This window comes from Schistocerca serialis, chromosome 2, assembly GCF_023864345.2.
Source record: "Schistocerca serialis cubense isolate TAMUIC-IGC-003099 chromosome 2, iqSchSeri2.2, whole genome shotgun sequence".
In the NCBI taxonomy this organism is placed as follows: domain Eukaryota; kingdom Metazoa; phylum Arthropoda; class Insecta; order Orthoptera; family Acrididae; genus Schistocerca; species Schistocerca serialis.
Window position 1 is genome coordinate 579,741,010 of NC_064639.1, and position 61,612 is coordinate 579,802,621.

At 38.1% G+C, this 61,612-nt stretch overlaps 1 protein-coding gene across 4 annotated transcripts; it reads left to right on the top strand.

Annotated features, from left to right (window-relative positions):
- The first annotated feature begins 510 nt into the window (after positions 1-510).
- LOC126457592 (thialysine N-epsilon-acetyltransferase-like) lies at positions 511-57,029 on the top strand. 4 transcript variants are annotated; one of them, XM_050094026.1, is made up of 6 exons: positions 511-789; positions 11,749-11,884; positions 16,438-16,489; positions 42,969-43,091; positions 43,711-43,877; positions 56,296-57,029. In XM_050094026.1, the coding sequence occupies exons 2-6, from the start codon at positions 11,819-11,821 to the stop codon at positions 56,482-56,484; spliced, it is 597 nt and encodes a 198-aa protein (XP_049949983.1). In that variant the 5' UTR covers positions 511-789; positions 11,749-11,818; the 3' UTR covers positions 56,485-57,029. The 4 variants fall into 4 exon arrangements, with proteins under 4 accessions (XP_049949983.1, XP_049949982.1, XP_049949986.1 ...); XM_050094025.1 differs by having other exon boundaries at positions 511-675; XM_050094029.1 differs by lacking the exon at positions 511-789 and adding an exon at positions 858-879.
- The last annotated feature ends 4,583 nt before the right edge of the window (positions 57,030-61,612 follow it).

Below are 61,612 nucleotides of genomic sequence, written 5' to 3' on the forward strand. Positions count from 1 at the left end.
ATTAAAACAGGAGCTATTTTACTACGTGAGTGTCTTATTATTGTAAAGTATATTGTTCTCTAGTTCTAAAATATATGCTCTATAGATCTGGCTATAGCATTATACGTTAAACTGACATTTTTTTAAATTAATTTTAATGTGGTAATGTTACTGTAAAATTGACACTGTCTGTCCAGTCATGGCTAATGGAAGACAAAGAACTGTTAATCAAGGTAATATCAGTCAAAATCTAACTTGTAAGGTGACATAGCGTAGTGAGTGTGAATGCATACTGACGTGATGGTGCCGTGACGTGACGGCCAGTGTGATTGGTCTTCACAAAAGAAAATGTTGAAGTTTGGAGTCCTGTGCAATACACGTTGATAGTGCGTATTAATCATTAATGATTATTATTAGTGCTGCACATTATTTCTGATAAGTAAATTTAGTTATGAATTTATTGAAGTAAAGAGCTTTCTCTAGAGAAAGTTGGAACATCTTACATTTGTTTCTAATATCTTTATGTCACCAATGTGCTATAATATCGTTGATGAACGGAAGATAGTTTGTGAGATAGGTCGCTACCGAAATTTGTATGTAGTATGTAAACAAAACCAACCAAACGTGGCAGCCCGGCGAAAAGAAATCAACTGTTTTACGCAGAATGAAAGTATCATATATCATCGCGAAAATTCGGTACTTTAAATACTTCTTGAGTCTTATTTGTAATTCCTTCTTAAACTTTTTCAGCACTGAGATTGCTGTTTCACAAACTTGAGGGGGAAAAAAGAAGCTGATTAACTATAGGAGGTGTGATGCCTGCACTGTTAAGTCTTGTTTTGATAGCCAACCTAATCTTAAGCGACTACCTATTTAAGAAGCAGCAGTTTCTAACGCCAAGTATATACCGCTTATATCCTGAAAGTTGAATTTCTCGTTCGTTTGTGATACGTATGAAACATTGTGTCATATTTAGATTATCATTCCGTTATACAGCCTTAAGAGATGTGCCTGGGACGAAAATGTATTTGTAAGAAAAAGTCGTCGCAATGATAATTCCTACCATAGACTATTATTAAATGAGGGTACGCGTTTCACCATTAACAGTGAGGATGACAGTGAAAACCACGGGAAAATTTCGTAATATGGGTGTTGTGACATTGAAACCCTTTGGAGTATACAAGCATGGAATCTGTTCAATACGTGGATGGTGTCACAGAAACAGTACCTCCATCGCTAATGACTGCTGTTTTCTTACAGGAGTTTAAAGATTGATGTTCCAATTTGCAGATTACATCTGGTAAAAGGACTGTTTGAAAAATATGCACTTCAGTTGGCAGTAAATTATCACGTTCGTGACAAGTCCTTAATGACAGCATAATGTGACGTACATGGTCGTAGATTGGAACTTTTTCAAGTTTATTGCAGACATGAGGTATGCAGAGTTGTACTGGGATCAGCTTCCACGATAAGCTTCACGTTCCTTAAATGGTTGGTTACGTCAGTTCAGAGGAAGGCAATGACATAAAACCTACTTCAGGATTGTGCGTAATTAATTAATGTAGTATTCAAACCGACTTCAGGTTTTGTACTTCATGAGAATTTAGAACCAATTTTTAATTGTTATTATTTGTCTAGAGAACAATGCAGGATTATTTGTAAACCTCATATTAGAAGCAAGAATCATAAATGAGTAGTGGTAATTTAAGTACCATTCATACAGGAAGACAGTATATATTTGTTGAATTACTGTGGTTGCAAAATAAATATCATAAACTGAAAGGCCTTTGGGAGTGCTGCTGTCTAGAGATTTGTACATTAAAACATAGAGGCAGCCATTTGCAAGTATTTTGGGGACAGATGCCCAATTTCGTAGATTTTTATGTTTTGGGTATTGTCAGCTGGAGCATTGTAGATATTATAACTCAACTAATATTCTGTGAATACGTTTGTTACCGTATTTCAGAATCTGTAGTTTGTGAGTGTGATGTTTATTGTTCCATCTTGTCTGTTTCTTTTCCTTATATTTGTGCTTGTTTAGTTATCAGCTGAGTTTTATGCCATTTTGAGTCTGTTCATTCTACATTTCTTGCATTTTTATAACTTTGGTTTTAGATTTTGTTGGACCTCTCTCTCTTTTCAGTATGGTAGTTTCCAAAGTGTTTAAAGTGAAGTGTTAGATACCACTTCGTTAACTTTCAATGAAAGTGTCACGTTTCAGCATAACCTAGTTGTCAAACAACCTTCAGATTAATAAATCACCATATTTAAGATTTCATATTCACTTTTGTTAGCTGCATCTATTCATAACCAAAGTGTCACCATCCAACATAACTTTGACCTTGGGGTATGCTACAGATCAGCCTGTCACCACCTACAGCATTCCAAACACCAAAATAGACACAAGAAGAAATATAGTTAATATTCAGGTGACCTGTTAAGTGGATAGATATTCTGTGGCTCACTGGTGAGACAGAATGGATATACAACAGTGGGACTAGCATACTTATTGTATACTCATTTATAGTACTTCTGCAAAATCTCTGTACTGAAATTCATTAAAAACCTGATATCAGGGCAAGAACTGCATTTGATTGGTGTTTACTTTAGGATTATAACCAATTTAACACAACAGTTTACACTTTTAACATGCAAACATATCTGCAGTTGCTACATGCAGCTCACTTACAGTTGTAACAGTGATAGTATGATGTATCCCTGCTTGTGGCATGTTTAGAATAAAAGTGTCAAAAATAAAGAATGGGTACAATATTCAGAAAAAAGTACAAATAGGCCTACTTGGGTATCAGCCTCAGGAAGTGGAAAATTGAAAATTAGCTAGGACCTGAAGGTAGGAAGGAAGAAAGAAAACAAACTGTTATGAATCATTAATTTGGGAGACCTGCAAAAGTGGTAGGAAACACAGAAGAGGTGGACTGTGTAAAGATTTATTTGTTGTGGGGAGAACCAGGATTGTACAAAATCTCATGTAATGCACTAGAGAGTAACAGGTGAGATTCAAATTCATAATTATTAATAATGAGCTGCAAACTGTTCGTGATACAAATATGACAGCGGAAAGAGAGAAGAAACCACAGATTAAACAAGTTTTGTGGGTGGTATCTTCATGGTTCACAGATCCACAATAAACACATAATTAGCATTAAATACATCCATCACAAACGTCGTTGCCGTACTGTGTCAAACATTCTCCCTCCTCCAGCTTGACTGTTGCAGATACTTTGTTTTAATTCAGTCCAACCAACAAACCAGCTTCCCAATTGTTTTCTGTTAGTATACGAGCCAAGCTGATTTCTTCAGGTATATCAATTTAGCTGAACCTTAATGGCAGTACTCCCAAATGACGTATTTGTTTTATTACCAGTTTTGCTCATCAGACGTGAACATCTTCAGGTATTCATTTTATTTATTTATTGGTCCTTGGACCATTTGGTACAATATTGAATACATCAGAAACATACAGAAATAATGTATACATATAAAACATTTACAAAATAGGATAGGATAAGGTGGCGATAGGGCAGGAAATTGACCATGGGCTAAACAGAGGAACCATCCCAGCATCTACTTTAGCGACAAGGGTAAACCATGGAAAATCCAAGCCAGGGTGGCTGACAAGGAATACACCCCAGTTCTGAATGCATGTCCAGTAAATTAAGACTGAAGGAGCCACCTTGTCAGTACATGATTGGAAAAGGAGTAACAAAACACATCATACACATTGTGAGAGCAACATGCACAGTAAGTAAATAATTAAAAGAGAAATTTTGAAAATAGAAACACTACTGCAAAAATGAAAAACATGGACAAAATACATGACACTGCATAAAAGTACAAAATGCACTATAAGTAACTGTACTGCCTTGATGATGGCAAAATGTTAAATGTTTAAAACTCTGTAGGCACCGTTATCAACACAAAGTGTCTTACTACCTAAAATAGTAATACATCAATTAATATGTAACCTGGGGTGGTTTATCTGTATGTTATTCCTAATGGACACTGTATCCTTTGCAGGCGGTTCTTGCATTTACCATTTTATTATGTTCTAGAAACATAATGTGGTTAGCATACTCTGTGCAAATGGAAAAATATTAAATTCTAACACGTGGATAAATTTGTTCAGTTTGGATGCAACATTTCATTTGGCAACTGTATGCTTGCATAGCGTATGAATTCACGTACTCATAGGCAAAATCTAATGCAAATTAATTCCTATCAAATGTCAGTGTTTCCAGATAAAGTTATCTCTATCTCATTCAGTGCAAAATAAATAGTTTACAGTGAACTCGTGATAAGTGACATTAGTTTAATTGTATGGGTGGCTTAATACTTGCTGAATTCACTACAAATGAAAACTGTTTCAGTTTAGATTTAACTCTTGAAGGCTAACCTATATACAGGTGAGGTCATGAGGGTTTGTCATATACTGAATGTATGTATGACTTCTGCAGCCGGCCGGAGTGGCCGAGTGGTTCTAGGCGCTACAGTCTGGAACCGCGAGACCGCTACGGTCGCAGGTTTGAATCCTGCCTCGGGCATGGATGTGTGTGATGTCCTTGGGTTAGTTAGTTTTAATTAGTTCTAAGTTCTAGGGGACTGATGACCTCAGAAGTTGAGTCCCATAGTGCTCAGAGCCATTTTGTGACTTCTGCAGGGAGGAACTGAAAACTTGTACACTGAGCACTATCATTGACCTGGTCCAGAGTCAGTTACAGTAAGTTATGATCATTGTGAAAATAGCTTATATAATTTGTTTTTCCTCTGTATAATGTGTTTAAATTGCAAAGGAGAATATCTGTAGGTGAGGACTGACTGTTTCAAAACAGAACAGTTTGATAAAGACTTCTAGCCGAGCAGATTCCATAATTCACAGTTTTGTGTAATGTGATACTTTGTTTTTGAGAGATTTTTTTTCTGTCCTCTTTTTTCCCCCTTAATATTTTCTTCGTTCAGACATGATAATGCCTGCCCCTCCGTACAAGAAATTTGGTTACGATAGATTGATCTGTTATGTAGCCTGAGTTCTATGTTTATCTGGAAAGTGACAATTTGTTTATCTCCACAGGTAACATACTTTCATTATAAATATCTAAAACTTGAAGCTAAATTATGAAATTCTGTAATACATGATAGACAAATCCCTGATGAGTATTTATTGTGCATATAACGTACATATATTATACATCAACTACAAAAAATTGAAGAGGGGAAGCACCATATAACTTGTACCATTTAGTTCAACTCATTTTACTATTGTTTTATAGCAAGTAATAGTATGTATGTATCCGGATCCCGCTCCAGCTACTGCTGGGTCTGGGTGCTGACGAGTCCTCTCCATTTGTCTCAGTCCTCCCACCACTTTTCTTCCTCCACTTGCTGCCAGGTCGCACCTCTCCTTTTCACAGATATTCTCTCTCCCGTTTTGCACCATGTTCTTGGGGGCTCTTTAGGTCTTTTTCCATCCATCTTTAGTTCTTCCATAATTTTGGGAAGTCTCTGCCCACGCATCCTCTTAACATGCCCGTATCATCTTAAAAAAAATTATATATATATATATATATAGAGAGAGAGAGAGAGAGAGAGAGAGAGAGAGAGGGGGGGGGGGGGAAACATTGTTTAATGTCCTTTCTCATATCTCCATTCCATACCCAGTCCATTCTTGTTTTTCTGTTAACTGCTCTGAGAAATTTCATTTCCCCTGCTTGCAGTCTGCTCCCATCCCATTCTGTCATTGTCCATGTTTCTTCTCCATAGGTGACAACAGGGAAGTAAGAACTCTTATACATAAAGAGTTTTGCTTTTTATGAAACTTCCTTATTCAAAATCAGGTGTTTTATTGTTTGGCAGAAATTGCCTCCCTTCTGTAACCTCCTATTAATTTCGTTGGTTATTCTTCCATAACAAGATATTTCACTCCCTAAATAAGTGAAACTGTCTATCACTTTGAGGTGTTCTCCATTCAAAGTAATATTCCCATTGATCCCTTTGTCTCTTCTAAATACAATTACTTCACTCTTATGTTTATTTATTTTTAATCCATATGTTTTCATTATTTCCTTCCATGCAAGCTGTAACTGTACAGCTACCTCTTTATCACCCCATATTACCATATCATCTGCAAAAATCATCATTTTTTTCTTTTACTGTATCTGTAACTGTCCTACTCATCCCTCCATCACAACATTAAAAAGTGCATGAGATGGAATACTTCCTTGTTTAAGTTCTTGTTTTTTTATATATATATATATATATATACACACTATTCTAAGTATACTATATATACTATTATAAGTTATAGTATATATAAATGTATATATAGTATATATAAATGAAATTTAAATTGTCATATTTTCATTGTATTTTATATAATCTATCCTCTGTTACATAGGAAATCTCATCCTGTCTCACATTATGTTAATGCTCCTGTCTAACTCATTTATGGGGGATTGAAAGTAGTTTTTTACAAGCTGTCATGTGTATTACAATTTTTCATTCAATCAAAGTTGACGTCAGTTGTTCAGTTGCTATTTTGCAGTTAAATTGGATGTACGGCTTGGTGAGTGTCGGACTACAAATCTAAAGATTTGAGATTTAATTCTCAGTCAGTTACAGAATTTTTTTCAGTCACTTACAGCTTCTTTCACCTCTGGCCCTGATCTGTGTGGCAAAAATTCAAGTTTCAGTATGTTTCAGGGTTCATCTAAAAATGTAGATCCCCATAAATGGCAGAGACAGTCAGCTAAAGGGTCAGTTGAAGGCAAGGATGTACCACCCCCACTAAAAACACATCTAGTGGAACACTTGATAGTTCATAATTACTTTTCTGTTGAGGACAGCATACATTTAGTTCAACTGAAACCTAAAGATTGTGTAATTGTGTGTGTATGTCATATTTCTAGACAAGTAGTACGTGGCAGATCACAGTTAAATTTCTTCACCAGTTTTCTGAGATATATTTCCAAAATATTCCACATTTGTGTTCTACAATTATTTGCGTAGTGTTACACATTATTTCCTTAGTGATGTCACACCATACAAAATGGGAAACACGGAAGCGTCCGATCCCACCCGTCTGCTTTGACCCATGACGTCACAAATATGGCGGAAACGACCATAAACCACGATTCCAATATGGCGCATATAAAGTCGTTACGTACACATTATGAGGACGAAAATACAGCGAAAAACACACACACGTTCCACAAAAAGCCTAATGACACTAACGGGACAAGCGCGGGAAATAGGGGGTTTTTGGGTGGAGACAAACTAAATATAAACTAATTTAGACACCCACCCCCATTCAAAATCACGCAAAACGACGAAAAAAACCATCACAATACTCCCCAAATACCACCAAACACAATATCATCTGGAATCTGACACTTCCCTTGACCTATATAGCTCAACAGAAGATCCCGATCCCATAAATTGGGCTCGAACACTTCCCTTGACCTGTTATCCTTAAATCTCCACATACAGCCGTCCCTGGTCCGAGAAGCCGGAACTTTAAGTAAACCTCATTTCTTCACGACATACTGAACACTTCACGACTTCATCCCAAAATCCGAATAGTTGAAGAAACTTTATTAGAGACAACGCACTGTCCCCCATCATAGCAGACAACCGAAAACTGTTGACCCTTTCAGTCATATCCATACCTACCAAAGACACAAATAAAGCAATTTACCAAAATTCACACACGACGCCACACTCGCAAACTAAACCAAGAACATCACCTAACACACCACCAGAGAGCACCATCGATCGCATCAAATCGACACCTACAAACACGCCACTCTCACAAACTAAATTCCGCGCCGTCGTGACGTCACACACCACAGGCTTACGTCACAGGTCAATGCCGACGGGTGGGATCGGACGCTTCGGTCGACCCACAAAATGAATATCACGTATTGTCTTTCAGAGCTATTCTTTGGCAGTGGTGCCATGTAATCAGAAGTTGTATCATTACTCACACAGGGATTGTGAGAATAAGATTAGAATAATTACTGCATGTACAGACACATTCAAACAATCATTGTTCCCAAGCACTGTACATGAATGGAACAGTAAGGAAACCTAATAACTGGTACAGTGAGGCATGCCCTCTGCCATGCACCTCACAGTGCTTTGCAGAGCATAGATGCAGATATAAATTACAGGTGTTGTGAGCATTTGTAATCCCCCACTACCAGTTGCTATGTTGTAATGAATTTTGGGTGCAGCATCATTACCTTATTCTGATGCTAAGTACTTTCTAGGTGTGAAGCCAAGTAGTTCCAAAATCAGTTTGCTTATTTGAACATTTTTTGTGCTTTCCATTTTATTGAAAGTTCATGGAAGTGGATCAGCTCTGTCAGATGTACTTGGCATTGATAATATCAAGTATGAAGTGATGTGCAATCTTTCCCAGTGCACAAAGATTTATTCTCATTGGTGGTTCCTATATTCAACCTAAAAAGGAATGCATTCTGAGAATATAATCCAATAAATATTGTGATGTGAGTGTGAAATTTTGAGTAAATATGAATGATTTTTGTGTTATTACTGACACTTGTGAGCTTTGCTGTGCTCAAACATTAGGGGCAGGTAACAGTAAAAAGAACAAGTAGTTTTTTTGTGTTACAGAACGTTTCTGCTTGCTTTATTACTTAGTGTCATAAAGACTGTGGTAAAGTTAAGTAATGGTCATCAATAATAGTGTTGCTGTTTGCTCAGAAAACTAATGATGTCCCTTGTTACACCACCTAGATCTTCAAGATGCTTTTGAGTCCTCTGTATTTAGGTTCATTGATCATTAATCAGCTGTTGCTGTCAGACCATTGCAGGCTGTTGATGCCCACTGAGTGCCTGTCTGGTCCTCAAATATGGCATTGTGAAATTTCATATGATGTGTGTGACAAATTGTGCTCACATTTATTATTCTGAGAAGAACTGGACTATCATTGTATTACTAAACATTACCTGGAGTATCATTTCAAGAGGTTTTCTGATTACCATGCTGGCTAAACTAGTATAAATCTTCACATAAGATCATCACATGGATATGTAGTGTATTGATTTTTTCATCCTGTTGCTGATAATGCTTCTACTTAGCTTGCATTGTGAAACTGTAAAGATTTTTTCAACTTCTGTTTTTGCTAGGTGATTTAATTATTGTATGCTTCACATTTGTGGAATATGAGCTGTGTTGTAATTTTCCCCTGACGTTTGTAGATTAAGAAGATGATCTGAAAACACTGTGGTGGTTTTTTGATGGCATTGTAGACCAGTATCAAAAACTCCTGTTAAAGGATATTCTATGTATGCAGGGAAGAGAAGAGGAAAACATGACACACAATGATAATGTGAGCACTGAAAGGTTGGCTTTAGACCAGTAACAGTCTGTTGCAGTTATTCAGCCAAGAACTTTCCATACATGTTTAATAACTCTGTCAAGCAAGCTGGTGATTGTAGATGTATGATATCATCTTGTTCAAGGTGCTCGTAGAATCTAGGTCCATGTGCATCATGAGGAAAGGCCACATATTGTTGCAGGATTTTACCCCTACAGACTACAGTGGTCATAATGCAACTAAAAACACAAACAATGGCATATGTACTTCTAACATGATGCTGCCCACCGACAAGAACACTCGTGTAGGACCACCCCAATATTGCCTGAACCAAGACTAATCCGTGAACATGATTGGGCATTCACTTTAGGCAAGGCACCATGTGTACCAAGACTGCTGGTATGTTTGTGAGTGGGAAATGCTTCTGGTGGGTCACCAAGTATAACAGAGCAAACTCTTGAAGCAAAAAATACGTACTCTGACAGTGATTCAGAGGCAAGGCAAGATAACTATCTTGCCTCTGGATTGTAGCAAGTAGTTGATCCTACTTGTAATGTTGCTGAACGATTGTTTTTTCTCTAATGGAATCTGTTCTGCAACTGGGAGGTGACACTATGGGCAACATTCAATTCCAAGTCCATAATCACATTGACTGTGTTCAGCTTCTAATGTGTCTCTGATGTCGCCATGCATAATGCAGTCAAAGTATGTTTCCTGTGCCATCTTGCATACAGCAACTTGATTACTGTTTTCTAAATGCTCATATCATATGGTCAAAACCAGTACATTCACCACATTGGGGCACCAAGTATGTAGGTTTCCCTGTTGTCCCAGTGTAGTTTAGTATGGATGATGTCAACAAAAAGCAATTTTTGTTAGGAGGGGGGGATCTTAGAGATCTGTTAACTTGGGTATATACATGTAAATGGCACAAATACATTCCAGCTTCGTTTATCACATGTAATATAAAGTGCACTAGCATTTTTTAAAATTTCTACAGCAGCTCTCTGTTCATTCAGGAAAGAGTATGGATGTACCCAATGTATTATTTCCCAAGTATGCCTCACTTCAATCTTGATAGTTTCTTATATTATCTTAAGCTGTGACCCTAAAGTTGGTGTTTGGAAGGTGCCTAAACACCTTCTTGGATAATCAAGCAAATATAAGGTGCCCTACTCATCACGACAGCTTTCAAAATTTACCAAAATTTCTTGCAGTCTGCTCTCTTCCGATGGATCATTATTTGATGATGTCAGCTGCCATGGGTAACTGTGGTGTTAAAGTGCTTGATACATATATTTTGTGACTGTTTCTGTTGGATGGTTCGTTACTTTTTCCCTTGATCATGTTATGGCTGCATAGTTAAAAATTTCAAAATGGTCTAAATGTAGGTATGTATTGTATGCACACACATTTTTTTGTTATTGTTTTAGCGGTGTTTCACGCACCGACTGTAGCTGGAGAGCAGTGGTATATATGAAGTCAATCTTTCTTGCTCATGCAGTGCAGTTGTTATATATGTGTGTTTTGTGTTTCCCAAGTGGCCTGCTCACTGTAGATAAATATCTTTCTTTTCTAAGGCAGTGTAGATATCATCTACTATGAACTTCTGAGCTTACGTAAAGTGCCAGTGATTTGAAGTGTAATAACTTATACTGATTCATAATTATGAACTCAAGATGCCAAGAAAAACGGTGTGCACCCTGGGCTCAAAATGTCACTAACGGTATTAGTTGATGAGCCTATTGTTGGAAATCACCAAACACTTTCTGTGCCTTAGCCTGGAATTTTTCCCACTGCTCAGCATGTCCAGTGTTTGCTAATATCATAGTTTCACTCAGTGCAGTTCAAGTATCAAAAACTATATATACATGACACAGTGCACAGTTCCACCACAGTTGGACTTGATAACTCTTGTATATAGCCCCTTAGCCGTTTGTTGGAATCTGAAGTTACTAGAGAAAAACTGTATCTGATATATTGTTGCCAAACCTAGTTCTGTCAGAGTATTAAAATACCGTTGTTACCATGGAAGTATTCTCACTTTTGTTTGAAGTTTATGCTCTTGTTTATTAAGTTTCCAATGTTGGCATATCACTGATGACAATGACATAGACGATAGTACTGTGCTTGAGAGTTAGGATTGGTAGTATCCTGTTGAAATATCAAGATCCAGTAGCTGATTGGGTTGCAAAGACCATAGTGCATGTGTTGTCCATTGTGTATTGATTGTCTGAGATGCATTGTCCATAGCATTATGGAGTGACTTGGGTTGCTGTTCCCTTTATATAATTTTTTTATTTCCTGTAGTTTATATTTCGTTGTTACAATTCTAGCAGATAAATATTGGTGGTGAAATTTTTGTTGTCAGTCAAATGTAGAAACTGAACAACCTACTTACTCATGGCAGGTAATACGGGGAAACTCCATTTAATGTAACCAGCAGCATTTGCACAACAAGGCCGTCCAGACAAAACACCATGGAAGGTATAATCATCAGAGAAGCAAGGAAGGAGGACTGCAGTGAAATAAAACGACTAATTAAGGTAGTTATGCAATGAACTAAATAGTTACCTGGTTTCAGTTAATGAGAATGTGTGTTATTTTCTCGTACAAAATCTGTAAAACATGATGGAGTAAAATATTAAGTGATGCTTTCTAGTAGTTTAAAGCTATGTCCCATACTTGAAGTTAAACCAGGAATCTTGCCTGCATGTAGTTTTAATCTGCCAGGGAGTTTCAAAACTGCATTTTCCACTGCAGAATGAAAGAAAATATCAAGTGATTAATAAGATGTTTCAAATCCTTTACGACCCTAGGACAATAACAGTTATTTCTTTTTAGAGTGAAAAGCATTAATAAAGTACTGTGAATTATTATTATTATTATTATTATTATTATTATTATTATTATTACTATCATCATCATCATCACTCTTCAGAAACATGTAATTACTTTACAAAAGCACAAAAAATTGTTATAAATTAGAATAGTTTTTACTGAAGAAAATTTTTATTATTTTCATCTATATTATTTTGATTGTATATGTGGTGCATGTTGATTAACATGAATCTTCACCTGTCTCATTGGTACTAAACCAAAACATTACGTTTTCTCACCATTTCTAGTTCATGTTATGAAAAAATGGGTGGAAATTATTTCACATCACCTCAGAGCATGATTTTTGGGAAGGGTGAGGGTGTTGTACTGCATGTCATTTGACATGTACCATATGGGAAGATAAGTAAAGTCTCTTCTGTTTAGACTCTCCTCTTACTTCCTGATCCTAGGTAACTGAGAAGAGCCACTGTGCACAAACAGGAACAATTTTTCACTTGTTGTCAGGGCTATTAGTAACTTATGCAGCTTGACACACAGTGATGTCACAGTTGCGAAATCTACCTGCAACATGGCTGATATCTGTAATTACAAATGGATAAATTTTTTATTTGTCCATCTTGATAACCACAGAAGATGTTACACTACTGGCCTTTAAAATTGCTACACCACGAAGATGACGTGCTACAGACGCGAAATTTAACTGCCAGGAAGAAGATGCTGTGATATGTAAATGATTAGCTTTTCAGAGCATTCACACAAGGTTGGTGCTGCTGGCGACACCTACAACGTGCTGACAGGAGGAAAGTTTCCAACCAATTTCTCTTACACAAACAGCAGTTCACCGGTGTTGCCTGGTGAAACGTTGTTGTGATGCCTCGTGTAAGGAGGAGAAATGCGTACCATCATTTTCCGGCTTTGATAAAGGTCAAATTGTAGCCTATCACGATTGCGGTTTATCGAATCGCGACATTGCTGCTCGCGTTTGTCGAGATCCAATGACTGTTAGCAGAATATGGAATCGGTGGGTTCAGCAGGGTAATACGGAATGCCGTGCTGGATCCCAACGGCCTCGTATCACTAGCAGTCGAGGTGACAGTCATCTTATCCGCATGGCTATAATGGATCGTGCAGCCACGTCTGGATCCCTGAGTCAACAGACAACAACCATCTGCACGAACAGTTCGACGACGTTTGCAGCAGCATGGACTATCAGCTCGGAGACCATGGCTGCGGTTAGCGTTGACGCTGCATCACAGACAGGAGCGCCTGCGATGGTGTACTCAACGACGTACCTGGGTGCACGAACGGCAAAACATCATTTTTTTGGATGAATCCAGGTTCTGTTTACAGCATCATGATGGTCGCATCCGTGTTTGGCGACATCGTGGTGAACGCACATTGGAAGTGTGTATTCATCATCGCCATACTGGCGTATCACCCGGCATGATGGTATGGGGTGCCATTGGTTACACGTCTCGGTCACCTCTTGTTCGCATTGACGGCACTTTGAACAGTGGACGATGTGTTATGACCCGTGGCTCTACCCTTCATTCGATCCCTGCGAAACCCTACATTTCAGCAGGATAATGCATGACCGCATGTTGCAGGTCCTGTACAGGCCTTTCTGTATACAGAAAATGTTTGACTGCTGCCCTGGCCAGCACATTCTCCAGATCTCTCACCAATTGAAAATGTCTGGTCAATGGTGGCCAAACAACTGGCTCGTCACAATATGCCAGTCACTACTCTTGATGAACTGTGGTATCGTGTTGAAGCTGCATGGGCAGCTGTACCTGTACACGCCATCCAAGCTCTGTTTGACTCAATGCCCAGGCGTATCAAGGCTGTTATTACGGCCAGAGGTGGTTGTTCTGGGTACTGATTTCTCAGGATCTATGCACCCAAATTGCGTGAAAATGTAATCACATGTCAGTTCTCGTATAAGTTATTTGTCCAATGAATACCCTTTTATCATCTGCATTTCTTCTTGGTGTAGCAATTTTAATGGCCAGTAGTGTATATTGCAGTGTACCCATCATAGTAACACAAGCACATCTGAATCACAAAATAGGCCAGCAACAATGGCTAGCCAATATATCGATGATAAAAGTGTGGCCAGAACAAGTGGAGATACATGGAATGAATGGCCAGTAGAGCAAGAAGTCAGTGTCACAAGCATACAGGGACAATTCAGTAATACTGATGTACAGATGTAGTTGGTGTTGGTAGTGATGGTAGAGGCACCTGGTGTTTCCCTTTCTGCTGAGCAGACTAGAGTTCATTTACTTCTGAACATTAAAAATAATTTACATTGTTAGATTATTAATATGCATTTTGGGCTTATATAACTACAGGATATTCAGAGACACCTTACCTAAGGAATATTGTAACTGAAATGCAATATTTACATGGATTACCAGATTATTAAAATGCTTTGCAACAACAAGGTTATCAGTAGGCCCAGTATGCAATGTCTAAACAAAAATCAATACATAATTTACATACAATAGTGATACAGTATGCTCCATTGTTTGGATATTATCTTATTATACAGCATAGAATAATTTTACAACTTAATGTTCTATACAGTTCAGCATCATACCATGCCATTTATGATAAAAACCAGAATTGTTATATTTGTAATATATGTAACTTTAAAATAAGATTGGTACTGTGCCCTTTAATTCATCATGGGGAAATGACTAAGCACTTGAAAAAAAGTTGATTGTAGCAGACAAATCAGGAGATGAACTCATTTGAATAATAAAATTTGATATAGTCATTAGCAGAAGATAAGTGGAAACTGAATGAGCTATGTGAAAAATGTGGCACACAGAGCTTCACCACCTGTTAATCTGAACAACTCTTGGGCTTTTATTGGATGTTTATTACCATGATAATTCTTATTGCTTAAGTTATTACATATTTCTTTGTCCATTTGTTTATCTGTAAAAGACAGAAGTACTAACATGAGCAGTTGTTAGTTATAACAATCATAATACATTGTAGTTCATTTGATGTATTAGTAATACTTCTTAGTTGAAGTAGAAATTGTTTGTGAGTGGGCCGCATTAACTGAGGTAATGCTATTAGTATCATGAAGTAATTTTAAGTAAATTAGCTTATTTGCAAATAAATAATTTCCATTGTACTCTCCCAAGGCAGCAGCATGCCTATAAAATTTTTAAAATTAGTACAAAAAATTACTGTACTGAGTAAGTGAAACACTTTTCTGCCTTGTTTCACAAACATTATTATTATTGTACGACCTAGATTTTGGGTTAGGAGCCCATTTTCTAGTACACAATTGGTCCCAAAGATGACAACCAAGCAAAGATAAGGACAACAACTTCATATTCTATCAATTCTTGATGTAAACTATCAATGCATCTCAGTTGACAATTTTGACACATTTACATTTGTATTCTACAGCATTGATTAGGACAAACATACACTGGAGTAGAGCTGTGTGCACAGGAATGGGAATTTGTGTTATTATCCATTTATGAATGGAGGCACCAAGGCAGTTCTTCTATGTAGAGGTTGTGACATTGTCCAAAAGAGGTGAACTGAGTCTGCTCATTCATGTAAATGTTCATGTTCAAATGGAATAAACTCATTACTTGCTGGTTGCTGCTTTAATGAAAATTCATCATTTCAATAGCGATGAGTTCTCTAAAATTTTTCAATCAACTGATCACACTCCTCTTTGTGCTGAGTTTACTGACATGTGGCACACAGCAGTTAGTTAGCTTTTTGAGACGTAACTTACATCCACTCTGTGGTCATTCACTTTTCACAGTGTCCTCTGTTTTACCGTAGTGACTTATCGGTATTTTTCAAATTCTTCTGCTGTTATTGTGATTTTTGCAAATGTTCAGAAGGTATTATTTCCGAGGCTCAAATTAACATTGCTGGCAATAGTTCCTTTACCAAACTGCTATACACAGGAAAACTAAACAAATTTTTTAACTCCCTGGTGGGAATACACTTTCTTCTAAGCAGAATTGATTGCCATAAAAAGTAGTGACTCCCAGTCATTGAAAATGACAGTGCTAATTTTCAAACTGCTAACTTACATTCAGATGTAAAGTAGACTTATTTTCTTTTATTTAGTTTCTGTGTAACTCCTGGATGTTCATTTAGTGTTACTAAATGTATTATTTTCCTTAATTCTGGATGTACATGTGTATTCATAATGAGGTAAAAGTTATGTCTGTCAAGATTGTGTATAAAGTAGTTGCAATTCTTTTTTCAGGAACTTGCAGATTTTGAAAAGATGCCGGACAATGTACACATAACTGTTGATGGTTAGTATACTGGCAATAAAGCACAGAAGATAATCTTTTTATACCAAAACTGTTTTTATTTACATTTGCATTTTTAGGGAGTTATGTCAGTACATGTACGTTTACAAAGAAAGTGAAACAGAATATTTGAGATGAGACAGCAGAAACCTATACTGTTATTATTATTATTATTATTATTATTGTTGTTGTCGTCATCCTTGCATAGATTTTTGAACATGCTCCAGTTAAGCAAACAGCTTAAGAACAATTTCAGCATTTGAGAGCGTCTGCTGATGTTTTGCAGGAAATCCATTTCTCAGGGTAAAAGTGTGTGGTTGTATCTGAACATGCAGTTACCATCAGTGGTAACTGACTTGTAATACAGTCGGTGTTTCTGTATCTTTATTGTTGGTCTCCAATTTGGTGGTGTATTACAATGAAAGAATGTTTGTGCTGGCTGAGATAATAAGTGTGTGCAAATTAATTACAGTTATAACTCCAGAATGATTTTTCACTCTGCAGCAGAGTGTGCACCGGTATAAAACTTCCTGGCAGATTAATACTGTGTTCCGCGTGGAAGTTAAGAGATGAGGTACTGGCAGAAGTAAGCTGTAAGGACAGGTCGTGAGTCATGTTTGGGTAGCTCTCTCAGTAGAGCACATGCCCGCAGAAGGCAAAGGTCCTGAGTTCAAGTCTCGGTCCAAACACAGTTTTAATCTGTAAGAAAGTTTCATGGTTAGAACTGTTTTGGTGAAAAGTTTGTTGCTTTGAATATTGACCGGTTTTGGAACTTATTTTTGACCTGTAGTTTTATCACCAGTATGAGTGTCGTATGTCCGTTTATAGAAATATGATCGAATAAAGTGGCACAATGGTTAGCACACTAGATTTGCATTTGGGGCAAGTGTGGGTCAAACAACCATTTGGCAATCCAGGTTTAAGTTTTTGGTGGTTTTCGAAGTTAGTAAGGGTGAATGCTAAAGTAGTTCCTTTGAAAAGAACGCTGCTGATATCCTTCTCCACCCCTGCTGTTCACTCTGGGCTTTTGTTTCATCTATCATAACCTTGTTGATGGTACATAAAATTCTAAAGCTTCTTCCTACTACCCTGACAGACATAATAATGATTAAAAAAGAAAGAGCTCATTGGATATGTAACATAATGTTATGCATATTTATGTGAGCTAATCAGCCACCTAGAATTGGTACAAGGTAAGATGAATTTGTTGTTTGGCTGAACACTAGCAGGCTCTTGGGCTCAGAGTGTGCTGCGGCAGTTCCAACTTCCAGTTAGGTGACCGCCCCGGGCGGGCTCAGGTGCAGAGACAGTGAGTGTGTTGCCGGAAACGGGTAAATCCCAGAGATAGGAATTTGGACAGATGATGCTCGCATTGCCTTTGTGCAGAATGTGCTCTTGGAAATGGTGGTGTGTAAGACAATTTGAAAGATGACCAAGTTACAACTCTTTGAAATTCAATATGAAATATTAATGCAAATTTGAGTACATTTGCGATCTCAGAAAAAAAAAAGAGGCGCATCCAGTGACACAATAATGTCTCAGTATCTTGAAAATGACAGAAGTTAATATATCACAGTGAATACGCATTTTCACAATGACCCTCTGACTTAACAACTTTTAATCACTTCATGCGATTTCAAGAAACGTTATCTCAGATGATAGGATTGCACTGTAGCTATCGTTCCTAAATTCTGTATATTTGTATCTGTTTTATTTATTGATTTACAATGTCTTTTATATCTCTTTCATTATGCAAATGTTTATCGGAACACCATATTCTCCACCTTTACACAACAAATGAACACCGCATCAGTACCTCAAATATTATTACACTTGGGTTTTTATTTAGTGAACAGGTTACTATTTTGCCAGTAACTTTATTTAAATGTTGATTGCAAATGATATTTAAGAAAGCGTGCTAATTTAAAAGTGGTCAAGCATGCTAATTTAAAAGTGGTTGGTTGCATGTGTTAATGGTCACCACAGTTGAAAACTGTGCCAGAAGACGATTCTGTCAAGCAAGCATAAATAATTGTTTAAGCAATTTTTAGCGACAATCTGTCGTTATTTAATGTAAGAGCACTTGTGCAAGAATGCTGGTTTATTTATTTATGAACCAACTGTTACTTATACTTATTGCAAATGATCTGAATATAATCAAATGTTTATAATATTTCTTTTGTTTAAATGTTGTTATGATATATTATTTTAGTGTGAGAAAGTGGTCAAAATAAGTCAGATCATGTTTGTAGTGTGTAAGAATGATATATTGTGGTGGGGATGGCCTTCAGCCAATGGGAATTGGACAGTGGTGGAACACTATGGGAGTCAAGTGCAGACTGGGACTTCATGAGTGAAGAGCTCAAGGGAGAGGTTCTAGACAATTTGTGTCAAGTGCTGAAAGAAGGCAGACCCAAACAGACTAACGTGCACGGTTGAGTCGTGTAGGTGATTGTTTCTGGGTGGTGAGAGCCACTACAATACTCTAAGTTTTGAAAGGACTTTATATTTCAAGGGATCAGAATGTGCTCCAGAGTAGACTAATTTTTGCCACTTGGTTTACGGAACTGATAATAGACAGAGTATAAGTAACTCTTCGTATTGTGTGTGCTAATCTGTGAATCTTCATGTTGAACTTTGAACTGTTTTGAGCTGGTGAATGTTTAATGTATTGTGATCATGATATGACATTAGTTTTCATGGGTGTTTGATTACTATTTAATTTGGGTATTTCGCTACCGTTCTTAATGCTCACAAAGTAACTTTACTGCATTTGATAAGGGTATTTTCAGTCTGTATTTTAACTGATTATCGTAGGACCCCTTCCCATTTATTTAAGATGTCGTTTCTTGAATAAATATTATTCAACTTAATTCTTTGTCACCTACATCAATTAGAGATATTGGAATAGAACCTTTGTTATTGAATTATTCATTTGAAAATTATTTTGTATTTGTGTATATTTTATTAATTCAAAATTCTAGCCAGTGCATAGACTATTTGACTGCAGGATCACAGCTACTGTTTATTATTTGCAGCAAATTAGCTGCATAGCATAAAAACAGACATGCTGCTTGATTCTGTGACTACACAAGCTATTCTTTTTTAAACAGAGCGGTGCATAGCCCCAGTACCTAAAGTACAAAAAACCACAGGTAAAGATATGACTGATTTTCTCGTATGGACTGCTATTTTTAAGAGCAACTGCACTTGACAGTAACCATCAGGTACCGTTGCTGATAAAACAAAATACAGGTATAGAAGCAGTCTGTAGACTAACTTATACATGGTGCAAATTTGTTGAAAAATGTATTTGGGTTGTATTTTATTGCTGTAATTTGAAATATTTAGAAATGATAAAAAACAGAGAAAATAGATGATTTGTAGATTAATCAATAATGGAAATTACCTACTTTTCTGGGTAAGAAGAGTTACTGGCAGTTAATGACCGTCAATTCTGCTCTTGAATTACGTCTTAATTTCATTAACAGTCTCTCAACTGAGAGACTTCAAAGCAAAATAGCAGAATTCCTTTTTCTACTCTACAAACCACGGTACAATGTGTGGCAGAGAGTATTTCAAATTCTGCTCTTGAACTACGTCTTAATTTCATTAACAGTCTCTCAACTGAGAGACTTCAAAGCAAAATAGCAGAATTCCTTTTTCTACTCTACAAACCACGGTACAATGTGTGGCAGAGAGTATTTCATACTAATATTACCATTTTCTTTCGTATTCCATTTACATATTGAATGAAGAAAAAGTCACTGACTGCAATCCACAGCAGTGCACCATAATCTCTTTTATCTTACTTTCTGCACCATAATCTCTCTCATCTTACTTTCAAGATCCCTATGCAAGGTATCTGATGAAGGCTGCAGAGCTGTCAGTCTTCTCAAATGCCGGTCCTCTAAATTTAACCATCAGTCTTTTGTGGAACAACATTGCCTTTTTTCCAGACATTTACATTTAAATTCAAAATGTTATAGTTGTATATGAGCTGTCTGATCCACCATGATCTTAGCATCCCATTTTTGAACTTGTTTGATGTCTAATTGATAAGGACTTCAAATGCTGAAGCAGTACTCTAGAATGGATCCTATTTTTGTCCTGTAGGTGGTTTTCTTTGTATATGCAGTACACTACCCCAGAACTCTTTCAATAAATCTAAGTCTTCCATTCATCTTTCCTACTATGGATTTTACACATCTGTCCTATCTTGTACTGATCTGTAGTATTAACCATAAATATTTAAAAATTGTGACACATTTCAGAAGTTTACATCTGTGTAATTGGCAGTTACTTTTTTCTTCATCTTTTTTGTAGCCATTATCTTCTGTTTGTCAAAATTTTGAGAAAGCTGCCATTCATTACACCAAGTGAAAATTCTGTCCAAACCATTTTGGATTTTCTTTGGGCATGAACCAGCAGTATAATTAATTTACTAGTCAATTTTGAGCTGTCATCTTACATGCATGAATTGCATTGTGATAATGACAGATTGTTTTCATATAGTCTGTAATTAACATTGTGAAGATTTTTTATTCTGAAACATTCTGTTTCAGGATTTTGGAAGCCAAATATGTAAAATATTGCTATTGATCATTTTAAATTTTGATGTGTGTATGAAACTGCTTTTGCTTTTCACTGTGCAATGTGAATTTAGGATTCTTTAGTACTTTGTACAACAACACGAAGTAGAGTCTGTGTACTGTTGATTATTTATGTTTGTTCATTATTTATGTTGTATGCACAATTCAGACAAATTTGATTTCTCCATCAAAATGGAATAGCTGCAGTTTGACACATAACACTGCCAATTTACTTATGAAAGGCAGATGTAATAAAATATTTGTTGATTTTCATGTTTTATTTATTTTATCATGTTATGTAAGTGTCAGCTGCAAGGAGAGATACACAGGGAAGCTAAACCTGTCTCTAATGGAATGCTGCTACATATACTATTACAGAAAAAAATTTGTGATTTTATACCCTATTTCTGCCCCAAATGTTAACAAATTAATTAATTTTATTACTGCCTTTTTATCATATTGAAAAGTAGAGAATGACGTTAAAGGCAGGCTTGTTTTGACGAAGTAATACTCAGAAATTTGTAGAATCCTCTGCCAAACATTGTCACCTCAGTTTGTGTTTCTTACTGATATGTGGAAGAGTTGTAAATCTAAGGAGGATTTTGTTTGCTAGAATAGGTGAGGTTACCCTTAAATATGGGCTGCAAAATAGTTTCATGGGAATTTCTGTGTAAAAGACAAGGACCCTTGAAATAAGAACATCAGGCCAACATCACCTTCGTTAACCTCCTTAAATATTTTCTAGATGGACGCGAGTGACTCCAAGACCTGCATAATGCGTACACGCTCATAAGAGCCAATTATAGAATATCTATACTTTGCTTCTGTGAACATGTACGCGTTACACGGGTATTGGAGTCACTCACGTCCATCTAGAAAGTATTTACTGAGGTTAACGAAGGCGATGTTGGTCTGATGTACATGACGATGCCCTTTAGCTACACTGTCTAAAGGATCATCCTAAGAAATACCAAATTAAGATCAGCCTGAAGATGCCTAAATAAGGTGAAACGTGTATCTGATATATAAAAAAGCTAATACTGCAACCAAGACTGTTTGTGAACTAATACTACTAAACACTGGTTTGTTGACTCATGCCACAGTGGATTGGAAGAATTCCTATGATAAAAAGCCTTAAAACCTCTGATTTTAATTATGAAACTCCCAATAGAAGTGGAGCTTTAGACAAATTAGTTTGTAACATTCAGCCATCCTTGTGTGATGCCACTTATATTGAAACAGGTTTCTGAATCATTAACTCTTCTTGTCTCATATAATTGAGGACATACATCTCATGTGCTACATTAATTGTGTTTCTTTAGTCTACACACACAGTTTGGAAGTGCAAGAGAATGTGAAATCAAAACATTTTGTTTTTGTCTGTGAGACGAAAGAGCTACAGCAAGCTCTACATCCTAATGTCCATGCCTTTTTTTCCCCTCATCTATACTTTGTAGAAATCATGCACATTGAAGTTTGCAATCTTTACCAGAGTGACTTGTGTAAAACATGATTTTGTGACATGTAAAATTTATTGATACTACTGTCCATTCCGAACCAAATTAAAAACTTTTACCATGCTCTTTATGTATTTCCCACTTTTCAGTTTATTCTTCTCCATAAGGTCAAGAAACTCTTGACTCTGTTGTAACTTGGTCTTTTCTGGATAAATGTAAGAATATTGCCCAAGCAAATACTGTGCATGCTAGTTTATGAGAATTCTCTTTTCACTTTAAACAGTGGTTGCTATAACTTGGTTCCTTGGTATCAATGTGAATAATAAATTTCCATAAACATCCAGAAAAGCACTTTTATTTGAATTTGCAGTACTTTGATGGGCTAATTTACTTGCATTTAAGACATGTTCTCTATAGATTGGCAGTAACTCTTTTTACTGAATGTAAACAGATCAAAATTTGATAGGCTGTGCTTAGAAAAGTCACCTGAAACAATGGTCATGGATCATAAAATTAGTTATCAATAAAATAAAACATTTTAGTTGAAGCTGAAATATCTTTTCATTCATCAATGTATAGAAGATTGATTTATCAAGCGAGTCCCCATTTGAAATGTAATAGTTGTATTCAAACTGGAGCGTATAGAACTTCAAGGAAAGTTATTTCAATCAGCATACATGTTACTTAAAGTAATGGACATGGAATATGGTGTATGTTTAACAAACATGTATTGAAGTAATTTATCAAAAAGAAAATTTAGTTGACAAAATTATAAAATTATGAGTCATAATGACTGGTCAGGAGGCAAAATTCCACTGGTACTGATACACACGTAAAAGTGAAAAACTATGGCCGGTCTCCCTCTTCACTGTGTGTCCACTAGTGTTACTGAGTGAGTTGACCCTCCTTTTTAACCTTCCCAACCTAGCTTCCCCCCCCCCCCCCCCCCCCACCCCCCCCACCCGCCCGCCCCTCTTCAAAGCCTGAAGAAATAAACTAGTTGGTACAAAAGTAGGAGTAGATTTTTACTATATATGTCTGAATTCGCAGTACTGGAATTTCTGCTCTTGAAGATGTCTAGCCAGCCATTATGTCTCTTTGTATACTTCTGGTCATTAAAATTGCAACACTGTAAAGACTGCGTGTATAGAATGGTGAATGACATGTAGTGTGCTATGTACTTGGATGTGCAAATGATCAGTATTTCAGCAATAGCTGCACAAAGTAGAAGTAACTCTATCTACATTCTACACTCCTGGAAATTGAAATAAGAACACCGTGAATTCATTGTCCCAGGAAAGGGAAACTTTATTGACACATTCCTGGGGTCAGATACATCACATGATCACACTGACAGAACCACAGGCACATAGACACAGGCAACAGAGCATGCACAATGTCGGCACTAGTACAGTGTATATCCACCTTTCGCAGCAATGCAGGCTGCTATTCTCCCATGGAGACGATCGTAGAGATGCTGGATGTAGTCCTGTGGAACGGCTTGCCATGCCATTTCCACCTGGCGCCTCAGTTGGACCAGCGTTCGTGCTGGACGTGCAGACCGCGTGAGACGACGCTTCATCCAGTCCCAAACATGCTCAATGGGGGACAGATCCGGAGATCTTGCTGGCAGGGAAGTTGACTTACACCTTCTAGAGCACGTTGGGTGGCACGGGATACATGCGGACGTGCATTGTCCTGTTGGAACAGCAAGTTCCCTTGCCGGTCTAGGAATGGTAGAACGATGGGTTCGATGACGGTTTGGATGTACCGTGCACTATTCAGTGTCCCCTCGACGATCACCAGTGGTGTACGGCCAGTGTAGGAGGTCGCTCCCCACACCATGATGCCGGGTGTTGGCCCTGTGTGCCTCGGTCGTATCCAGTCCTGATTGTGGCGCTCACCTGCACGGCGCCAAACATGCATACGACCATCATTGGCACCAAGGCAGAAGCGACTCTCATCGCTGAAGATGACACGTCTCCATTCGTCCCTCCATTCACGTCTGTCGCGACACCACTGGAGGCGGGCTGCACGATGTTGGGGCGTGAGCAGAAGACGGCCTAACGGTGTGCGGGACCGTAGCCCAGCTTCATGGAGACGGTTGCGAATGGTCCTCGCCGATACCCCAGGAGCAACAGTGTCCCTAATTTGCTGGGAAGTGGCGGTGCGGTCCCCTACGGCACTGCGAAGGATCCTACGGTCTTGGCGTGCATCCGTGCGTCGCTGAGGTCCGGTCCCAGGTCGACGGGCACGTGCACCTTCCGCCAACCACTGGCGACAACATCGATGTACTGTGCAGACCTCACGCCCCTCGTGTTGAACAATTCGGCGGTACGTCCACCCGGCCTCCCGCATGCCCACTATACGCCCTCGCTCAAAGTCCGTCAACTGCACATACGGTTCACGTCCACGCTGTCGCGGCATGCTACCAGTGTTAAAGACTGCGATGGAGCTCCGTATGCCACGGCAAACTGGCTGACACTGACGGCGGCGGTGCACAAATGCTGCGCAGCTAGCGCCATTCGACGGCCAACACTGCGGTTCCTGGTGTGTGCGCTGTGCCGTGCGTGTGATCATTGCTTGTACAGCCCTCTCGCAGTGTCCGGAGCAAGTATGGTGGGTCTGACACACCGGTGTCAATGTGTTCTTTTTTCCATTTCCAGGAGTGTATATATGGGGAAAAATTGTGCAGTGGGTTTGTCATTCAGAAATGAGTGTTTGTTTGTGATATTATGCCTTGTGTGAAAAGGAGAAATGTGTACAAACATGTCAGAATTCATCAGTGACCAGATCATGGCCTACCAAAGCTGTGGTTTCTCTTCTCTCATTATTGCTGCTCTTGTTGATCAAAATCCCAAAATGTGATGCAAATATGGAATCCATAGGTTCATGAGGGTCATGCAGTATCTAAGCACCCCTGAGCAGCGTACATCATCATCTATGTGTGGAGGCTCTGAGGAGAAATAATATTGCCAGATTTCTTTTGTCATCATCACATGAGTGCAGCACTTAGCGTGATAGTGTTGAGTACAATTTGCTACACAGTGATTGCCTCTGATTCATACAGCTAGTAATTTGGACAGCAGCTCTTCCATTTCTGGTGTGTTAAGACCAATAACTGTGCCCTGGCTTTGAGGTTTTCTGTGACATTACCTTTCAACAAGTTAATGTAAGAACTCATGTTGCCTGTACTGCCCGACTTTCCTTAGTTTTGTGGTTAGCACACTAGACTCGCATTCGGGAGGACGACGGTTCAATCCCGTCTCCGGCCATCCTGATTTAGGTTTTCCGTGATTTCCCTAAATCGTTTCAGGCAAATGCCGGGATGGTTCCTTTGAAAGGGCACGGCCGATTTCCTTCCCACTCCTTCCCTAACCCGAGCTTGCACTCCGTCTCTAATGACCTCGTTGTCGACGGGACGTTAAACACTAACCACCACTTTCCTTAGTTTTATTTATTTATTTATCTATTTATTTACACATCAAGTTCTGTACAACCAAATTGAGGAGCTAATCTCCAAGGTAATGGGATGTGTCATTATGTGAAATTACGTCATAAAAGTAATAACAGATAAAACAAAATGTTTTTGAACCCAAAAAAGTCAAGCCATAAGTTTAAGTAAAGGCACTCAACAGTACAACATAAGAATCAGCTTAATTTTTCAAGGAACTCCTCAACAGACTAGGAGTGACCCATGAGGAAACTCTTCAGTTTTGATTTGAAAGCACGTGGATTACCATTAAGATTTTCGAATTCTTATGGTAGCTTATTGAAAATGGATGCAGCAGTATACTGCACACCTTTCTTACAAGAGTTAAGAAACTTCTATTCAAATGCAGATTGGATTTCTGCTGAATATTAACTGAGTCCTAGAAGATGAAGAGACAGCCGCACAGGAGGAAAGAGTGGAGCTGGAAGTAGACAATGAAATCAATGAGGCAAGAAAGCCAACACTACAAGAGGTCTCCCAAGCTGTGCACAAGTCAAAAACAATCGAGCCCCTGGGGAAGACAGCATAATTGCTGAATTAATAAAAACTGGTGGTGAGGCTGTAATAAAGGAACTGCACACATTAATATCATATATATGGGAAATAGAAACTATGCCAGATAATTGGAAAATTGGAATAATAATCCCCATTTATAAGAAAGGGGACAGAACTCCTGAGCACAACTTATAAGATTTTCACAAGTATATTAAACGAAAGGATACAGAAGTGTGCAGAAGGCATACTAGGGGAATATCAGTGTGGCTTTCGACCAGACAGAGGAACAACTGATCAAATATTTGTGTTAAGACAAATGTTGGAAAAGTTCTATGAATATGATATAGATCTGCATTTCCTATTCATTGACTTCAAACAAGCCTTTGACAGCATAAATCGGCAAGAACTATACAGAGTACTGAAATAAGTTGGTATATGTGCTAAACTAATAAGACTAATCAGAATGGCAATGACAGAGACGAGCAAAAGTAAAGGTCCTTAGCAGAACAAGTGAAAGCTTTGACTTTAATAAAGGTATGAAGCAAGGTGATAGTCTCTCCACTGTCCTATTCAATATAGCCCTGCATAGTGTAGTAAATAAAATCAACAAAAGAGGCACCATATTTATGAAAACTAGCCAGATATGTGCATACGCTGACGACATTGCTATAGTAGGAAGAAATACCAATACACTCTTAGAAACATACCGGGCAATGGAAACAGAAGCCTTAAAAATTGGCATCATAGTAAATGAAAAGAAAACAAAATATATGGTAATGTCACAATCTGAGGCCAGAAGAACCCCTAAAAACCTAAACATCAGTGGGAAATGCTTCAAAGGAGTGTCCTCTTTTAACTACTTGGGGAGCCCTAATAACAAATGATAACAGTATTGGAAAGGCTATAATGGAAAGAATACGAGCAGGAAACCGAGCTTACTTTGCAAGTATGCAACTTTTCAAAAATAGCCTTGTTACAAGAAAAACAAAGCTGCTAATATATAATTCCCTAGTCCACCCAGTTATCACATACTGGTCAGAGGTATGGAACAGAACACAATAAAAATGCACTAAGAATCATTGAGTGGATAATACTATGTAAAATCTATGGGCCAATAAGGGAGGAAGAAGGCTGGAGAATACGCTACAATGCCGAATTACAAGAGTTAATACAAGGCAGGGACATAGAAAAATTTGTGAAGTCATAGTGAATACGGTGGCTAGGACACTTGGAGAGAATGGCAGAGAATAGAATTCAAAAAAAAAAAAAAAAAAAAAAAAAAACAAACAAAAAAACAAAAAAAAAAGAAAAGAAGTGGAAGGTGTGATCCATTAAGCTAGGCGAAAAGGGAGACTTAGAAGAAGATGGAGTGACAGGGTAATAACGGATATCACCAGTATGGGAGTCTGGGGGTGGAAAAGAGCATGGAGGAAGATTGTTGAAGAAGCCAAGGCTCACCGAGGGCTGTAGTGCTACTGAAGAAGATAAACTGAGTGAAAGTTGCTAATTCTTGGAAATAAGCTAACATTGCTCACAAGAAATGCCAGTGAAGAACAAATATATTGAGAGGGCAATGTCAAAATACCCATACTAGTGAACAGGGGTAGACAAGAGGTTCGCAAACTTACACCACTTATTGCCTGAACTGCTTGTTTCTGAGCCAAAAATATGCTTTTAGAATGGGAAGAGTTACCTCAAAATATAATATCATACTACATAAGCAAATGAAAATAAGCAAAGTAGAATAGTTTTCATGTTGAACGATCACTTACTTAAGATACTGTTAATATAGTAAAAATGTCAGCATTAAGTCTGAACAAGATCCTGAAAGTGGGCTTTCCATGACAGTTTGCTATCTATATGAACACCTAGAAACTTGAACTGTTCAGTTTCACTAATCATATGCCCATTCTGTCAAATTAAAACTTTGGGTTTTGTTGAACTGTGTGTTAGAAACTGTAAAAACTGAGTCTTACTATGATTTAGCATTAGTTTATTTTCTACAATCCATGAACTTATGTCATGAATTGCACTATTTGAAACAGAGCCAACGTTTTACTCAACATCCTTCACTACCAAGCTAGTGCCATCAGCAAACAGAAACATTTTAGAATTACCCATAATACTAGAGGGCATATCATTTATATAAATAAGGAACAGGATTGGCCCCAACACTGATCCCTGGTGCACCCCCATTTGACCGTACCCCACTCACACCCCACATCACAGCCATTCTTAACACTGTGAATAATGACATTTTGCTGTCTGTTTCTAAAGTAAAATTTGAACCAATTGTGAGCTACTCCCCGAATTCTGTAATGGTTCAACTTCTGGAGCAATATTTTGTGATCAACGCCTTAGTTAAATCAAAAAATATGCCTAGCTTTCGAAACCTTTTGTTTAATCCATCCAATACCTAGCAGAGAAAAGAGAATATAACATTTTTAGTTTTTAAACATCTTCTAAAGCCAAACTGTATATTTGATACCAAATTATGTGATATAAAATGATAACCTTACATACGCAGCCTTTTCAATAACTTTAGCAAACACTGATGGTATAGAAATAGGTCTAAAATTGTCTACATTATCCCCTTCTCCCTTTTTATAAAGCGCCTTTACTACCGAGTACTTTAATCGTTCAGGAAACTGATCATTCTTACAGGAAAAATTACAACTATGGCTAAGTACAGGGCTAACAAGTGCAGCACAGTACTTTAATATTCTGTTAGGCACTCCATCATATCTGTGAGAGTCCTTAGTCTTCAGTGATTTAATTATTGACTCAGTCTGCCCCTTGTCATTATCACAGAGCAGTATTTTAGGCATCAGTCTTAGAAAGGCATTTTGCAAGAGAGTTATATGATTCCCTGTAGAAAATAAGTTTTTATTTAATTCACCAGCAATGCTCAGAAAGTGATTGTTAAATACTGTGCATATATCTGACTTATCAATAACAGAAATATTTTTACTACAAACTGACTTTGTTGTTGACCTTGTGCTGCTGACCAGACACTTCCTTCACAACTGACCGTATGGTTTTAATTTAATCCTGTGAATTAGCTATTCTGTTTGTGTACCACCTACTCTTTGCCTTCCTGAAACATTTTTAAGCACCTTACAGTACTCTTTGTAATGGGCTACTGCATCTTGATTGTGACTACTTTTAACATTTCTATATAATTCCCATTTTGTTTTACATGATATCCTTATCCCACTAGTCAGCCACCCAGGCTGCCTGTTACTGATAGTACCCTGTTTAGAACATTCTAATAGAAACCAACTCTCAAAGTGCATGATAAATGTGTTAAGGAAAGCAGTATATTTGTCATCTATGTTGTCGGCACTATAAACATCCTGCCAATCTTGTTCCTTAACGACGTTTAAAAAACTCTGTATTGCTGTTGGATTAGCTTAGCTTTCCTACATTGTTTGTAATTATATGTGACATTTGATTCAATGCAAAAGCCATTTAGTGTTAAAATTTATGCATCACAGTCTGAAAGGCCATTCACCTTTTTACTAACAGAATACCCATCTGGTAATGAAGAATGAATAAAAATATTGTCTGTGCCTGTGCTACTGTTCCCCTGCACTCTAGTTTGAAAAAACAAAGTCTGCATCAGATCTTATTAGTTTGGGAGACCTACCAACACCCTTTTTCTTGACAATTGTATTAAAAATTAATATTGAAGTCACCACATGAAACTGATTTCTGGTACTTCCTATAAAATGAACCAAGAACCCTTTCTAGCTTGAACAGAAATGCTCGGAAGTCAGAGTTAAGGGGCCTATAAACAGCAACAATTAGAAGTTTAGTTTCACAAAATTCAACTGCCCCTGCACAACATTCAAATTTTATTATTATTATTATTATTATTATTATTATTTTTACATACATGGCCACTCCCCCACTCCACAAGGAACTCCTTGAAAAACAGGATTAGTTGTGGCTAGTGCCTCTATGATTGTGTCTATGTGTTTGGCATTACCAATTGACTGGTGGGAAATGAAGCCATGCAAGTTTGGTCTGAACAGCTTCAGTTACCACAAATGGAAGCAAGTGAGTGCAGCAAATCTTGGACACTGTAGAAGTCCTTAGGAAAATTTGAGCCATAAAATTACACATACACCCAAGAGTAGGTTTGAAGGTCATATTAAAGGATGTGCACAGTGCGTCCAGATCAGAAAACAGCACTGTGTCTAGCACTAAATTAACTTGATCCTTCACATTGAATTCAAAACTGGTAAAGGTGCGTAAGCCAAAGATGTTAGCTGTGGTAGAGGAGCATACAACTAAGAAGGTTAGGATGTGTTCAGTGTTTTTGTACTTAGTTACTAGAGACAGTTTTCGCATTCTCAGGAAAGGAGTAGCCCTGCGGCAGTAAGACAGGACATGTCGCCAGGCCTGCTGCAGTATAGGTGAACAGAGCGGGCTGTATGTATCTTCCTTGATTAAAGACATTGCAGCACCATTATCCAGCTGGGATTCGAAAAGATGGTCGCACATTGTCAAAAGCAGTGTGAGCTTCTCAGTAATGGTAGAAAAGCTGTCTGCTTTGTATCTGTGATGGTATGGACTGCTGTGTTGTTTTCATCCCATGGATGACCATGCAACCGGCAGACCACTTGTTGACACATGATTGCCAGGCAACCACAGCTGTTTGCTGCATAGTGCAGGCATTGGTTTCTGGTATGCCCACTACCCAAGTCAGGGCAGGAATGAAGTTTCTTCAATGTGAGTGACGTATGCCTCGATGTCAAGGAGGGAGGGTGTTTCTGATCTGCCCAATTAACCTTACAAGAAGGGTCATCTGATACTCTGGAGGGAGTAGAGACGTTGGCAATCCGGATGCCCATGAACTCGGGTGAGACTTAGAGGTGGTTTTATAGGATGATGATCTGGAATCATCAGGTGACTGTTACGTGTGACAGCGATTAAAAGCTTGGTAGACCTGAATGTCCTTTGTAAAAGCACACTGAGCTGCTAAAACTAACTTGAAAGATTTAGCTATTTTAAACACATCACCAAGACTATGATTGGACTTCACCAAAGCTTTATCTGTGACCTCCCTGTTGGGCAAGGCAAACAATCACATCTCAAATCAACGGTTCTCTGTAGAAAACTTACAGTTCTGACATTTGAAGTTGCATTTATGAGTGAGACACTGCATGTTGGCAGTCCAAGCTGTGTACAACTGTCCGTGTTGTTTATGACACTTATTAAACAGAAGACTAGCTGCAATGTGGTCCATCTGCTGATCAGTATTCGGTTAACAGAGCATAAAGATCACTGAAAGAAAAATCACTAGCGTCCAAGAATGGTTGAAATTTCCGCACCAGTTTGTAAGAATGTTAACTTGAAACAGAGTGATTTGCCACTCACTGGAAATGTTATAAACAAGACAATGAAAGTCAAAATGTCGGAGGTAGACTTTACAGCTCTCCGGAGACTTGTTAAGGGAGTGAGTGGCAGTGGGGGCATTGCCTTGCCCACTGACTGACCTGTAAATGATTGCTCATGGAGTTACTGCCAAAGTTCCTTAAACTTGTGGTCCATCACGCTGGCACTGGTTGTGAACGTGTCGCCAGAAACGATAGCATAGTACTTGTCACCACTGAAGTGTCCGCACCTGACATGAATGTGTAATCTGTGAACAAAGCCAAGGTTGTCATGAGTGGAACACTACATAAACACCAAGAATGTAAACTAGAATGTCAATATCCAAAACCAGGTTACTATACAAATAGAAGATAGATGTGTTTTAACTGAGCTCAGGCAGCATAATCAAACAAGACCGGCCCAAGGTCACTGACGGCACTGAGCTGCTGTTGGCCCCACCTGTAGTAGTGCTTGACAGTGGTCAGCTTTAGTACCTCCAAACTGCTATCGATAATGTCTGATGGCAGGGATGGTAAATTCTCCACATCTTTCATCCATTTAAAACGTATGGTGATGGGCTGCCAAGAGACCTGATCCCACCATAATGATGTTATTTTGTTTATTTCAACCACCTTCAATAGTATGTCAGGAAACTTCCTGGCAGATTAAAACTATGTGTCAGACCAAGACTCGAATTCATGACCTTTGCCTTTTGCAGGCAAGTGCTCTACCAAATGCGCTACCCTAGCATGACTCACGACCCATCCTCACAACTTTACTTCCATGAGTACTTCATCTCCTATACCTTCCAAACTTCACAGAAGTTCTCCTGCAAAACTTGTGGAGTAGCACTCCGGGAAGCAAGGATATTGCTGAGACATGGTTTAGCCACCTGGTGGATGTTTCCAGAATGAAATTACACCCTGCAGTGGAGTGTGTACAGAATAATTTTCTTAAGAAATGAGAATCCATACCTAACCTACAAATAACAACCTTTGGGGTGTTGTTAAAATGTATCTATTGATGCCACACACTTTTCAGCATGCTTTGTCTAAATTTGTCTATTTTACAAGACACATTTTTGTTGTCCTGTGTAAAGGTTATTAAATATGAAAATTTCAGAGGTTTAATAAATCATGTTTTAAAACCAACCTAGTGTGTAAACATCTCTGCTAACAGGTTATAAAGTCGAAATAGTGATACATTTTGAAGTTACATGAAACACAGAGCGTTGATACAGTGGCGTTCCAACATTCAAATTTTCTGCCACCTGTAGAGACAATAATGAACAGAAAAAATTACTGTATTTGCCTATTTGGCATCAAGATATGTTTAGAACATGAGCAGGTATGTATATATGTGTCTGTCCCAATTCCAGATGCAATGAAAGCATGTACAGCCAAGTCCATAATAACTCTTATCTGTGCAGCTATCAATTTATGTGCATTCACAAGAAACAAACACAGCATATTAGACCTGAGACAAACTGAGAGAGGTACCTGAAGATTCTGATCTATTTTTTGGGTGGATAATAAATCTCCTAACACCATATCTAGAAATATGTTCATCCGTAGAAGATTATGTATCTAAAATTATCTTTATGTCTCAAGAGTGAAATGCAGTTGAATTTAAAAGGAAAGAAGAAGGGTTGTTGTATCCTGCTGGTGGGCCTTTCAGATGACTGCAGATGGATGACCATGATTTTAGGAAATTCAAACATTCTGATACTAGAAATGTGGAGCTGCTACAGGAGGTAAAGAATGAAATACTTTGTCATTCATCTACAATCTGTGCAGACAATAAAAGGAGCCAAAAGAACAACATGACATGAAATAAAAGTTCCAAGATGCTATAATTGTAATACATACAAATGCCTGGTAGAACACGATAACACCAGACTTGATCTGGCAGCATAATGATATGTAGATTCAAGTGATTTAGGACATAGCTATCATGTCAAGAAAATGGTGTTACACCAGTGGCGAACTCTCAAGTTGTGGTTAATAATGACAGTCCACCTGTGAAAAAGAACTGTGTGGACATATATAGATCTCCAGACTGAATTAAAATGGCAGGTATGTTGTATGACCACAGCTAAATAGCAGTCTTTAGTGACTTTCCTTGCCCTAAGTGACAATTTTTCAAGGAAAGTGTTTTTGTACACTACCCAGAGTAAAAGTCAGATGACTCAGAAAATCGCAGATTTGAAAAACTTGGTTAAAAGACAAATGAGGTAGAACATTTGTTACTGCGCACAGACAATTGGCAAATATATCTCAATGAAGATGTGTCAAATTTTCGAAATAGATAAGGGATTAATCATCAGACAAATAGTTTTGTGTGAGCTAGAACAAAATGGTGTAGTCAAAAGAAACAACAAACCTATAGTCAGGTCAGTGCAAGATGGTTACTCTTTGAAGCCTGTCACACTCATAGATTACGCACCTATTTTTTGCCAAGAAAAGTGCCATTAACCTTTATTTAAAACAAGTGGCATTTAAGAATGCACAAAACAGAAACAAACAGACACTAAGAATAACTTTACAAAAAAATATAGAATCCTGTGAAATAACTTGAGAACCTGTCCACCAAAATGGATAATTGCTGAGATGATGACAAAATCCCAGGCAAAACATTGTAATCATGTATTGCAACAAGATTGAGGACTTCCAATAGTGGATGATAAACAGATATAGATTCTAATGGGGTGTGACAAATGAGAACCCAAACCTAACTTATGAAGCACATCTTGGCACCATTTTTCAGTTGCATTTATTTTGGTGGTGTTCTGTGTATTTGTGATTAAAAAGGAATTTTGAAATAGTTCAATGAACTGTAGTTTCAGACTGACGCAGTGTGTAAATGTTGTGTTTGTATGGCATAGATGTAATTGGGAACTTTTAATATTTATTCTAACATATTTTTCAGTAGTTCTTTTCACACTTTTTTCATTTAACTACACCAATAGTGTATAATTATTACCTGCTAATTTACCCACTTTCTGAAGTGTAGCAGTGTTACTCTCATGAATAGTATAACAAGCAATTTCATTTTTATATTGTTAATATTGAGATTATTGTCACTAGACAAAATTCAGTACATGCCTTCTCTTTATAATTTATTGCATGGCAGCAGTAACTACACACATAAGGTTTTGATGATTTGTTGCTTGCAACTATGTCTGGTCATTCCACGTCAAGTAGTCTAGGTTTAGTGATGTTCTCCACTTGACTCATACATTTTGTTCACAGTTTGTTTGTAGGCTTACTAAACAGCCAGTGAAAGGGAGGTATGTAGCCCCAAAACTAGTATTTTGTGAGTAGGAACATTGTCAAGGGTGATAAAATGTCATTCTGATATTCGAAAAGTTTTGGTCACGTTTGAAGTAGTTTATTTCTATGGATAATTATGATTAAAGCTGAAAACTTGGTAAAATGGTTGAAAGTTTGCCTTGTGTGCATTCTGTAAGTTTTAAGTGTTTGATCCTGTATTTTTGCTCCAAGTGGCACTCCAAAGACATCAGTAAATTTTGTTGTTACAAAGCTTCTCCCAAGTTTAAGTAGGAAGTTCTCCTTTTGTGACTTTGTTGTCTAGTAGCTTGTTATAAAACCTGCAAGTAGTATTAATTGTGGGCTTATAGGTTTTGAGATTGTTGGGCTGAAGTTGACCAAACAATAATTTGCTGGAGGGGAAAAAAAAGTGACTTTTAAAATCTTGTTTCGTGAAAAGTATGCCTGGTGCATACATGTGTTAATTGTTATTTGAAAGACCATTCTTCTTTCTACAAAATTTGAAATTTCCATATTTGCTTTTGCTCAAATGTCTTACAATTATCCAGTAACTCTCTCAAGCAGATCATTATTTTGGGGTATCATAAAACATAGGAATTTTTAAGTATTTATGAGTCATAATGAAATTCAAATCTTGCTTAGGTCCATGGTGGATATTGACACTACCAGTTAGTAAAGAAAGTTGATATCCTTATTGTAAGGTGCTAAATCCAATAACAAGTCAAGTTCAGTCATGGGTTACAGATTTATTTCAAGTTCCCTAATGGGTCCTTAATAACTGTTGCCAAGCTTTGTATAAGTTTCTTCGGTAAGTTCCCAAGGCTTTTGGATACTTAGCATAGACTCCCAGGCTATGTTTGGGTCTTTCTATATTTCCAAAGCTATCAGTTTTTATAATGACTGCATCTGAGAAAAGTACTGCTGAACCAGTGATGTTTCACAAGTCATACTTATATTCGTGATATGTTGATCGGGGATCAAACATGAACTTTTTTGAACTGTCCATTGAAACATCTCAAAAGCCTTTTGGGATGCATAAAATTTATTAGTGATAAAAATTACAGGTTTTATTGACAAGCTAGTAAAATCACAAAAGGAAAGCTTCCTAAACAATTTACATAAAGAGAACGAGGTACTTATACATGGGAGAAATTTTGTCAAAGTAAAATTTATTGATCACTTTGAGTTTGCTTGGAGTAAAAATAATGGCTCAAATGGCATAAAACTTACAGAATGTGTACACTGCAAAATGTTCAACTGTCTTCCCCAGTTTTGCAGCTATGCCACAATTTTTCTTTGAAATAGAGCAGTTCAAACTTGGCCAAAAGTTTTGAAATGTCACTGCAACATTTTTGTCATCCCTTCACTTAAAAGGTTGCCATAAATAATTTTTAAAATATGTGGTCTAAAAATTTAGATACCTCTGCTGCTCACATAGCAAACCAGCATAGAAGATTTAAACAAAATTTGAGATGGTTGAATGGAGACCCCGATACTGCTTGACATGGAATCACCTCCTTTTGAATGAGGAAAGCTCCTCAAGTTTACAGTTAGTTGTTTTAGCAGCTGTTTTGTTTCTCCACCCAATTTGTAATGTTATTCATTATTGGTGTTCTACCTTTAATTTAGAGACATTCACATAACATGATGTAACAAGTCAGTCACATTGACCTCTGTTAAATTTTTCAGCAGCAAGAATTCTCTTACTTAAGTGTAAGTGAGGTGACAAAACTTGGCTTGCTTTAAACTCTCAATTTATTTAAGAGCATGTTCTTAAAGAATACTTAGTCCAAGCATAAATGGATGAAACAAAGCCAAAGAGAGGTGGTTATGTTTCCGTGTATTAAAACAATGAATTCTATAAACTTTGAGGGTTGTGGAAAGCAGCGCAGCAGTCAACATCTGTTGGTAGGTGCAGTGGCTGCACAGTTAGTCGGTGTCCAACCTCTGTTGTCAGCCACTCTACTTTTGCTACAAGAGGCCTTCAATGGTCAGAGAATAAAGAGCGTCATGATGAGATCCAAGGACTAACAAAATATTTTTTTATGAAAAAAATTTGTGCACACATTCTGAGTAGTAATTAACTTGTTCTGAAATCTGCACATTAGCAAAGGAACTTGAGAGACTGTGTGAAATCTATAATGTCCACAGTGTTATGACTTTCATGAGAGATGAATCTCACAGCACTAAACTGCCATTGATCCAAGTGAGGACAGCACTGCTCAAATCAGCCACCTCATATTCCTCCTAACTTAAGAGAAAACTGTTAACTTTTGAGGCAGGAAGGTGGAACATGTCCTCGTCTGGCTATGAATGTAACCAAATCACCAAAATGAAAGTAAAAACCAGTATTTGTGAAGAAGAAAATAGTATTTTCAGCCTGCAGTGCACTAAATGTGTAGCATTCATTTGTATTTATCTTTGCACTTGTCATTTCATCATTTAAGTTAGTAGAAGCAAGCACATCTATTTTGTAGTTAAGATGAAACTCTGTTACATCAGCACATAAAACAGCAGCTCTCCAGATAACAGTTTCATTGTTAAGGAACAGAGTTTTGTGTACCATTACTTAAAAAATCATTTGCAAGCAGGTTTAACATAATCTGATCCAAATTAAAAAATAACTTCTCTGTCCTCTTCAAAAATAAAAAATGGCAACATAAAAGCAACTCAGTTTGAATATCTGTGAAAAAATCACAAAAAAACATCTTACCATATGGGACAAAAATAAGACACACATTATTCCAACAGATGGTTTATGTTATGTGGTAACAAATTACTCGACCACAATATTATTGCATAGGGGAGTTAGGGCACTTTGGTCAGCTTATCTTGGGTCAATGTGTAATCAAGGTTGATAGTATAAGCACAACAAATTGGAAAGCCCAGCAATGCGCTTTTCTTATTCATCATTGTAACTTCACCACGTTTCCAATAACTGCCAAGTCCAATAATATCATGGTTGAGCATTACTAACTATGGGAGCACAAAAATATTTTGTAAAATAGTGTATTATGGTGCTCGCAAGTTGTAGCGAGTATGCTGGATACCACTGTATGACACTAGATTTGATACTTCAGAAAAAATGCTAATTAAGGCAATTTTTGTGACTAGCATATTATTTCCGTCTGTATGATGTTAATTAGAAATTCACCTGTTGTGAACATTGTAGTTACCTGCCATGAAAGGTATATTAAAAAAAAAAAGCTTAGCAGTTCTCCTGTGTTAACATAATATCTGCTGGTACTAGAGTCGGTGGCAGGAGGAACAAGACTTCTGGTCAGGTGACTACAGGGTTATAAACACAAAATCAAATAGGGGTAATGCAGGAGTAGGTTTAATAATGAATAGGAAAATAGGAATGCGGGTAAGCTACTACAAACAGCATAGTGAACGCATTATTGTGGCGAAGATAGATACGAAGCCCATGCCTACTACAGTAGTACAAGTTTATATGCCAACTAGCTCTGCAGATGACGAAGAAATTGAAGAAATGTATGATGAAATAAAAGAAATTATTCAGATTGTGAAGGGAGACGAAAATTTAATAGTCATGGGTGACTGGAATTCGAGTGTAGGAAAAGGGAGAGAAGGAAACATAGTAGGTGAATATGGATTGGGGGACAGAAATGAAAGAGGAAGCCGCCTTGTAGAATTTTGCACAGAGCACAACATAATCATAACTAACACTTGGTTTAAGAATCATGAAAGAAGGTTGTATACATGGAAGAACCCTGGAGATACTAAAAGGTATCAGATAGATTATATAATGGTAAGACAGAGATTTAGGAACCAGGTTTTAAATTGTAAGACATTTCCAGGGGCAGATGTGGACTCTGACCACAATCTATTGGTTATGACCTGTAGATTAAAACTGAAGAAACTGCAAAAAGGTGGGAATTTAAGGAGATGGGACCTGGATAAACTAAAAGAACCAGAGGTTGTACAGAGATTCAGGGAGAGCATAAGGGAGCAATTGACAGGAATGGGGGAAAGAAATACAGTAGAAGAAGAATGGGTAGCTTTGAGGGATGAAGTAGTGAAGGCAGCAGAGGATCAAGTAGGTAAAAAGACGAGGGCTGGTAGAAATCCTTGGGTAACAGAAGAAATATTGAATTTAATTGATGAAAGGAGAAAATATAAAAATGCAGTAAGTGAAACAGGCAAAAAGGAATACAAACGTCTCAAAAATGAGATCGACAGAAAGTGCAAAATGGCTAAGCAGGGATGGCTAGAGGACAAATGTAAGGATGTAGAGGCCTATCTCACTAGGGGTAAGATAGATACCGCCTACAGGAAAATTAAAGAGACCTTTGGAGATAAGAGAACGACTTGTATGAATATCAAGAGCTCAGATGGAAACCCAGTTCTAAGCAAAGAAGGGAAAGCAGAAAGGTGGAAGGAGTATATAGAGGGTCTATACAAGGGCGATGTACTTGAGGACAATATTATGGAAATGGAAGAGGATGTAGATGAAGATGAAATGGGAGATATGATACTGCGTGAAGAGTTTGACAGAGCACTGAAAGACCTGAGTCGAAACAAAGCCCCCGGAGTAGACAATATTCCATTGGAACTACTGACGGCAGTGGGAGAGCCAGTCCTGACAAAACTTTACCATCTGGTGAGGAAGATGTATGAGACAAGCGAAATACCCTCAGACTTCAAGAAGAATATAATAATTCCAATCCCAAAGAAAGCAGGTGTTGACAGATGTGAAAATTACCGAACTATCAGCTTAATAAGTCACAGCTGCAAAATACTAACACGAATTCTTTACAGACGAATGGAAAAACTAGTAGAAGCCAACCTTGGGGAAGATCAGTTTGGATTCCGTAGAAACACTGGAACACGTGAGGCAATACTGACCTTACGGCTTATCTTAGAAGAAAGATTAAGGAAAGGCAAACCTACGTTTCTAGCATTTGTAGACTTAGAGAAAGCTTTTGACAATGTTGACTGGAATACTCTCTTTCAAATTCTAAAGGTGGCAGGGGTAAAATACAGGGAGCGAAAGGCTATTTACAATTTGTACAGAAACCAGATGGCAGTTATAAGAGTCGAGGGACATGAAAGGGAAGCAGTGGTTGGGAAGGGAGTAAGACAGGGTTGTAGCCTCTCCCCGATGTTGTTCAATCTGTATATTGAGCAAGCAGTAATGGAAACAAAAGAAAAATTCGGAGTAGGTATTAAAATCCATGGAGAAGAAATAAAAACTTTGAGGTTCGCCGATGACATTGTAATTCTGTCAGAGACAGCAAAGGACTTGGAAGAGCAGTTGAATGGATTGGACAGTGTCTTGAAAGGAGGATATAAGATGAACATCAACAAAAGCAAAACAAGGATAATGGAATGTAGTCTAATTAAGTCGGGTGATGCTGAGGGAATTAGATTAGGGAATGAGGCACTTAAAGTAGTGAAGGAGTTTTGCTATTTGGGGAGCAAAATAACTGATGATGGTCGAAGTAGAGAGGATATAAAAGGTAGGCTGGCAATGGCAAGGAAAGCGTTTCTGAAGAAGAGAAATTTGTTAACATCCAGTATTGATTTAAGTGTCAGGAAGTCATTTCTGAAAGTATTCGTATGGAGTGTAGCCATGTATGGAAGTGAAACGTGGACGATAAATAGTTTGGACAAGAAGAGAATAGAGGCTTTCGAAATGTGGTGCTACAGAAGAATGCTGAAGATTAGATGGGTAGATCACATAACTAATGAGGAAGTATTGAATAGGATTGGGGAGAAGAGAAGTTTGTGGCACAACTTGACCAGAAGAAGGGATCGGTTGGTAGGACATGTTCTGAGGCATCAAGGGATCACCAATTTAGTATTGGAGGGCAGCGTGGAGGGTAAAAATCGTAGAGGGAGACCAAGAGATGAATACACTAAGCAGATTCAGAAGGATGTAGGTTGCAGTAGGTACTGGGAGATGAAAAAGCTTGCACAGGATAGAGTAGCATGGAGAGCTGCATCAAACCAGTCTCAGGACTGAAGACCACAACAACAAACAACTAGAGTCAAACAGTTTTGACTAAAAGTTAGGGAGCATGCAGGGCATTGGAGTACATGAATACATGAGACAGTGGGTGGGTGGGGGGGGGGGGGGTAGGGCAGAAGTCGTAGTTTTGTGTAAAGTGCAAAATATTTACAAAAGACAGCTGCTCGTCATCTTCAGGTGCTCACTGACAGAAGTTGACACGTAGCTGTCCCGTTGTGCAGCTTACACTAGAGTATCTGATGCAATGCCTGTGAACCATTCAAGCAGTCATTACATTGATAAAGCCCCAAACGGCACAACTCCAGATTTGTCTGTCCATAGACACAAGATTGCTTTATCCATTTAGAAAATCACAGCTAGCTTTCAGATAACAGAAGTTCATTATAAATGAAATAATTGTGAGACCTGGAAGCCAAACACTACTGAATCTATCAATTTACACCAAAAAATGTTAAAACTACTTTTGAGAGAGGTTTCTTTTTCCATTGTGTCCCATAATTCCTAGAGAGGGAAAAGCTTCTGTTCGTAAATCAGCATGGACTTAGAAAGCATCAATCATGGAAAATGCACCTCTTTCTTGTCTGTTACAATATCATTCACATCATGGATATATAGGCCAATGGGTAAATTGTATATTTTTAGATTCCAGAAAGTGTAAAACGCTGTACCACACTGCAGACAGTCAACGTAGATCCATGTATAGGAAATAGATTCTCAAATATGTGACTGGCATGAAAACTTTTTCAGTAATACAAACAGTATGTTGTCTCTGATGGTGAGTTTTCATCAACGACAAAGGTAATCACAGGAGCACTCCATTGCAATGTGACAGAACCACTTCTGTTCTCCATGTACATAAATGATCTGTTGTATAAGGTGGTCATAGATCTGAGACTGTTCACTGACGAAGCTGCTGTGTAGGGAAAAGTCTTGTCATTGAGTGACTGTAGGGGATGCAGGATGACCTTGACAGAATTTATATTTTGTGCAATCAATGGCAACTTGCTTGAAATGTATATCAATGTAAGGAAATGCAAGTAGATAGGGGAAATATTACTGGAATGTGTGAATACAGTGTTAATGATATGTTGCCTGACTGTCATTAATTATCAAGATGGAAAATTGCAGAATGACTTGAAATCAAGTGAGCACATTAGGTCAGCTGTAAGAAAGACAAATAGTTGAGTACGGTTGGATTGGAAGAGTTCTGAGAAAATGCAGCTCACCTATAAAGCAGAATTACATACAGATTACTTATGCGACTCATTCTTGAGTACTGCTGTAGTGGATGCTTACCAAGTCAGAGTAAAGGGAAGCATTGATGCAAATCAGAAGTGTGCTGTTGATGTTACTGGTTAGTTTAGTCACATGAGAATTTACAGAAATGAACGCAAATTCAAAACCTTGGCAGAAAGATGACTGTCTTTGTTGTGAAACACTTGTGAAGAAGTTTACAGAGCCAGTATTTGCAACAGGCTGCAGAATGATTCTAAGCTGCATCTAATGTTCATCTTGTGTAAGAACTGTAACAACAAAATAATGGGATCAGGCCTTTTATAGACACATACAGGCAATCATTTTACACTCGTTCCATTTGCGAATAGAACAGGAAAGGGGATGATGAGCCTTAGAACAAAGTATTTTCTACCATACTCAGTACAGGTAGAGTATGTATGTCGATGTATATTTACACAATGAAATTTGTGGTCTTTTTTAAATGAGCTATACTTGGAAGCAATTACAAGATCTTGGTAACGATCTTCTTTTTAAATGTTTAGCACTTGAAGAAGACGGATTTGATTCCAGACACCCGTTCTTCCACTGTTATGTGGCAGAAGTTGCTGCAGGACCAGAAGAAGATGCTGTTGTTCCAGACAAAGAAGAAAAGAGAGGAGCTTTTGGTTAGTATTATAATACTGCCAATTTTTAAAGACCTAATAGTTCATTTTTGTATGCTAATAATTTTGGAGATTTACCATTATTATAACAAAACAGCTCAAAGTCTGGGTTGAAATATCAACAATATTACGGAAAGGATAGACTGTTACGAGAGGATAGATGGTTATGCGTGATACAGATGATCCATTGAGTTGCAGACAGACACAACAAAAGTACTGTTACAACTGAGCTTTCAGCCAAAGCATTTTTCGGATAGGGAACACACACATTCACACAAGCAAGCACACCTCCTTCACACATGACCGCTGTTTCTGGCCAGACGTAGCGGTCACACATGCATGAGGTACGCTGGGCGGTCATGTGTGCGTGAGGTATGCTTGCTTCTGTGATTGTGTGTGTTTCCTTTCAGGAAAAGGCTAAGCTAAATGTGTAACTCTTTTTGTTGTGTCTTGTCTGCAATGCAACATGTCATCTTACTGCAATCAATGAGAAAAGAATCTCTACATCAGAAAAGTTGTTACTTGTATAAAGTACATAAAGAAAAATGCAGTTAATTATAAATACTCTAGTAACTCTTTCATCTTAATGTTTGCTAACATATCCTACATTTTATGCTTTAAGGATTAGAAGATGCTGTAACCAAAACTCGCCAACTGATCGCATATGCAATATACTTTTATGGATACTCTACTTGGAATGGTAAATCAATGTTCCTAGAAGATCTCTATGTAACACCAGATTATAGGAGTGTTGGGCTTGGTTCTGCACTTTTTGATAAAGTAGTTACGGTGAGTAGCTTTTAATGTTCTCAGAATATAATATTTTATTTATAACATACATTGTGTTGAGATGAACATTTTTTTCATTAAACTTTTTTAAACATAGCTCTAGAGAAGAGGCTCTGTTGGTTGTGTGAGATCATCAATAGAGATTTCTCACTCCGCAGTGGGACTGCATATGGTGACAATGATTTTGCCCCCCCCCCCCCCCCCCCCCCATACACACACACACACACAGTATTTTTTCTGAGGTGACTACACTTCAGAAGTAATAGTACACAGTGAAGGGATCTAATGGTGTGATTTTTTTAACTGTCTGTATTTTCATTTAATGGACACCTTTGTTTGAGGAGAGAGTAGACGGATTGAAAGAGTACATTGGGGGTACCTACAAAGAGAGGAAGAACTGTCAGATAGCTTGTAGCTTGATAGAAGATGAAATGTCAGGAGGCAGAAGGGTTAGATAACTTTCTAGCAGAATTTCTAAAATCATTGTAGGACTGGTAACTGGAAAAGACTCTGGAGATATGCCATCAAGTTTTCAGAGAAAAATTATCTGCTCTATCCCACAGATAGCTAAGGCAGACAAAAGTGAGAACTACTGCACACTCAGCTTGACAGCTCATGTATTCAGGTTGTTGACCTGAATGGTACACGGAAGAAGGGATAAGAAAACTGAAGCTCTCTTAGACAATGATAAGCTGGGCTGTAGGAAATATAAAAGCAGCAAAGAGGCAGTTCTGATGATACACTTGATAATAGATGTAAGACTTAAGAAAATTCAAGAGTTTTTTGTGGGATCTGTCAACCTACAAAATTTGTTCAATAACTTAAAATGGTGCAAGGTGTTTGAAATTCTCAGAAACGTTGGTATGTGCAGCAAAGAAAGACAGGTGATATACTACATGTACAAGAATCAAGAGGGACTCATAACCTTGAAAGGCCAAGAGTGAAGTGTTCAGATAATTAGGCCATAAGATGATGATTGTCTCTCTTCTCTAGTAGTCATTCTGTATATTGAAGAACAATGAAGGAAATTAAAAAAATCAAGAAGTGGCATTAAAATCCAGTAATAAGATTTGCAGATGAAATTGCTATTGTATAGAAAAATGGAAAAGTGCTACATGATCTATTTCATATAACATTGAAAATAATCAATTTTTGGCACTTGTTGACATCTGTGTCATATGATTCAAATGGCTCTGAGCACTATGGGACTTAACTTCTAAGGTCATCAGTCCCCTAGAACTTAGAACTACTTAAACCTAACTAACCTAAGGACATCACACACATCCATGCCCAAGGCAGGATTTGAACCTGTGACCGTAGCGGTCGCGTGGTTCCAGACTGAAGCGCCTAGAACCGCTCGGCCATCCTGGCCGGCTCTGTGCCATATGAACTCATGGGAGGCAGACCTGTTAAAATTCCTGGAATCTCTAAATACATTCTCCCTTTTAAATTTCGCATGATCCTATTCCAAATCCCATGCTACTTTCGTAGACGTTGATCTCATCCTCACTGAAGGTCAGCTACACACTTCTGTTCACTTTAAACCTACTAACAAACAACAGTATTCACATTTTGACAGTTACCATCCTTTCCATATCAAACGTTACCTCCCATACAGCTTGGCATTTGAGCCAAACATATTTGTTTGGCTGCAGACTATTTACAGCAATGCACCACCATTCTCACCTCAGCCTTCTCTGGGTGTAATTACTTCATCAGCCTAGTTCAAAAGCAGATTTCGTGGGCTATCACATCCAACCCTGGTACTACTGATCCCTCCAAAAAACAACTTCAGAATACACTATTTGTCATTAATTATTATCCTGGTGTTGAATGTATTAATCAGCTACTTTGGCAAAGCTATGACTTCTTAAAATCATGCTCTGAAAAGACATCCATTCTGTCTGAGGTTTTGTCCACCACCCTTAGAATAGTATTTTGTCGCCCTCCCAATCTCCGCAATTTCCTTTTCTGACGGTGTGCTGCTCCTGCACCCATCTCCCTACTCTGTGGCTCCTATCCCTGTGACCATCCCTGCTGCAAGACTAGCCCTTTGTACCTTCCTGTCAGTACCAATACCAGGTATGTAACTGGCAAAACATATACTATCAAAGGGAGAGCCACCTGTGAAATGACACACGCTATATATCAGCTGTTATGTAAAGAGTGTTCGGCCTTTTACATCAGCATGACTACCACTAAGTTACCAGTTAGGATAAATGGGCCAGGGAGGTGGTGTATACCGGCAGCACAAAGTATACTGTACAACATGACAGTTGTGACCTTGGTGACTGTTTCACCACACATGCCATCTGACTTCTTCCCCCAGACACCAGTTTCTCAGAACTCCACAGGTGGGAAGTAATGCTACAACATGTCCTTGGTTCTCACTGCCCACATGACCTTAATTTATGTTAATTTCTTGTGTCACAGCATTTCTTCACAGTAACTACACCTTTTTAGCTTTCTGCATCTTTCATTTTTTGACCTGTCTATTTGTCGCCTTCCCCCTCCCACTTCAAATACATACAATGCACTTAGCTTTTCTCTCTCATTAACTCATGCATGATGTTTTAGCAGTAATCTGTCTTGCATATTACCCTGTCTTCCACCTTTAAGTTCTCAGGCTTTCAAACCTCGTCTGGTGCAGCCCCAACAATGTCTTTTCTTCTGATACCATCTGATAAATCTCCCCTGACGCAAGATTCTGGGTGACTGTGGAACTCTACTCCTTTTCCTAAATCTCTCCAGTCCTTTTCCTTCACCCCTCTTCCTTCTCCTTCAGCCCTTCTGCCAGAAGAAATAGCCACTGTCTCCAAAAGCTTGCATATGCAAAACCTTTTTTTGTGTGTTTCTTCTTCTGCTGGTGCTTAGTGAGTATATTTTTTATCTATCCATTTACAGTATATAATCTATTTAATGGAATTGTGCAGAATATGGATTGAGAGTGATGCACAGAAAGACAAAGGCATTATGGAGCAATAGAAGTGAGATAAGTGAGAAAATTGAAGAGAATGCCATGGTAAAGGAAATCTGCCAGCTTGGAAGTAAAATAACACAAGATGTACAAAGCAAGGAGGATATAAGTAGCAGACTATTGCTCATGTATACACACACACACACACACACACACACACACACACACACACACGGAGAGGGGGGGGGGGGAGAAAAGAGAGAGAGGGGGCAGGGCGGGGGGGGGGGGGGGTATTCTTCACTAAAAGAAGTGTACTAGTGTCAATCATGGGTCTTAATTTGACAAAGATACTTCTGATTATGAATTCGTGCAGTACAGTGTAGAATTGAAGTGAATCGTGGACTGTGGGAGAACTGGAAATGAAGAGAATCAAAATGATTGACAAGATGTGAAACAAAGAGGTCCTCCATAGACTCTGTGAGAAAAGTAATATGTAGAAAACACTAACTAGAAGAAGCAATAGTGTGATACGATATGTAGGAAGACATGAGTGGTAAAGGTATAAAAATTGTAGGGACAGGCAGATATTAGAATACGTAGAACAAATAATTGAAGATATTGCGTGTAGGTGTTACTCTGAGAAGAATATTGGCAAAAGAGAGGAGATCATGGTGAGGTGCATTGAACCAATTGGAAGACTGGTTACTAAATTAATTTAAAAAAAAAAAACCTTCCTTAACAAATTACTCATATGTATAAAAAAGTTTGAACTTTTAATTATTTTCTTTAATCAATGACTATTGAGCAGAGAAATTGATTAATTTAAATAATTTGCTACCTGCAAGTTTGTTTCATTCATTAATCAAACAATGTACAAACCATCAAGTATTTGCACTAATATTTTCTTAAATTATCCTTAAACATATCTTACCAAAGCCTCTCAACATAAATAAAAGAGTGTGAAGTATAATTCTGGAACCTGATGCCTGCATATTACTAATTATCCCATGATCATAATTGATTCCCCTGTATGCATTTTGATGAGGTCTTGACTTGTCAGTTTTAAATAGTTGGCCTTATTTCACTTTTTATTTCTGTCTTGAAAACTACAGTTTCCAACATAACAGTTATCAGATTCTCAGCTATTCCAATCGGTATTCTGTTGCTCTTACATTTGTCTGTCATGACACTTTTAGTCTTCTTTAATGCCACTTTTGCTGAATTGATCTTATTAAGTTTCTAAAACTGGAGTTTTTTCCAGATGATTCTATTAGTCATACTTTTCCTCTTGAATTGGCTTGTGAAGAACCTTCAACTCTATAACTGTAGGTATTTCTCTCACCTTGTCATAAGCATCTATTTTTGGGGGGGAAAATTTGGTAATGGAAGACTTGGTGCCTCGCATTTGTCCATTTCAGCCAGTCTTAACAAATGGAAATAATTGCTATGCAGTCATTCTAACATGTCCTGGCTACCTTCTTTTATATTTGAGCTAAACTTTTCTGTAACTCTACATTATAATATATTCCTGTTTCACGTTTTCCCCATCAATTTTCCTTTTCTCATTAATGGCAGTTATTTGTTTTTATGTAAATGAAAAGGGTAGATCATAGATGATCACTTTTTTCACTTTTTTTCTTTACTGTTTTAGCCAGTTTTAATTCATTTAGCAATCAAACACAAAAAGTACTTCTTTTTTCTATAACTTCATTGCTGCTACTACAGTAAAGGCAAATCACAATAATATAAATGTTTGCATGTCATCAACAATGCACTCAAGATACTGTAGCTTTTCTGCTTTCACCGTAGTGGAAAAAAAGGCTCAGTGTCAAAATGTTAGTTTCCCACTTCTGTTGCAGTTGTAAATCTGACACATTGCTAACTCTTCCATATAGCTAACTTGCTCTGTGTGGACTTGCATGTATCAGACAATTACCAGTCACCCTAGTAGCTCATATACTCATATTAGGAAACAGCTAGGCAGATTAAAACTGGGTACCAGTCCAGAACTTTCTTTCGTAAGCATTGCTCTTACACCTGAGCTACCCAGGGCAACTCAAATCCTGCGCTCATAGTTTCGCTTTTGCTGGTACTTATCTCCTCCTTTCCAAACTGGAACCAGTCCGCTAGACTTTGGCTAAACTATTTCTCCACAATATCCTTTCTTCCAGGCCTACTTGTCTTGCTAAGTAAGAAGTAGAACTTCTGTGAAGTTGGAAATAAAGAACAAGGTACTGGCTGGGAGTACTAGATGACCTGATGCCCAACGAGGAAGGTTTCTGTCAGTGTGGCCATATTATCATCCACAAAAAAGAATAATAGAAATGTGTGTGTTGGAAGACAGGGAAAAGTGTGTGTAAGAGCAACGCCATGGGGAATGAAAATAGCCACAGCAGCCACGCACACAGTGTCAGAAGTTGGCATAACTTTTTAAGTCTGTTGAAAGAGTACGGGAAACAACTCTTGGATTTCTGTGCCAGTATGGGCTTAGTAATCACAAACTCCTTTTTTAAACATACGAACATTCACCGGTATACTTGGGAAGGCAGGGGAACCAGATCTGTCATTGACTATATAATAACAGATCAGGAATTCAGGAAGGCTGTGAGGGACACACATGTATTCAGGGGATTCTTCGATGACACTGATCATTATTTAATCTGCAGTGAAATTGGGATTGTGAGGCCGAAAGTGCAGGAGGTCAGGTCCATGTGTTGGAGGATAAGAGTGGAGAAACTTCAGGATAAGGAAATCAGGCACAAGTACATAACAGCGATCTCAGAAAGGTACCAGTTAGTTGAATGTAGTCAATTACAGTCATTGGGAAAGGAATGGACAAGGTACAGGGACACAGTACTAGAAGTGGCTAAAGAATGTCTTGGAACAGTAGTGTGTAAAAGTAGGATGAAGCATACAGCTTGGTGGAATGATACAGTCAAGGCAGCCTGTAAAAGGCGTATCAAAAATGGCTACATACCAGAACCCAGGTAGACAGAGAAAGTTATGTTGAAGAAAGAAACAAAGCCAAACAGATAATTGCAGCATCCAAGAAGAAATCGTGGGAAGACTTTGGAAACAGGTTGGGGACTATGGGTCAAGCTGCTGGAAAACCATTCTGGAGTGTAATTAGCAGTCTTCGAAAGGGAGGTAAGAAGGAAATGACAAGTATTTTGGACAGGTCAGGAAAACTGCTGGTGAATCCTGTGGATGCCTTGGGCAGATGGAGGGAATATTTTGAAGAGTTGCTCAATGTAGGTGAAAATGCGATCAGTAATGTTTCAGATTTCGAGGTAGAATGGGATAGGAATGATGATGGAAATAGGATCACATTTGAGGAAGTGGAAAAAATGGTCAATAGATTGCAGTGCAATAAAGTGGCTGGGGTGGATGAAATTAAGTCGGAACTCATCAAATACAGTGGAATGTCAGGTCTTAAATGGCTACACAGGGTAATTGAAATGGCCTGGGAGTTGGGGCAGGTTCGATCAGACTGGACAAAAGCAGTAATCACACCAACCTTTAAACATGGAAACAGAAAAGATTGTAACAACTACAGAGGTATCTCTTTAATCAGCGTTGTGGGTAAAATCTTCTCAGGTATTGTTGAAAGGAAAATGTGAGTATTAGTTGAGGACCAATTGGATGAAAATCAGTGTGGGTTTAGGCCTCTTAGAGGTTGTCAGGACCGGATCTTTAGCTTACGGCAAATAATGGAGAAGTGTTATGAGTGGAACAGGGAATTGTATCTATGCTTTATAGATCTAGAAAAGGCATATGACCGGGTTCCTAGGAGGAAGTTATTGTCTGTTCTACAAGATTATGGAATAGGAGGCAAACTTTTGCAAGCAATTAAAGGTCTTTACATGGATAGTCAGGCAGCAGTTAGAGTTGACGGTAAATTGAGTTCATGGTTCAGAGTAGTTTCAGGGGTAAGACAAGGCTGCAACCTGTCTCCACTGTTGTTCATAATATTTATGGATCATATGTTGAAAACAATAGACTGGCTGGGTGAGATTAAGATGTGTGAACACAAAATAAGCAGTCTTGCATATGCCGATGACTTAGTTGTGATGGCAGATTCGATTGAAAGTTTGCACAGTAATATTTCAGAGCTAGATCAGAAATGTAAGGACTATGGTATGAAGATTAGCATCTCCAAAACGAAAGTAGTGTCAGTGGGAAAGAAATATAAATGGATTGAGTGCCAAATAGGAGGAACAAAGTTAGAACAGGTGGACGGTTTCAAGTACTTGGATGCATATTGTCACAGGATGGCAACATAGTGAAAGAACTGGAAGCGAGGTGTAGCAAAGCTAATGCAGTGAGCACTCAGCTACGATCTACTCTCTTCTGCAAGAAGGAAGTCAGTACCAAGACTAAGTTAGCTGTGCACCGTTCAATCTTTTGACCAACTTTGTTGTATGGGAGCGAAAGCTGGGTGGATTCAGGTTACCTTATCAACAAGGTTGAGGTTACAGATATGAAAGTAGCTAGGATGATTGCAGGTACTAGTAGATGGGAACAATGGCAGGAGGGTGCCCACAATGAGGAAATCAAAGAAAAACTGGGAATGAACTCTATAGATGTAGCAGTCAGGGCGAACAGGCTTAGATGGTGGGGTCATGTTACACGCATGGGAGAAACAAGGTTACCCAAGAGACTCATGGATTCAGCAGTAGAGGGTAGGAGGAGTCAGGGCAGACCGAGGAGAAGGTACCTGGATTCGGTTAAGAATGGTTTTGAAGTAATAGGTTTAACATCAGAAGAGGCACCAATGTTAGCACTGAATAGGGGATCATGGAGTAACTGTATAAGGGGGGCTATGCTCCAGACTGAACGCTGAAAGGCATAATCAGTCTTAAATGATGATGATGATGATGATGATGATGATGAAAGAGTACTACCTCATGTGCATTATTACTTTTAAGACTGTATATACACTGATGGAAAAAGAATTCACAACACAAAAAAAAGTAATGTAGAGTAATGAAATTTCAGGAATACATTTGTTAGGTAACATATTTAAGAGATTTACATGTCAAACTCAAAGGTTAATGTAAGTGTGAGATAAGCCATTGCAAATGTGAAATACTGGTACATTAATAACCAGTCTAACCATCAGAATGTTGAGTGCAAGCATGGTAACATCCATGCATTGTGTTGTACAGGTTCTGGATGTCAGTTTGTGGGATGGAGTTCCATGCGTGTTGTACTTGGTTGGTCAATGCAGAGATGGTTAATGCTGTTTGTGGATGACACTGGAGCTATAGTCTGATGATGTCCCTTATGTGCTTGATTGGAGACAGATCTGGTGATTGAGCAGGCTGAGGCAACATGTTGACACTCTGTACAGGATGTTGGGTTACAACAACAGTGCGTGGGCAAGTTTTGTCCTCTTGGAAAATACCCCTGGAATGCTGTTCATGAACTGCAGCACAACATGGATCGATTCATCAAGCTGACATACAAATTTGCTGTCAGGGTGCATGGGATAACTACAAGAGTGCTCCTGCTGTCATACGAAATAGCACCCCAGACCATCCAGCGTGTCGATCACGCAGCAGGTTACTTACATGCCCTCAACTGGCCTCCTCCTAACCAACACACAGCCATCACTGGCACTGAGGCAGAATAAGCTTTCACCAGAAAATACAACAGACCTCCATGCTGCCCTTCAATAAGCTCTCGCTTGATACCAGTGAAGTCACAAATGGCAGTGGTTTGGAGTCAGTGGAATGCACGCTACATGGCATCTCGCTCAGAGCTGTCCTTGAAGTAACCGATTTGTAACAGTTTGTTGTATGGGCCAACTGTGATTCACATTGCTGCTGCAGATGCATTGATGCACCAGAGCCATACACCAAACACAATGATTTTCCCTCTTGGTAGATCGTCAGCTGGAGTCTGGTCTTCTTGTGGCCATACATTCTCATGACCATTGCTGCCAGCAATCATGTACAGTGGCTACATTCCTGCCAAGTCTTTTTGCAGTATTGCAGAAGGAACATACAGCTTCTTGTAGCCCTATTACATAACCTTGTTGAAACTTAGTGAGGTGTTGATTTGTCACCTTAAAGGCATTCGTGAATTACATCAGCTCACCTCGTTCAGTCTCAAAGGTAACTAATGCTCACTATGGTTACAGCGTGTGTTTAAAGCAAACTTGATTTACATCCTTATAGTGATGCTACTAGCAACCCTCTTATGCGGCTGCCATGAAATATGAATAGACATAATTGTTCAGATATAGAAACATGTCTGCCAACTTCCATTTATGTTGCACAACTCCTTCTTGGTGTTGCAATTTTCACTCACTGTCAGTGTATGCAAGTGTATTAGTATCAGTAAGGGACTTACAAACACATGCTCAGTAAAAACAGATGCTTCCTACTTGCAAGTTTGAGTGTGTGTACTCCGTGTTTTCTTTTTACTAACTTGAGCTTGTATTGTCTTGCATTTCCATTTTGTTAATTTCTTTAAACATTAAAGACATAATTTGTAGCAGGGTGGTTTAGACCAGACAACTATTCTGTTTGACAATGTGACAAGTCTTTTCTTTCATTTTATTGGTTTTCTGTTCTCTAATAAATTATTCTCTCTCTTTCTCCTCCTATCGTCCTCCATTCACTGTGCATGTGTAGTTATTATGAATGCTCGTGTGTTTTTGTGTATTAACTTATCCACTACTTGCTATGTAAAAAATTGCCTGTCTTCTTTTGGTTTAGTATATTGCTTATTTGATCAAATACACAAAAGTTCATTAATGAGATGTGTATGAAAGCAAAGCTAATACAAACTTGTATAAAATTGTGTAATGTGAGAGGTAAGGTGTAAAGGTGTAAAGGGGAAATTAAAGGGAAGCAAAATTGTTTCCTTATAGCCTGGCCACTTGTGGATGGTGTATCTACAGTGACAAGAATTCCCATGCCCAGTACGCTGAAGATTCCACAGAGGCCTTCACAGACAGGCACTATCCCCCAGACCTACTCCGCAAACAAATTTCATGCGCCGTATCCTCATACACCCCTAATACTCCCAAGAACCAGCTGGAATGGGGCAATGGGACACCATCATCATCATCATCCCAGACTGTAGCGACCGAGCCAAGTCCTTCACCAGGGCTTTGACTACCTATCATAAGTCCCAAAAATAAGGGACATCCACCCACCACTTCTAAAGTGGTATCCCATTGCTTACCCAGTAACATCCTTTTCCATAGGGGTGAAGCCACCCACTGCTCCTAAAGTGGTATTCCATTGCTTATACAATTACATCCTTTTCCATAGGGGTGAAGACACATGACTTGCCCGACCCACCCACCCTGCACATACTACTCTAGTCCTGTCACAGACTTATCCTATCAGGAGGAGGGTCACCTGTGAAAGCAGCCATGTCGTATACTAGCTCCATTGCAATTTCTGCACAGCTGTTGCACCACAAAATAATATATTTGGATTAGCTGTGTGAAAAGTAAGACATCTTCCCTGGTAATGCAAAAAACCATAGAAAGGCAGAGTATTGAGCAGTGCCCTAGTAGTCTGAGGCAATGAACCATTGGGCATCAACGCAACAAAATGACATCATAGGGAGAGAGGTGCCGTCATTGTGGTGACCACATACTATCAAGCAAGAAGACCTATTAGAGCTCAAGAGTGCTCATTCAGGAAGCTGACAAATTGGAAGATGCTAGCCAGCATCTCTGAAGAGTGAAACTGGGCAGTATTACAGCTGTGGCTAGGTTTCTTCAGGAAATGACTGAGCAACATGAGCAGAACAAATGAAGTCATTTGCCAGCCAATGGCGACACCCAGCTACTACGACCTGTTGCTTTTTTGGGGTGAGGGTGCTGATATTGAAAAGGTATTGGCCAGCAGACTCCGATAAATATTCCCAATATCAGACCCTCATTCACAGGTGTTCTCTGTCACCGACATCCAGCTATGAGGAGCTTCTTCTCTCCTTGTATCCACCTCACCCAACACACTCCTCACCCATCTACTTGTTGAACTGCAATCCACTTTTTTTTTTGCTCAGCTGGCACAATGCAAGTGTGTGTGTGTGTGTGTGTGTGTGTGTGTGTGTGTGAGAGAGAGAGAGAGAGAGAGAGAGAGAGAGGGGGGGGGGGGGGGTGCAGGCAGGTGTGCAAACTGTAGCTCATTAAGAGATTCAGCTGAAAGCTATAGGTATTTTCATTCCTTTTTGTGTGTCTGTTGACATTTAATGCTTCTACAGTTTGGTGGGTTGTCTACTTTTCTAAATTATTTATTACTTAGGATGTTTAGCAAACTTGGGACTGGCCACTGGAAGAAAGAAGAAATTTTTAAAGAGCCAGTCAGTGAAAGTATAAATACTTTGTCATTTTGAAGAGCAAACTTTTTACAGTGTTGTGCAACACTTGTTTTCTAGGTCACCAGAAAAATTTTTTTGTTTCACATCAGTGTAAAGCAAACAAATAAGAGAAGGTGACAGCTCCATAAAACAGTTTGACAATTCAAAGGCATCAACATGTGTGTTTATACAGGGTGTTACAAAAAGATATGGCCAAACTTTCAGGAAACATTCCTCACACACAAAGAAAGAAAATATGTTATGTGGACATGTGTCCGGAAACACTTACTTTCCATGTTAGAGCTCATTTTATTACTTCTCTTCAAATCACATTAATCATGGAATGGAAACACACAGCAACAGAACGTGCCAGCGTCACTTAAAACACTTTGTTACAGGAAATGTTCAAAATGTCTTCCGTTAGCGAGGATACATGCATCCACCCTCCGTCGCATGGAATCCCTGATGCGCTGATGCAGCCCTGGAGAATGGTGTATTGTATCACAGCCGTCCACAATACGAGCACGAAGAGTCTCTACATTTGGTACCGTAGACAAGAGCTTTCAAATGCCCCCATAAATGAAAGTCAAGAGGGTTGAGGTCAGGAGAGCGTGTGGAGGCCATGGAATTGGTCCACCTCTACCAATCCATTGGTCTCCGAATCTGTTGTTGAGAAGCGTACAAACACTTCGACTGAAATGTGCAGGAGCTCCATGGCGCATGAACTACATGTTGTGTCGTACTTGTAAAAGCACATGTTCTAGCAGCACAGGTAGAGTATCCTGTATGAAATCATGATAACGTGCTCCATTGAGCGTAGGTGGACGAAACTAAAATGAGCTCTAACATGGAAATTAAGCGTTTCTGGACACATGTCCACATAACATCTTTCTTTATTTGTGTGTGAGGAATGTTTCCTGAAAGTTTGGTCGTACCTTTTTGTAACACCCTGTATACATTTTTTGCTCAGGCCCTTGAAGTATGTCTTTGTGCTTTTACTTTTGCTCACTTTCACCAACTACCGTTTTATAATTTTCAGCTTGTGTGTAAAGTTACTGTTGCTATCATATTTCTTAGAATCTTTTTTTTAATTTCCCATAACAATAATCACCACATCAAATTTAATTTTGTTGGAAGTGTTAATATTCTTACAAATTTTGATGTACATTTCAGAAAGCATGTGAAACAGGATGCAGCCGAATGGACTTCGTTGTTCTTAATTGGAATCCAGCACAAGATTTTTACAAACGAAAAGGTGCAGTTGACCTTACTTCTGAACAAGGTTGGCACTATTTCCGGCTCAACAAAGATTCAATGGAAAAATTAGCTTATAAGAAGGATAAGGGAGAAACAGAGGACTAACTTTTTGTGTGGCAGTATGCTGCGTTTTTCCTATGCAGTTTGCACTAGCTGATAAATCAGCTTTATTTTTTGTATATTTCTTTTAAGAACATTTGCAGTGACTCACTATAACTAGAGGCAAATTGTTTTACAAGTTTTATGCTTGTAGCCTTATCAGTCATTGCAAATAGAAATCTGTGTAAGTCAGAATTTTAGATAAACTGTGATTGTAATGATTCTAGTGAGTAGATGATAAAATATTATAATTCATCATACGTGAGAACTGTCACTATGAAGTGAAGTGTACCAGTGTTGAGACTTGTGTGTTTTTGATACTGCTCTTATTTGTTTTGCTGTGATACTTTACATATTAGCTGTTCTAAGAAAATATCTTATAACTACAACATGTGATATGTGTGCAAAATATAGTGCATAAATTGGAGGTTCAAGAAATGGGAAATACTGAAAGATGTTTTGTTATTTTATCACTTGTATATTACTATTCATGTATACAAATAGTGAAATAAAGTAAATTCTTTTAAATAGGAAAAATTGGAACAAATGAAGTTACATGTTTAATATACTGAAGACATTGCCCTCGCAGTTCCTCGTCTTGTTTTGTGCCAAAATCTGCTGTTACTGAAGAAGCAGTTTAGAGAGCATTGTGCAGTCTTTGTTTTAAGCAAAGTACATACATAAAATTTTTTATGAAGTAACTGAACATATCAGGAAACTAATGTCTTTATGATACAGTATTTGCTTGATGTCCAGAAAACTTATGTAGGCCTGATCACTACAATATTTTTTTCTTCCCAGATGTAAAAACCAGAACTGCTTTCTTTGCCATTAATGGGTTTATGTAGAGGAGAGATTAAAATTTAACAAATAAGATTACCTGGAATAAAGAATTTTGACACTTCTAAAAATGTTTTGTTACAAACAGGTGAGAAAATTTGCTCAAATGGTTCAGAAAAGAAAACATAACAGTACATTGAAGAAGTGCAGAGAGGATATTTAGTGAAATAAAATTAATCTCATATTGCCATCTGAAGCAAGCAAGATCATTGCTCTAAAAAGTAAAAGTTTGTAAGGGGGTAGAGAATATCTCAAAATAAATAAATTTGTCACTATAACATGTAACATTCTTAGTCATTTCTGTAATGCATCATTAATTTAGGCCGTTTTCCCAGAGATTAAGATATGTCAATCACTACTGCCCAGTGCCACTTGTTGCACCATTTTCAAAAACTTTTGGGAAGGCGATGTACTCCAGGGTTGTTACCAACCTGTTTAGTAAAGGGGTACTTACCCAGTCACAGACAGGATCCCAAATGGGCCGCTCCACTGCAACAGCTGTTTATACATTTACTGAGCATATAATACAATCTTTAAATGATGAAATATACTGAATGGGATCTCCAAATTATTGAAGGCATTTTATTTTGTCAATCATAATATTCTTATAAAAAAATCAAGTTTTTTACAGAATATGTAGTTCAGAATATATCTTATTTTAGTCCTTATTTATTAAACAGAATGCAGAAATTTACCTTATGCTGTTAGAATAATACAAAAGGATAGTGGTGGTGGGGGGAGGGAACTACAATGGGAGTCCCACAGGGTTTAATCACTGGCACACTACTATTCTCACCCTTTGTTAATGTTTTACAATTTTATTTGAATCAGGAGGCTTAATTAAATGTGTTTGCAAATGATACAAACATTGTCGTGAAGCTGAACGAAGTAGCATCAACAGACAAAACAGTGAAATGATGTTTTTGTGAAAGTTACTGTTTTTGCACAAAATGGTCCATCTTTAGAATTCGAGAATACACGACTCATCCAGTTTTGTACTGTCAACAGCATCTCATCCCCAATTAACCTAGTGTACCACTAAGAAATAACAATCAAGGAGGAACATTCGAAGATATTAGGTGTGATTACTGATGAAAACTTAAACTGGAAAAACAAAAAGATAGCAGATTTGCTAAAACATTTAGGTTCAGCTAGTTTTCATATGTCGTAGAGGACAATGTGCTAGGATAACTCCTCAGTCAGGCAAAAAGTATTCAATGTACAAAACAAAGTAATTAGAATTGTGCATGCGGTGTTCATATATACACATTTTGCAGGCCAGCTCTTTAAATAGCTAGGAATAACAACCACAGCACCTCAGTACATTTGTTCACTTATGAAATTTGTTACCAACAACTCATCTGAGTTTGAAAGTAACAGAGCTATTTGCAAGTACAAGGGTGGTTTGAAAAGTTCTCAGAATCACCACGAGAGGTCAGTGCTAGTGCAATGAGTTCTTCACGTGATATTGGATGGCCTGTAAACATGTGCCACATCAGTTCTCTTGGAAGAGAGCTGTGGCGGTGATGTGGGTCTGTTGTCGTTCCTGAGTAGTGACTTGCGAAGATGGAAAATAAATAAATAAATATTTAGATAAAATTTTAATTTTAATTTTAGAAGTTATTAAGTACCTCATAAAGAAAGGTATGAGAACAAAGGACATTCATGCTGATTTCCAGAATACACTAGGGGTCTCTGCTCCTTCATATTAAACTGTTGCCAAATGGACAAATGAATTTAAATTTGGTCAGGAGAGCTTAGATGATGATCGTCACAGTGGTCAGCCAAGATATGTCACTACTCTAGAAATCATTGCAAAAGTGCACAAAATGGTCATGGAGGTTCGTCAGTTGAAAGTGCGTGAAATTGCTCACGCTTGCCAGATGTCATCTGAAAGGGTATATCACATTTTAACTGACGAATTAGAAATGAAAAAATTATCTGCGAGATGTGTGCCATGACTTTTGACACTGGATCAAAAACGCTGGAGACTGGACGTATCAGAACAACGTTGGTTCCACTTTAGGAGAAATGAACAAGATTTTTTCCACTGGTTTGTGACCACAGATGAAACTTGGGTGCACTACTATACCCAGAGACAAAACAACAGTGAAAGCAGTGGAAACATGCTGATTCTCCGCCACTAAAGGAAGCAAAGACAATTCCTTCGGTGGGGAAGGTCATAGTACCAGTGTTCTGGGGTGCGAAGGGAATTCTGCTTGTAGATTATCTCTCCACTGGGCAAACAATTACTGGAGAATCCTTTGCTAACCTCCTGTACAAATAGCAACAGAAGATATGCGAAAAAAGGCCAGGTTTATCAAGGAAGAAAGTTATCTTCCATCAAGACAATACACTCCCACACACATGTACCGTCGCCATGGCAGAATTACACGAACTAAGGTATGAATTGTTGCCACACCCACCTTATTCACCTGATACGGCTCTGTCAGACTTCCATCTCTTCCCAAAACTGATTTTTTTTTTTTTTTTTTTTTTTGGATGAAGATTCACTTCAAACGAAGAATTGATAGATGGAGTTCACAACTATTTTGCAGGCCTGGAGGAAACTCATTTTTGAGATGAGATCAAAGCTTTGGAAAACCGATGGACCAAGTGCATTAGTCTACAAGGAGACTACATTGAAAAATTAAAAAAAAAAAAAGTTTCAGTGATGTAAGTACTTTTTTCCTATTCCGTTCTGAGAACTTTTCAAACCACCCTCGTACAACACTAGAAGAAAAAAAAAAAATATCCTGATTACCCTTTAATGAATCTAAATTTGGGACAGTAAAGGGGTGAAATTTGGAGCTATAAAACTCACTGACAATCTGTCCATGGAAACAAAATACCTGACAGAAGTTTTTCAAACATAGATTACAGACATTTATGTGTAACAATTCCTGTACTGTAAAGGAATTCCTTGAATAGAAACAATTTGTCATTTGTATAGAAAAAGATCTTTAAATGGCCAGCATGCAGCTATATAATTTTTTTGTTTAAATATGTATTCCATGCTTGCACAGTTGACATGTTCCACACGACAACATTTATTGTGACTGATATATGGAATGCACTACTTTCCAAACCCAGAAAGCACAACATACAAGGTTTCTGGCATTTAAGTAACCCTATGAGAACACGGCGAGAGAGAGACTATCAGAAAAAGCCATATTTATTTGGATTTTGTGATACCGTCTTAACAGTGAGGCAGATCAACTACAATGTGAACTTTTTTGAGGGTGACCTTATGTGCTAATCTTTGCATAAGAGAACTGTCAGATTTTTTTCTTTTTTTAATTCTAGAAAAAGCAAAATTAATGATTTACTTAATATCATGCAGGATATAATCTTTTTACATTAATTTATACCTATACTTATTTAGATTGCTTTTTAATCACTAATGTGTCAACTGTTATGCCTCAAACTCATGACAACTGACTAAAAGGATGGAGAGCCTCAGAGTCCTGCTGCCTCCATCTGCTGGTGTGGAGGTAGGTTATTTATACTAATCAATCAGACAATTATGATGACCTTTGTGTGAACAAGCACACCTAGGTCTCGTGATACAGTTCCAAGTAAATTGGTCTTCAACTCCATGTGTAGCGTGTTGTGAAAGCTACCAACATAAATAACTTCAACGCATGACAGCTTCTGACGTTTCACATCAAACCACAGAAACAGTTATGCTTCTCAGATGTATGTACTACCATCAGTATCTGTGGAAAGCGGAGATGTGGGGGGTGGAATTGCAAGAAGTCACATGCAAAAATGTTATATCGGCAGCTTGGGCCTCAGGTTTGGACAAAGTTTGTGATCCCATCCAGTATGATAATTTTTCTTCTCCTGAAACAGGTACATGTGGTTCATATTGTTCATAGACATTTGCTGGTGCCTAATAGCGAGTTTTGATACACCAGGTGACTATATTTTTTATTTTATCCTTACCCAACTTAAATTGCTTGCTTTCTCATCTAACATTTTCTTCACAGGAGACTGTTGGTTTCTGGGTAAAAATATGGTGTAGGGTGGAAACTGCTAACACATTTTGTATTCTGCTGCACCAAATGTTATAATCAAGGTTATGGATTTTATTTGTTAAGGTTCTCTAACTTTTAAGTATTATGTAAATGAACAATTCAAATAATGCACTACTTTCTATACAGAGAGATCAGATAAATTTTATTCAAATCTGTGGAGAGCACACACTATCATGAAGCCAACCAAATATAGTAAAAACCTGCCATTCTAGACTGAGCGTTTCCTCATCTTTGTCAACTAATGGACTTGCACT

What these genes read in the sequence shown, in the direction of transcription:
- LOC126457592 (XM_050094026.1), top strand. Translation starts at nt 11,819, where the DNA reads ATGGAAGGTATAATCATCAGAGAAGCAAGGAAGGAGGACTGCAGTGAA. An exon ending in TGTACACATAACTGTTGATG is followed by an intron (nt 16,490 to 42,968) that starts GTTAGTATACTG and finishes TTAAATGTTTAG; the next exon opens with CACTTGAAGAAGACGGATTT. An exon ending in AGAAAAGAGAGGAGCTTTTG is followed by an intron (nt 43,092 to 43,710) that starts GTTAGTATTATA and finishes TTATGCTTTAAG; the next exon opens with GATTAGAAGATGCTGTAACC.